The 72,089-nt window shown below is 42.8% G+C and overlaps 1 protein-coding gene across 1 annotated transcript; it reads left to right on the forward strand.

Moving 5' to 3' along the window:
• The first annotated feature begins 1,482 nt into the window (after positions 1–1,482).
• Positions 1,483–42,041, forward strand: LOC140200755 (serine protease 23-like). The gene is made up of 2 exons (XM_072264353.1): positions 1,483–1,849; positions 39,541–42,041. The coding sequence occupies exon 2, from the start codon at positions 39,550–39,552 to the stop codon at positions 40,666–40,668; it is 1,119 nt and encodes a 372-aa protein (XP_072120454.1). The 5' UTR covers positions 1,483–1,849; positions 39,541–39,549; the 3' UTR covers positions 40,669–42,041.
• The last annotated feature ends 30,048 nt before the right edge of the window (positions 42,042–72,089 follow it).

Genomic DNA, 72,089 nt, shown 5'->3' on the forward strand with positions numbered 1-72,089 from the left:
TCATTTACACCATCAGCAGTTCTTTGGGATGTGAGAGGAAGATGGAGCAGCCAGCAGAAACCCATGCAGTCACAGCCAAAATGTGCAAATTTCACACAGGTTGAAGGTCAGGATTGAAGCACAGGCCATTCAATGCCATGCCACAGGGTTCTCCTCAGATCAACGTGTAATAAGACAGATGAAATTAAACAACACAATTGGTGAGCTTTCTTCGAATACTGTAACAAAAAAAGCTGTAACAACAAAGAGGGTAAGTTCTGCAGAAAGGGGAAAGGGTAGTTCGATAATAGAACTAGTGATTTGGAGATGAAGAGAGCAACTTGCAGTGAGTCACCGCACTATCAGAAATTAAATAGAGAAAGATTAAATAGTTAAGATTTCTTTCACCTCAAGGAAGCTAATATTGACTTTATTTCAGAGCTGGAAGCATGAAACAACCCTTTTGTTCCATTGGGTCCTTGCTGATTTAGGCTAATCCTATTCTCCCCATATTCATCTCAGTTCCCCCAGGATCACCACTCACCTAATCAATAATTTACAACTGCAAGCAGGTTTGATACCTGTTTATTTAGAGATACAGCACAGAACGAGCTGCATCGCCCAGGAACTCACCTATTTAACGTTAGTATAACCACATGACGATTTACCTACTAACCAGTACGTCTTTGGACCGTGAGAAGGAACAGGAGCACCCGGAGGAAACCCACACGGTCACAGGGAGAACTCCTTACAGATGGTGCCAGAATTGAACAAAGACAATGTTAAGTTACATAAATAAATAATTAGTGTAAAAGAGGAATAACTAAGTAATGTTCCTGGGTTCATGGACTATTCAAAATTCTGAAGGGGAAGAGAGCCGTTCGTAAAAAGCCGAGTGCAGTCTTCACGTTCCTGCACCTCTTCCCAATGGTAGTAATGAGAACGGAACATGAGCGGGATGGTGGAGATAATGAGGACAACACTTGATGCCACCTTCTTGGGACACCACATCTTGAAAATGCCCTCAATGGTGGGCAGGACTGTTCCTGTACTGGAGCTGGGTGCGTCTACCTCCCTTTGCAGCCTTGCACAGGCATCGTGCGATTTGTGTGAACGCTGGTTATTTTCGTTATATCACAGCCTGCTGCCGTGGTTCATCGCACATCGCTTTGCCTCTCCACTTGTTGCTGTGCACAGCTTGGATACAAAATAATATCTGGTTACTTGGGGGGTCTTGTGCACAGACCATGACTTTCGACAATTCTAAAGCGCCCCGAGTGTAACCATTATTAAAACGCATTACGTTATTCTTCAACTAGATTATGGTGATCAAAGAGCTGGAAAACTACCAATAAATGTGTCTGGAAACCCCCTCTACACTGCATTGCCATTGTAATTACATGGGACGATCTTATCGAGTGGCTCCTTTGAGATCATACTAGCACACTGCTGGCGGTTGGTGACTGAGGGGGAGGGTGCCGAGTTGGCCTGATGTAAGTATTGGGCGTCGCCTGGACCCACGTGATGATGAGCACAGCACTGAGAAAACCAAGAGAAAGTTCAGGGGAAAAACTTTCCCAGGAACTTGCGCTGAAGGTTTAGTGAGGAGAGGCGGCAGCAGTTGTCCGAGGCAGTTCTCACAGCTCTATGGAAAAAAAATAAACCATCTGGTAGGAAGTATTTCAATTCACATAGGTAGGAAAATATCCAACCGGAATCACCTATGCCTACAAAGTGTTGAGCATCCTGTCAGTGCGTTTTTATATCGACAGGACCTGACAGAATGAAAGACTCTGCGCCTGCTAGAGTATAAGATAGATACATCGCTGAGAAAAACAAAATCTCCGTGGGGAAAGCCTTTTAAAAACAGGTAATGAATTAATTTTTTTGTACTCAGTTCTTTTTAGCGATAACTTTCAGCGGGAAGCGGGTGTTGTAGTTCTGCGTGGGGATGCCATGAAATAACGTTACGGGAGCAGCAATGGTTTAAACTCTTAATTAAACTGACATATGTTGGTGAACTTAGTCCCGTCAAGCACCCAAAAGTTAATTGAAATCAGAAGCATGGATTTCAAGGAAATCATAATAAACTTCAAACTGAAAGCAGCACGCCGCCAGACTGATGTGTTCCTTTCATTCGGTTCTTCTACCTGAAACATTAACTCTGTTTTCTCTTCCCACAGGTGCCGCCGGACCTGCTGAGCAGTTCTGGCATTTAAGTTTCTTTTTCAGATTTTAGGTCTCTGCAATTTTGTTTTGTTTTATTTGTGCTTTCATGTCAGTTAATCGGATTTAAATAGTTTTAAAATTTTTAAGTAATAGCTAAGATGTTGGCTTTCCGCGAACGAGATCCAGTAGTAATGCATCCCGTCGTGAAGCAAAGGAAGGGTGAGACGATGCCCAGAGGTGTTGTTCGATAATTGTTCATTCATCGTTTATCATTTCCCCTGAACAACTGACCGTAAGCGCTTCGGCGAACCATGTTTAAAGTAGACACCACGTTGTCGGGTTTATCAGGCCGCTGAACGCTGCATGAATCTCCTTTTGCATTGGGTGTGGCACCATGAGACGGGCGGTCAGATTCATGTTCATTTGAATACAGGTGGGGATGTCGTTGCATCTCCCGGTCCTTATCCCTCCGACAAAGGTTAGTCGTTATACCAAATCCGACTAATAACAGTAATTAATTCATTTTCTCCCCCTCCCCCGCACCCCCTACCGATTTAAGCCTATTCGGCGCCGAGTGATCCACCCCGCTCAAGGCTTTCAGCCGATTCCTCCCTAGGCGAGGGCGTGCCCGGGGCGCCGATTTAGCGCACGACCGCTAGGAATGACCAAGCTATTACCCGCAATTCTTTTCTTTTATTTCCAAGTGATTATCGAACAGTTAATCTGACTGTCTGGATCTCTTTTTTTTTTGGTATTGCTTAGCATTTTGTATTGCATTGCATTAAGGGTTTAAATGGTTAAAATCGCAGGCTATCAAAATGTGTAGGTTGAGTTGTTACTCTGACCTCTGGCTGGTCCATTTTCAAATCCTGAGAGATCAGCAGTGACTTGGAGATTAGATTTGTTGTAGTTACGCTTGCTTCCCAGAGTTGAATCATATCACCAACGGGATATTAGCACAGCCAAAAGTGTATTCAGTTCCATTAGCTGTAAACTGTCATCAACATTTCCAGACTGATTGTTCTCATTAGATTAAAGAATTTCATGGAGATGTTAAGACTTGAGAATACTGTAGTTAAGCAAAATTGCTTTCACCAACTGGAGAATCAGTGACTAGATGGCACATGCTATATGTCAAATAATTGGCAAAAAGATGCAGAAAATTCTTTTTAGTATGATCTGAAATTGATTGGATTAAATGATGGTAGAAGTTGAAAGTTACCAATGAGTCAGAAGGGAATTGGCTAAATGCTTTCAATGAAATACTTTCAAAGTTAGGAGAAAGAAGAAGAGTGGAATTTCCCTTGAACAATTCCTTGGATTTTTAGCAATGCCCCCTTTTCTTCCAATGTTCTGACATCTATACTCCCAACCACCCTCCCGTCCCCCAGTCATCGATTGTGGTAAATTTTCCAGTTACCCCATGGAGAGGAAGTCACAGGTTCACTTTACTTAGTGGTAGTTATTTTGTGCCACATCTTCCATCCCATCAATCAACATCTTACTCTCAAAATGAATTTGAGATCTTGACCCTATCCTTTTTCATTTCTATTGATACCAAGCCCCTTTCCATTGCTAACTTCACATTGTCCATTCCTATCTTGACCTGTGGTTTTCTCCCACAATTCTTCTTTTGTCTGCACTGAGGAGTGCATTGCCACTGCAGCAGGTTAGTCCTTTGACCTTGCACACTGTAGTGCAGTTGCTTAAAAATGTGTACATCCTTGTTTTCAAACCTGTATGCAGACCTCAGTTTGATGTGGGGTGGTGGCGGAAGGGGTCATAGGTAGTGAGTGGTTGGGCAGGTTGTAGTTGTACAAATGATGTTTATTCATTGATCATAATTAATGATGAGACAAAAAAATCTTCGCAATGCTACGTGACAAATGTTTTGGAACTTCTACTATTGAAGAGAGCACTTGTCCACATGATCCTAACATAAATTTAATATCAAAACACCTGAGCATTGGTGATGATAGAGTGCAAGACCACAAAAGTGCTCTTATCCCAGGACTTTGAAGTCAAGGAATTGCCTCATCTACAGCTCTCATAAACACACTGAAAGAGAACAGAATTGCACTAATCTGAATAGTATATGATTGTTAACCTTTTAATTTAATCCTCAAATATGTGGATTGTCTTTTTTTTTGTCAGCCACGTAGATTCATTTGCCCTAAAAGATTTCAAAGGGCAAATTTGAAACAAGATAATTTCTTACTTCTCCAGGTAGATCTAGAGCTTTGAAAATGCTTTAATTGTTGTCTTAATGGTGTCACTTTGGAAACTGTGTTTAATTTTCTGGGCCATCTCAGACATATGTGAAGCAGTATGTGTTTTAATGCCAGAAATGATTCTTCCCCATGTTGATCGTCCATTTATTTCATCTTTGCTAGTTTATCCTGTAGAATCATTCATACATTTTGCACATTATAGAACAACAAAGCAATCTCTCTGTGATTATATTTTGGAAATAAAAACTCGTGCTTTTAGTACGCTTAGGAAATGCTGGAGGAACTCAGCAAGACAGGCAGCATCTATGGAAAAGAGTAAACAGTCGATGTTTTGGCCAAGACCCTTTGTCAGGACTGATGAAGTCCTGATGAAACATCTTAGCCTGAAACGTCAACTGTATAATGCCTGGCCTACTGAGTTCCTCCAGCATTTTCTGTGTGTTACTTTGATTTCCAGCATCTGCAGATTTTCTTGTGTTTTTGTTTGTTGTTCATTCTTGTAAATATGCCTGTATTATGCTGATAATATTTGGACAGGCTTGTGCACCCAAAGATTGTGCATTGGGATGTAATCAAGTGTAACTGTTCAGAACTACATAATTCAACTTTCCTTGTTTTTTGACATAAATTATAGCTGGTGAATTAATTATGTAATATCAGTTTTCTTTTATGCAGCTGGTGAATGCACCTTATTAAGTGCCCATTTTGGCAGAGATTAAAATTGATGATTGAGATGGGTGGCGAGTCACTGGCATAGGTCAAGTCCGCACTTAAAAATTGCACTCTCAGTGATGATTTTGGTTGTGTCCAATGATTGAAGATTGTAATAGTGTACAAAGATTTGGATAATTCTGTGAACATTATTAACCTTTTTGCCATGCATTGCTAAAACATCTGTAACAAAAGCCAAGTTTTTGGTGATATCAGGGTAGGATAGGTTTAACCCTGACCACTGACTTGAGTGGAGGGGGAGATAGGGCAGTGGTTTTTGTAGAATTTGCTGGAAGATCAGGGCCAAGCAATGGGGAACCTTTGTTCGTAGGAGAATTGGAGTCCTATGAGGAGAGGTGTGGTAAATTTAGGGTTTGGCTACCAGAACATTTATTGCCTTTTGGGTAATGCTGGTGGAGATGCAGGGGGTGGGGGGCATTGGGTAGTTGGAGCCACTCCTCAGTTGTGGAGTTTAAGGGTTTGAGTTCTACAACTTGGAAGAGTGGGGAAGTGCAGGGGCAAATGGAGAGCTGAGGCTGGTGCCACCAGGAGAAAGGAAAACAATGACTTCATCGAAGGAGTCCCAGTCTGGTGTGGTCCTGTTACAACCTCATTGTTTGGAAATGACCAACGGCAGCTGTCTAGAGCAGTGTAATCTCTGCAGTGGTTTGAAATCAATACTAAATACTTTGGCTTCAGATAACTTAGTTTCTGTATTTATCAAAACTGGCCAGTTTTAGTGTAAGACATCATGTGTAATATTGGCTCAGATTTCTTATCTTCATTAGCACAGTCTGGCCTGCTAGGAAATTATACATCTATAGATTCCTAGATTATACATTGATACAAATACATCTCATAGACTTTGTTTGTGTCTGTCTCTGCCATAATTAACTTACCAATTGTATGACTATTTACAGCTTATCCTCGTGGCAATTTTGATCTCATCCTATCAGAGATGTTCATTTTCTCTTATTCATCCCTCAACTCTTGTGTCTGCAGCTTAAAGCTAACTTTTCTCTATCAGTGTCAGTGGCCTGAAATGTTAACTCTATTTCTCTCTCCACGGATGCTGCCTGACCTGGTGAGTCTTTCTCGCATTTTATAGTTGCATTTCGGATTTTGTCAAATGGCTTGGTATTTCAAAACTTCGTACTCATGGGATGTTGTGCATGTTCAGCAGCAGCAGAAATACACACTGCCACAAGATGTAACCTCACACCTACCATATAACTTGTCCTGTTGTTACAGTTAAGCCTGGTTCAATGAGAAATGCAGAAGAACATGTTAGAGGTAGAACCAAGTATATCTAAGGTGTCATCCTGATTAGCACAGGACTGTGTGCATGCTAGGCAGCTTGCAATAAACAGAGCTCAACTATCTTGCAATAAATGGATTATATAGATCTAAGTTCTGCAATGTTACCACCAGGGAGAGAGGGCAAATGAATGGCAGATGGAATTCAACTCAGACAGGAGTGAAGTGATGCATTTTGGGAAGTTTAGCCAGGGTAGAGTGAATGGCAGGATGCCAGGAAGTTTTGTAGAACAGAGAGACAGCAGAGTATAAGTCCATTGTTCTCTGCAAATTGCAACACAGGTGGATAAAGTGGTGTAAAAGCCATATGGCAAGCATGGCTTCATTGGGTGGAGCATTGTGTACGAGACATTTCTGAGACTTCTCTTGGAGTTCTGGTTGCCGTATGGTAGGAAGGATGTGATTAAGCTAGAGAGGGTGCAGAGAAGCTTCATAAGGATGTTAAAGGGTCTGGAGTGATTGAGCAACATGGAGAAACTGCATAGGTTGGGACTATTCTCCTTGTAGTCAAAAGGTAGAGGGCAGTGACAGTACCACTTTAAAGGTTTAAAATCATGAGAGGTATATATAAGGTGGATGGTTGCAGTCTTTCTCCCAGTGGAGACACTTCTAAGACTATAGGTCAGTGTCTCCCAACCTTTTTAGCCCAAAGTACCTTCGTACTTGCCAGTGCTCCCTCCTAGACACAATATACTTACCAGCACCCCCACAGCGTAAAACCATGTCTACCATATGCTAACATGAGAAAAATGATTCTGCATTAAGTTTTTATTTATCATTAAATCTAGCTTACACTGTACCTGCACGCTGTACAGCAGCTTCAATATCAATGTGCTCCTTGGGCTTGTTGGTTTTTAGCAAGAGTTGAAATATCTGGTTCAAGTTGTGACAGCAAAAGCCTTAAGTTCCCACACATAACAATGTCTAAGAGGTTTCTGTGTTTTTGTGAGTATGTGGTTCACGGCACTGAAGCCTCTTTCAACAAGGTAGGAGGATGAAATAATGAAGAGCAGTTTGGTTCATCTTCAAAGACTAGGAAACTTCATATGGCAATGTAGCCACATACCACAAAAACTGACATTTTTGAAAAGCATTTTTGCTTCTTCATTATTCTGAACTTTGATAATTTCCTCTTGCAAGCTCTCTTCCTGTTCTTCCACGTTGTAAAGAAATGAGTTAATTCCTCAGTCTGATATTTCCAGATCGTCTGTGAAATGCCATACTTTCCATGCAGGGAAACTGTGCAAACATTATTCTCCTAATGTTCTGCTTATATATTTCCAATTTTGTGATCAAAGTGGCCACTGCACTTTTTGCCTGAATTAAATTGAAATTCTCACCCTACAGCTTCATATTTAGAATGTTCATTTTGTCATACAGATCAGCTAGGTATACCACATCTCCACTTCAAGTTCAATCTTGTTTCCCAAGCTCTTGTCGACATTGAGCAAGAATTCAACCACATTGTCAAAAAGATCAAAGAAATGTTTTAAGAAGCAGCCTTTTGACAGCCAACACACTTCTGTGTGAAGAAGGAAGAGTTCAAACTCTTCATCATTATCTTGGAGTGACTGGCAAAATATTGTTATTTAGTGGATGAGCTTTAATTTTGTTGATAACAGATATTACAAGAGACATGCTTGAAAACCAAGTGGCTGGCTGAGGTTTTTGGCTGCGAGATTTTGACGATGAATTACACAATGGATTGCAAACAGACTTGGAATTTCTTTTTTCATGAATGCCTCTAAACCAGCATGGTGACCTGTCATATTTGATGCTCCATCTGTTGCACAAGAAATCATGTTCCTAATCGGAATACTTTTATTCTCAATATACATTTTGAACTGAAGATTGATTCGTTGTTGATATTTTTAATTTTTTACAAAGAGAATCTCTTCATAAACTTAGCAACACACACAAAATGCTGGAGGAACACAGCAGGCCAGGCAGCATCTATGGAAAAATGCACAGTTGACGTTTCGTTGCTTGGATTTCTAGCATCTGCAGATTTTCTCTTGTTTGTGATTGGACATCTTCATAAACTTTTCCATTTTTGATGAACCATACAAATGCCATTAGCAATGTATCATTGTCTCACACAGTTGACTCATCCAGTTGTATCCCAAATTCTGTTTTTGGGTAGCTCTGTGCATAGTTGATGCTCAGCACCATCACTCATTTCATCAATATGACGAGCTACAGAGATGTTACTCAGAGGAATTGATTTTAAAATACTGGTATCCATTTTTAAAACAGTGATGAACACTTCTGATACAGCAGGCATTATTAATCTTTTGCCAATTGTATGAGATTTTCCACGCTTTACTGTCATTTTGGAAATGTTTAAAGAAGCAATGAGACCACTATCAAGGTAATTTTTAGCTTTTTTGGCAAATGACTTGAGTGTGTAACCATTTTCAAATGCTTCTTTCATCTTCTGGAACTGAGTAATACCATAAGTAGCCTTTTCAGAGTGTCTTACAGAAGTGTTTGTGCAATTTTGATGGTTTCATGACTTTGTTAGACAGTACAGTATTACAAATAAGACACATGGGGCGTCGCTGATCTGACGGGAACGGAATAAAGCCATACTCCAGGTATGTAACTTTACATTGGCGCACTTCCTGTAGTTTCTGTTTCTTTAGAATTCAAGGCTTCACTGCCTTCAGACTCCTAGAGATTGCACTGTATGTATTAGTCCATCATTAACAGGACTAAATTGAAATTTAAAAAAATAATACAAACTGGGAATGTTTATCGGATGTTGGCAATGGCAGTGAGTTGACATGAACAAAACAATGGTAGTGGCATGCAAAGACGAGGCGAAGTTGAAGATGATCACAACAATGAAAATTACATTGACAAGGATTCAGACTGGAATCGGAATGTCAGCTGGTATTCATCAAGCTGCTTTTATACTATTCCAGTTAGCGTGACTGACCTCCAAGATGGTTCTTGACCACAATATGAAGCCGAGGTCACTTTGAATGCCTTAAGAAGAACCGGCAGGGTCAGAAAGCTCACTGACTGGCTCTGTTCCACTATTTGATTCCAGTCAGCACTGTACCATTGCCCAACCTGTTCTCCATAGATCTGTAGAGAAAGTTGAGATGGTGTACTTTACTTACCAACTATTAAATTGCATGAACTTGCTCCGTGCTGTGAGTCAGGGAGGGACTGTTGGGCACCCTGGTTGCCAATTTATACATCCCCAATAATGTCTGTGTGGTTGGTAAGGTGAGGTGAGATTGCTGAGTTTCAGATGTGTTCTGTTGCGGAGTGCTCACTCTCTGCAGAGTTATGGTTCTTCCTGTGTTCCAGTGCCTCATCCTTTATTGTTGGAAGTGCCTGCTCTACTAACAGTTAATCAAGTGCCGTGCCTCAAGTCAGAGTGCCACTTACCTTACTGCCCCCAAGGATCTTGAATGCCCCCCCAACAACTCTTCTATTTCCCCTAATGTCCCCATTGGGAATCACTGCAATAGGCCATAGGTTTAAGGTGTTGTGGGAAAGCTTAAGTGAGACTTGGTGAGCAAGTTTCTCCACAAAGAGTTGGTAGGTAAAGAGCTGTCAGAGGAAGTGGTAGATAAAATATTTCAAAGACATTTGTATGTGTTCATGCATAATGGAATATGGGCCAAAAGCAGGCAAATGGGCTAGCTCAAAAAGGCACCTTAGTCATCTTGGATGAGTTGGACTAAGGACCTGTTTCAGAGCTGTAAAGCTCTTTATGACTATGAGTGATTAAAAACAACTAAATAGCTGCCAAGAGGAGGAAGCCTTAAGAACACTCCCAAGTTCAACAACTGTGGCTGCAGCCATATTTAGCCGGATAATCCACCTTAGTTTCATTCTGAGTTGCCCACCGTCACAGAAGCCAGTTTTCAGCCAGTTTACTACTCTCCACCTGATACCAGGAAATAGCCAGTAGGACTGGGTACAGCAGGAATAAGGTAAAGAGTGAGGCACTGGATCGGTAAAGCAATCGGCAGACCTAAGGGATGCAAGGGAAAGTAGTGCTGAGAGATTGAAAAGCAAATGGAAAGGTGTAAATAGGAGTTCCCAAAGGAGGAGCTGAAAGTATGTCAGAATGATCGTAGCAGGGGGATAGTAAATGTAGGGGAATGCACCAAGGTTGGAAAGAGTGAAAAACCGCTGTGTGTGTGGGGATAGAAGACCTCCGACCACAGCACAAACACGACCTGCGTGACGGGACGGTCTAAGGAGAGGGAGAAAGCGTTTGAATGAAAAGGAGCATGAAACTCAGTTGGATCAATGACAGAGCCAGCTGCCCTTTTCATCTCTAGCACTAGTGTTTAAACAGTTAAGTTACTGGGCTATCACATTTAGACTAGCCCATGTAATCTCTCTAAAGGAAGACAACTTACAATTTGCATCAAATGTCTAATATACAACTGATGAAGTTTGGAATGTCTCAATGCCTGGTTAATGCCTTTCCTGTATTGCCAATGCTGCTACACACATGGACTTGCCTTCAGAGCTGTATTTTGGAAACTGTTTTGCTAGTCTGTGTCTGTGCTGATCGTAGCAACTCTATGTCCAATTCTGCTTCACTTCATTACAATACTGGTGTTGGTAAAAAATATTAATTGTTTGTGATCAGTTGGAAACTCCTGTATGCAAAGCAATCTCTTAACATGGAATGAGGTTGAACCGTCGATGGATAAGGCCTCCTCCACCCAGCACTTTGTTGGCAAAAGTGCATTCACTGGAGAATAAAATTGAGGATCTGAGGGCAAGACTGCTGTATCAGAGGCCAATGAGAAACATCTCAATTTTTTTGCTGCTTTGAAACTTGGTTATCTACGGGCACGCTGGATGCAGCAGTCAGACCAGAAAGATTTATGATTCACAGAATGGACCAAGCTGCAGACTTGGGTAAGGTGAAGGGAGGAGGTGTGTGTTTTATGGTCAATACTCACTGGTGCTCCGACATAGTGGCTCTGTCAAACTGATGTTCCCCCCAACATGGGACACCTAACAATCAAATGCAGACCATTCTATTTGCCTTGGGAGCCTGATAGCAAAGGGAGGAATTTTGGTCCTGACAGCAGCTTGTGTACCACCCATGACCAACTATAATTGAGCACTGTATGATGTTGTCTGCAGACAAGAAACAGCCCAACCTGATGCAGTTCAAACTGTAGTCAGAGACTTCAACCAGTTTTGCTTGAAGAAAACCCTACCCAATTATCTGCAGTATCAGAGGTCCCAACACACTAGACCACTGCTACACTAAGATAGGTAATGCTTACCGTTCCTTGCCCAGACCACATTTTAGTAAATCAGATCACTTGGCTGCCCTCCTCCTACCTCCAAAAACCAAGGCTGCAGAGACTAGGGCAACAAAGAGGTGGTTGTGGGAAGCAGATGAGCTATTACAGTATTGCTTTGAGTCAGTGGACTAGATCTCGTCGAGAGATCTGAATGAATGCTCCATAGTTGTAGTGGATTTTATTAAAACTGCTGTGGGTGAGTGTGTCCCCACTAAATCATTCAGATTCTTCCCCAGTCAGACGCCCTGGATGAACCATGAGATCTGAAATTCGCTGAGGGCCAGATCAGAGGCATTCAAGTCTGGGGAGACCAAGAAAGCTACAGAAGGTGCAGGTATGACCTCTGGAAAGCAACATGGGAGACGACAGGGATTTGCTTCCAGTTGAGCTCAGTACCTTCTATGCTCGCTTTGACCGTCAGAACATGGAGAAACCATCGCGAACCCCACATCCACCGATGATCCTTTGATCTCAGTATCAGAAGCTGATGTGCAGTCTGCCTTCAGGAGGGTGAATCCAAGGAAAGCCTCTGGTCTAGATGGCGTACCTAGCCATGTATAAAGACCTGTGCTGACCAACTGGCTGATGTGTTCACTGAGATCTTTAACCACTTGCTTTGGCAGTGTGTGGTATATGCCTGCTTCAAGCAGGCTTCAATTATACCAGTGCCCAAGAAGAGCATGGTGACTTACCTCAATGACTACATCCACAGTGGTGAAGTGTTTTGAGAGGTTGGTGATGATCCATATCAGTTCCTGCCCAAGAGGTGACTTGGATCCACTCCAATTTGCCTATCAGAGCAACAGGTCCACAGCTGGTGCCATCTCATTGTCTCTTCACTCAATCCTGAAACATCTGGACAGCAGAGATGCATACATGAGGATGCCCTTTATCAATTACACCTCAGCATTCAATCCATCATCCCTTCAAAACTAATCAATAAGCTCCAAGACCTTGGTCTCAATACCTCCTTGTGTAATTGGATCCTGGATTTCCTCATTGCAGACACCAGTCAGTTTGGATTGGCGAAAACAGCTCCTCCATGATTTCAGCAGCATAGATGTACCACAAGGCTGTGTGCATAGCCCCCTGCTCTACTCACTTTACACCCATGACTGTGTGGCTAAGCACAGTTCCAACACCATATTCACTTTGTGGGCCTCATCAAAGGTGGTGATGAATCAGCATACAAAGGGAGATTGAAAATTTGGCTGAGTGGTGTCATAACAAGAACCTCTCTCTCAATGTCAGCAAGACCAAGGAACTGATTGTAGACTTGAGGAGAGGGAAACTAGAGGTCCATGAGCTAGTCCTTACTGGAGGATCAGAGGCAGAGAAGGTTAGCAACTTTAAATTCCTGGGCATTACTACCTCAGAGGACCTGATCTGGACCCAGCACATAAGTACAATTGGGAAGAAACCATGGCAGTGTCTCTACTTCCTTAAGGAGTCTATGGAGATTCGACATGTCATCGAAAACTTTAATAAACTTTTATAGATGTGTGGTGAAGAGTGTATTGACTGGCAGCATCGTGGCCTGGTATGAAAACGCCAATGCCTTTGAATGGAAAATCCTGCAAAATGTAGTGGATTTGACCCAGTACATCACAGATAAATCCCTCTGAACCATTGAATGCATCTACATGAAACACTGTCACAGGAAGGCAGTGTCCGTCATCAGAGATCCTCACCACCCAGGCTGTGCTGCTGCCATCAGGTAGAAGGTACCAGAGCCTCAGGACTTGCACCATCAGGTTCCAAGAACTGTTACTATCCACAACCGTCAGGCTCTTGAAAAAAGGGGATAACTACACTCACTTGCCCTTCCATTGAGATGTTCCCACAACCAATGATCTCACTTCAAGGACTTTTTATCTGGTTATCTAATGTTCTCATTATTTATTGCTACTTATTTGTCTTTACACGTGCACAATTTGTTGTCTTCTGCACTCTAGTTGATCTTCCATTGTTCCTGTTATAGTTACTATTCAATAGATTTGCTGAGTATGCACACAGAAAATGAATCTCAGGGCTGTATATAGTGACGTACATGTACATTGATAACAAACTTTTATTTTGAACTTTGAACTGTTGATAGATATTGCAGAAATGGTGTGAATTTTATAAACTACTTAGGCATTTTTTTTCAAAGGATTTGTGATTAAATGCAGGGGCGTGCCTCCACTGGGAAACAGATAGTTAGATTTTGTCAGATATTGAAATTTTAGCACCCTCAGCAGATGGGTCCAAATAATGATGGACACCCACAACAATTCAGCTCATTAAAGAAGAAAAAAGGTGTTTGAGCAATCTCTGCCAATGTGTCTGGTCTTTGTGCAATCTTACTGGGTGTATCTGAGCAGAATATCGACTTGTCCTGATGAAGGCTGTTGACCGAAAGCATTGACTGTCCATTTCCCTCCACAAATGGTCAGTTTTGAATACAGCAGTGCTCATTGATCTAGCCTAACACTCCACCATGGATAGAATGGACATGCAAAAAGTGTCTCTCAGCCACCACAGGTGAGAACAGGGACAACGTCACAGGAGGAATGCAAACCTCAATAACCAGGACCTTATCCACTCCGATGTCACAAGGAGCCAGAGACTTGTGAGCAATGCCACTCAGGCTAAGCTTCCAAAAGGCAGCTGTCTCTCATATGAGACCCACTTGAGTTTCTCTAGTATTTTGTTTCTTGCGGAAGATCAACTTTGGTAACTCACTTCAATAAATTTCTTGATTATGTCTTCATGATTTTAAAATTGCAGGCAAAACAAGCCAGTGCAACAGTGCCAGTTGTATAAAAAAAATGACCTAGAAAATTGAGGGTGCCTTCTGGTATTTAAGTTTCATGGTTTCTTTGAAACTTCTGTTTTTGATTGTGAAACTTGACTGTAGAGCATTTGCAAATTAGGTTCAGAGCTTCGACTGGTACCAGAACCAAAATCCCACTGTGCCACTTTAAAACTTGGAGACAAAAGAGATTCTGGGAGCACGAAGGAAAACAAAACACCAAAGGAGCTTGGCAACGCATCAGCTTGCAACTTTTGCTTCCTCGGATACTGCTTTTCACTTAACTGGGTGGTTTGCACTTCCTTTGTAACACCGTGTTTAGAAGCTCCATCTGACAATTTCTTGCCACTGTTGGCACCTAAAACACACAGCTGAGAGCTCAGCAAGACCCCAGTGACACACAGTCCAGTGTGGTGGATGTTATCTTCGTATTCTTGTTGTGATAGCCCTGTTGACACTTGTGGCTGGGAAGTGTCATGCCAGTGCTATCCATAAACTGGACTGATACGTCCAGATAAATGAGCGTTGCTACTTTCAGATGTGACCAGCAATGTGTTTGAATGTGCAAGGAAGGACCAATCTTCAGCTTGAGCAGAGTGTAAAGTGAACAGTGTGCAGAATAATCTGTTGTCACGTGGAATCAAATACAAGAGCCTGCCTCTGAATACAAGCTTTGTGTGATCGCCCTTTAACATTATTTAAGAGCTTTTAGCATTTGTAAAAGGCATTTTTTTTCCTGAGCGCACTGAGTTCAGAGTCATTTTGTAGACCATGTCGTTTAAAACAGTAATGAAGAATTTTGAGTCATACTTTTGTTGATGTCTTTTGGGCAGGGGAACATGCCTTATGAGAATAGGTTGAGTGAACTTGGCCTTTTCTCCCTGGAGTGACGGAGGATGAGAGGTGACCTGATAGAGGTGTACAAAATAATGAGAGGCATTGATCATGTGGATAGTCAGAGGCTTTTCCCCAGGGCTGAATGGCTAGCATGAGAGGGCATAGTTTTAAGGTGCTTGGAAGCAGGTACAGAAGAGATGTCAGGGGTAAGTTTTTTACGCAGAGAGTGGTGAGTGCGTGGAATGGGCTGCTGGCGGTGGTGGTGGAGGCAGAAACAATAGGGTCTTTTAAGAGACTCCTGGATAGCTACATGGAGCTTAGAAAAATAAAGGGATGTGGGTAAAGCCTAGGTAGTTCTAAGATAGGGACATGTTCAGCACAGCTTTATGAGCCGAAGGACCTGTATTGTGCTGTAGGTTTTCTATGTTTCTCTAACTTGCATTATAATATCTTAATTTGAGGAGAGCCGGGTAGCAAAGAGCGAAGGGAGGATTGAAGAATAGGAAGTAGGTGGCTTGTTTTCAATGGTGAGTGCCAGCTGTAGGTCAAGAATGCCAGGGGACTGTTTTGCTTCTAGATGCACAGGCAGTGGAAGAGTACAAGCTCCCCTGTGAAAGAACAAGCAATTCTTGATAACATTAATGCTTGCATTTCTGGGATTTTTATTAACCTACATGGGAATGAGCTGATCTGTTAAAGTAAAAAAGTGGACAAAAAAGTGATTTTTGCTTATTTCCAATCACTAGAGAAATAACTGATACTCGATGTTAGTTAGTTGAGTAAAAAAATGCTGAGTACTGGTGCTGAGCTGCAATGATCGTCAACGTCGTGGCTTGGCCTTATTTGTGTTTTTTAGGTTCATAGGGACGGTTTTGGGGACAGCATGAGGAGTTAGGGGTTGGGGGAGGGGGAGTCAGAGGTCAGGAGCAGTAAGTGAAGAGTCTGGGCAGGAACTTGTGTCTCGTTTGGAGCACTCTGTGGTCGAAGTTCAGTGATCACAGAAGTCAGGTTGACAGGCCCTGAGAAGACCAACAATCCCCAGGTTGGCAAGTCTCAGTCTGGGGTCGGAGGTTCATATGGGCAGTGAGTCCTGGGTATGGGTGGGAGGCACGAGAGCTGGTAACCCCCCCCCCCACCCCACTGAGGCCAAGAATGTCTGAGAATCTGGGGCCAAGGATTGGAGGCCCAGCTCTGGGGTTGGAGGCCTGGCCATTTGTGCGAATGGATGAGTGGGAAGATAGGAAAGGGGCTTTGTTTTGCTGCTGTCTTGTTTTGTTGTTGCTGCTTACATTGTTCTGTTGAACATTGTGGGCATGCTTTATGCTTGTTTGGCACTGTGGGCTGCTCCCAGCACATTGTTACAGTAGGTGTGTTGGTTGTGAACACAAATGATGTACTTCACTGTATGTTTTGAAGTATAGATGATAAATCAGAACCTGAGTAAACTCTGCAAGCTCATCTTACAGTTTGGCCAATAAGTGTACAGTACAATTTTTATTAAAGATCTACAGTAGCCGGACATTTTAAAGTGATCACAATCTAGTGCCATATGAATAAACTTAAGATGAAACTCTTTAGTGTTCAGCGGAGATGTTTAGAAAAAGTGTATTTTTCTACTTGATGTAGTGCCGAATTGCAGTTGAGTTAAGCAGCCTGGAGTATTGTTCAGGTTATTTATAGGATTGTGAATTATTCATATTAAACTAGACTCAGCAGTAAACTGAAATTCATTTGTGTTTATAAAATTCTGTAAAATTAAGATAGTGTTAGGGTTATGCATGAAGAGCAATAAAGATTCCTTGTATCTGCCAGTGAAGCCAGCACCTGGTGGGATTTGTCAGAGGAGAACCCGTTACATCCGTGGAGGGGATAGTATCGGTGGTGGCTGTTGCAGCTATACTGAAAAGATAAATGAATGAAAAGATCATTGACAGAAGAGTCTCAACACAGGTCAGAGTGAGTGGTTTTAAGAAGGTGCATTCATGGGCTTTCAGCTTTATTTGGCAGCCCAGTCAAATCGACAGAGGAGGTTCCACACAGGTCAGGGCGAGTGATTTTTAAAAAAGTATTCACGGCCTTTTGTTTTTTAACGGCAGCCCGATCAAATTGAGATTCATTAGCAAGGGCAAATAAAAATAAGGAAGGGAAAAGCAGAGTGGCCATTGAGTGGCCAGTGATAGAGTGGGAAGGCTTGGGCGAGGTAAGTCTCTTCTTCATTCTCCATCTGTCAGTGAGCAGAGTTGCAGCTCCTCGGAGAACGTGTTAAGGAACTGGAGCAGCAGGTCAGTGACCTTTGGCTCATACTGGAAACTGAGGAGGTGATAGATAGGAGGTAGTCACCCCAAGTTCCAGGACGCAGGTACCTGGGTGACTGTCAGGAAAGAGAAAGGAAATGAGCAGAAAGTATTGAGTACTCCCTGTGGCTGAGCCCCTCAATAATAAGTATATCATTTTCAATATTGTTGAGGGGGGCAAACTACCGGGGGGGGGGGGGCGCTGGGAGCCGCAGCGACTGAGTCTGGTGCTGTGGCTCATAAGGGAAGGAGGGAGAAGAGGAGTGCAGTAGTGATAGGGGATTCCATAGTTAGAGAAGTAGGTACGAGATTCTGTGGCAGTGGAAGAGACACCCAGATGGTATGTTGCTTCCCAGGTACTAGGGTCAGGGATGTCTAGGATGGGGTCCATGGCATTCTAAAGAAGGAGGGTGACCAACCAGAAGTCTTGGTACAGATTGGCACCGATGACATAGGTAGGAAGAGGGATGAGGTCCTGAAGAGAAAATTTAGGGAGTTAGGTAGAAAGCTGAAAAGCAAGACCTCCAGGGTAGTAATTGGTCTCTGCTCCGTGCGTTGGTGAGAGTAGGAATAGGATGATTTGGCAGATGAGTGTGTGGCTGAGGAACTGGTGCAGGGGGCAGGGCTTCAGATTTCTCTACCACTAGGATCTCATCTGGGGAAGATAAGACCTGTACAAAAGGGATGGGTTACACCTTAACCTAAGGGGGACTGATATCCTTGCGGGCAGGATTGTTCCTCTCTTCAGGAAGGGAAAGAGGCAGGAGAAAGGAAACTGTAGGCCAGTTAGCCTGACCTCAGTGGTTGGGAAGATGTTGGAATCAATTGTTAAAGATGTGATTTTGGTGTTCTTAGAGGCACATGGTAAAACAGGACAAAGTCAACATGGTTTCTTTAAGGTAAAATCTTGCCTGATGAATCTGTTGGAGATTTTTGAGGAAATAACAAGCAGGATAGTGAAGGAAGGTGGACCTTGTGTACTTGAAATTTCAGAAGGCCTTTGACATGAGGCTGCTTAACAAGGTAAGAGCCCATGGTATTACAAGGAAGATACCAGCATGGTGTGAGGATGGCTGATAGGCGGGAGGCAAAGAGTGGGAATAAAGGGAGCCTTTTCTGATCGACTGCCAGTGACTAGTCATGTTCTGCAGCAACCGGTGTTGGGATGGCTTCTTTTTACATTATATGTCTTAGATGATGGGATTCATGGCTTTGTGGCCATTTTTGCGAACAATACAAAGATACAATAGGTGGATGGGCAAGTAGTGTTTAGGAAGCAGAGAAACTGCAGAATGAGTTAGACAGATTAGAAGAATGGGAAAAGAAGTGGCAGATGGAATACTGTGTCAGGAGGTTTATGGTCATACACTTTAGTAGAAGGAATAAAAGCATAGACTATTTTCTAAATGGGGAGAAAATTCAAAAATACCACTCAACTTGAAAGTTAACCTTTAGGGAATCCTGCACAACGACTCCCAAGTTGAGTCAGTGGTAATGAAGGCAAATGCAATGTTAGCATTCAGTTTGAGAACACTGGAATATAAAAGCGATGATGTAATATTGAGCCTTTATAGGGTATCGGGCAGACCACACTTCGAGTATTGTGAACTGTCGTGGGCTCCTTATCTAAGAAAGGATGTCCTGACATTGGGGAACATTCAGAGGTGGTTTACGAGAATGATTCTGGGAATGAATGGATTTTCATATGAGGACCATTTGATGGCTCTGGGCCTGTACTCACTGGAATTTAGAAGAATGAGGGGGGGATCTCGTTAAACCTATTGAATGTTGATAAGCCCAGATAGGAAAGGGGACGTCTGGGACTGGAGGCATAACCACAGAATAGAGGGATGTCCATTTAGAAAAGAGATGAGGAATTTCTCTAGCCAGACAGTGGCAAAACTGTGGAATGTGTTGCCACAGGTAGCTGTGTCATTATTTAAGGTGGAGGTTGATAGGTTCTTGATTATTCAGGGTATGAAAGGTTACAGAGAGAAGGCAGGAGAATAGGGTTGAGAAGGAAATGGATCATCCATGATGAAATGGCGGAGCACGTGATGGGACAAAGGGCCTAATTCTCTTCCTATCCCTTATTATCTTATGGAATGATAAGTTAGATAATAATGACAAAGAATTAGAGTGTTCTGATGGACAGTGAGTGTGTGATGATCTGTTTTCATGTTGATAAATTAAAAATGCTGTTTATTTGACCTAACCATTTATATACATTGTGTTGTGGAAATTTGACTGTAGTCAGATGAAAAGAACACTTGACTCCTGAGTCGCATTTCGGGACTTTTATTTTACTTGGTACTAAGGAGAGAGAGTGCTGCTCTCCATCAGCTCCCAACTCTGCTCTCCTGTTACAATAACATCATTTTATACATTTTAGCATAGTAATAGCAGAATTATTATAATATATCCAATCATTGTTTAGAAATATTACCACACTAACAATATGTTACCATTCATTAAAAAACTTGGAGTGAAAGGAGCAGTTACAAGATAACCTATCTTGTGGAGCTCAGCACATCAGCTTCTGTTTGTGTTCGCAGCAGATTAGACTCATCCTTGTCTTGTAAGAGTTAGCACGTGCTGTTCTCTATTTGCACACAAGGGTCTTTGCTTTGCAGTGTATAAACTTATACTCGTAGCTTATTAATCCTTTTCCTCCACACATTGACTGTCAGTTTAAAGGTTTGACATTTTATGGGATTTGGCAATGTAATGTGGAAAAAAGAGAGAGTTAATTGTATTGGTAGAGAAAAGCAGAGTAGTTTTAAATCCCTAGTATCCTTACATGTGAATCTTAAAGGTATCAAACTATAGGGAACAATTAGCAAAACATGTGGTGTACTTCCCCTTTACCACGTACTGAAATCTGAGTGGAAAAGGGTTTCTTTCATATCGATCCTTGATTATACATAATGGATCAGTGTACACAGAGTTGGTCTTTTTGCTTAAGAGCAAATACACTTGCCTTAGTAGATGCTCGCTAAACAAATAAATGCTGAATAAGTCAGTCATCGCCTCTTTAAAATTCTCCTTAAAGCCTATCTTGTGAATGCTAGTTATATGATGCTCTGTGTCTATGTTTCTGCTGCAAGTAAGTATTCAGTTACACCAGTGTGCGCGTGTACTTGTGCATATGACAATAAGCTTGACCTTTTTTGGCTTTGACCAAGCTTACAGATGGAGCACAGTCTCAAAGTAAGGACTCAGCATTTAGAAATGAGACTTTTTTTCACACTGTAAAAGTTATGAATCTCTCCAGTCATCAGGTTCCAGATGCAGAGCCACTGAGTGCATATGAGATGGGAACGCTTTATAAATTGAGCAATTGTGTGGACTTTGCAGGAAAGTGAATTGAATGAGGATCAGTCATTCTCTTAGTGAAAGGTGGAATCAGTTTGATCAGCCAAATAGCCTACTCTTGTCTCTGTTCCTGTGTTCATTTGAAACAGTTTGCCCTTTCGTCAAATGCGATGGTATGGAGTATAATAGAGTGAGATGGGATGTGGCACAGGATTTTGCAGGAAACAAGTATAAATTTAAGTCTTGTGCCTACACATTTACTGGATCTTAGCCCATTTACAACAATTTGGAAACAGAGAATCCATAGAAGCACGTTGCATTCACAGACATTAAACCAGCCGTTGAGTTGGGAAATGTCAAGACACCCGAAGGAGGAGGAGTGGAATCTGAAGATAGTAAACAATAATACACGATAAACAAGAGGTTCTGCAAATGCTGGAAATCCCGAGCAACGCACACAAAATGCTGGAGGGCCACAGCTGGTAGGGCAGCAGCAATAGAAATTATTATATTTTGTAACTCCAGAAATGAATCGAAAGAAGATACTGGAGCCAGGAAATGGGTGTACCGTGTTTACTTTAATGAATTACTTACATATGACGAAGCATGATGACACATGCTATTCACATACATGTTATCCATATAAATTATGTAAATAATGTTTAATTGAACAATATATTTACAATATTACTCAAATATTAAATACTCCACACTCCTCCCTGCTTAGCTATAAACTCCAAATCAATATAGAATGTATCTCAAATCATATATATAATATATTGAAGTTGCTGGTGAACGCAGCAGGCCAGGCAGCATCTATAGGAAGAGGTACAGTCGACATTTTGGGCCGAGACCCTTCGTCAGCACTAACTGAAGGAAGAGCTAGTAAGAGATTTGAAAGTGGGAGGGGGAGGGGGAGATCCAAAATGATAGGAGAAGACAGGAGGGGGAGGGATGGAGCCAAGAGCTGGACAGTTGATTAGCAAAAGGGATGTGAGAGGATCATGGGACAGGAGGCCCAGGGAGAAAGAAAAGGGGGGGGGGACCCAGAGGATGGGCAGGGGGTATAGTGAGAGGGACAGAGGGAGAAAAAGGAACCTGATGGCATGAACATTGACTTCTCAAACTTCTGCTAATGCCCCATCTCCCCCTCGTACCCGATCCGTTATTTATTTATATACACACATTCTTTCTCTCTCTCTCTTTCTCCCTCTAAAACAGACATCCCACTCTGCAAAAACTCATTTCAGGAAGGTAGCACCTCTGCCCCCCCCCCAGTCGACCTCCAAGGGTGTATGTAATACTTTGTTTAGTGATTTTTTTCTAATCTGTAAACCAAGTTGGGTATATGCAGAAAATGTGACATTAACATATGTACTTATATTATCATTTTTATTCTATTACAACTTTAAGCAAGTCTACAGGGAGTTTGGTCTCATCACACAGAACATCAATAGAGTAGCTCCTTAGCAGCCAGCCAGCTAGTTTAAATAACGTTAGCTATGCTAATGAACAAATGACACCTGTTAAACTCACCTCAACATGTCTTTTATATTTTAACCCACCATGGGCAATAGAAAAGTCACTGTTGCAAACAGTGCAGCGAGCAACACTGTCATTATTTTTGAGGTCGACTGTAAAGCCCGCCCACAGAGAAAACTGATAGGTCTACTTAGCACGAAGAGAGACCAATCAGGATGCTCGCTCTCCTTCTCTCTCTCAAAAAAATCGATTTCCAGGATACTGTATATAATTTCTGGGCGTCAGGGAGCCTCTATCAATATGCGGGACACTCCCGGAACTTCCGGGAGAGGTGAGATGTCTGCTAAAAGGTAAGTTAATCCTGGTGCCGTTAAAAATGAAGGAACTGGAATTTCTGCTGCACATTGCTGTCATTTTTGGTTGCCATGTAGATCTGAGACTCTGTGGGGTCTTTTCTGATTTTCCTGTGGATCATCTCTGCCATTATAGGGAGACTTCGGAATTGCATTTGGGAGAATACTTCAAGAGGAGAAAAATCGTCTTTTGTGGATTTTTCAGATATTTTTCCAGGGGTAAAGGGGACAATCCAGCAGTATTTTCTTGACTAGTTGTCCTCTTGAATTTGATCTTGTAATTGTGCCTTTCAAGAAACAGAGCCCATCTCTGCACTGGTGCTGCTGCTGTTAGCCAGGCACCCTCCGGTGCAATGAAAATGGACACTAGTGGTTGATGATCAGTAATGCAGGTAAACTCTCTCACATACAATTACTGGTTGCCGTGTTTTACACCCCAAACCAGATTCCAGGCCTCTTTGTTGACCTGTGTGTAATTTTGCTGTGCGGCAGTATGAGAACATGGCGCAAAGGCTATGGCACGTTCACTTCCATCACTAATAACATGTGACATGACCACATCCATAATGTAACACGCGGCTTCCCAGGCAAGCTTCTCTGGACAGTGTGGATCAGAATGTGTGAGTACAGTGTCTGATGTCACCATTTCCTTTGCCTTTTAGAAAGCTGCCTCACACTGCTTTGTCCATTGCCATGTCTTCCCGATCTGTAGTAATGGGTTCAAGGAGTGAAGCAGAGTAGCCAGGTTACTCTGTGGTACCTGTTATAGTAATTGACAAATCCTAAAGAAGACTGCAAAGGTACTGTGGACCACCACTGCTTCAGTTTTCTCTGCACCCTTGTGTAATCCTCATGCGTTAATAATGTGACCACAGTAAATGACGCTTGGCTTAAAAAATCCAGACTTGTCACATTGTGCTCTGAGCCCATAATCTTCCAGTGTTTTTAACACTGTCTTGAGATTTTGGAGATGTTCCTTGTCATCCTCACTGATACAATTTATGTCATCCAGGTGGAACTGAGTGCCTGGGCAGCCTTGCAGCAGCTGGCTCATAGCTTTCTGCCAGAGTGCAGGCGCAGGTGCTGCTCCGAAATAAGCCTATTATAGTGCTAAAGCCCTTTGCACGTGTTTATGGTGAGAAACATGTTGGACACTTTCTTTCATCTCCATCTTTAGTTAGGCTTCAGCTAAGTTGACTTTGCTGAAGTATTTTTCTCCAGGAAGGTTTGCAAAGATATCCTCTATCCTGGGCGGAGGGTATTGATCCACTTTCAGTGCTAGGTTAATGGTGACCTTAAAAATCATCACAGATCCTAGCTTTGTTCCATCTTGGCTACTGGGACCACTGGCATTGTCTGTGGGCTTCACTCAGTCATGGAAAGAATTCCTTCAGCCTCCATGCCATCAAGCTCACTGGCGACTTTATCACGAATATTTATAAGGAATTGGAGGGGCTTCACAAAACATGAGCGTAGCATTTTCATTTAACACTATTTTACCCTTGATATGTTTGAGTTTTCCAGTGCCATCCTTGGACACTGCTGTGGCACCAACCAGTACCCTTCTTAATTCCATTTCAGTTGACTTTATTGTAGGAGATGTGGCATGGATCCCCAATTAAGTTGTAGTTGCCTCAACCAATCACAACCCCACAATGCTGGCTCTCCTGTTTTTACCACATACAAGCCAATGTGGCTTGTTGGTTGCTGAATTTCACGATTACGAATATCATTCCCACCGGAGTTATCTTTTCTCCAGTGTAAATTCTCAGATGACTTCAGTTCAGTATCTTTGAAATGCCTGAAATGGAATTATAAGTCACTTGTGGAATGACTGAAACAGCCAAGCCAATGTCCAATTCCATTTTAGTTAATTTGCCGTTCAGTTGTGACATAAGCCATATTGCTTGCTCTATTGTTAGTTTTCACACTGTAAATCTCATGCCTACTCAATCTGAAATATGCATCCCCAGCAGGTCTCTGAACTGAGCTTCCACATCAGAGTGCAGTTGTTTCCAGGTATACAATCAGATCATCATCTTGCAATTCTATTTCAAGAGAGGCCAGTGAAGGAAATGGCATAAACTCGCAACGTCCAATACTGCTGCTGTAAAGGTAGCAAAGAAATTGGTAATAGATCTTCTACATGGTATGAGATTGTAGTTTTTTCCCTTCTTAGCCGACAGCGAGCTGAGCGTCCCTGAGGGTGGCCAGGGGGGCTACACTTGTAACTGTTTGCTTTCAAGTTATCTGGCAGGTAAAATTTGTCATACTGGGTGGTTCCAGTAGACAATTTGTTCATCAAACTGTTTATCACTTAGAAATGCTGCAGTACAAAGTGCAACAAAGCGATGAAGACAGTTACCTTTTGATAATCAGTATCTGCATGCATTATAGCCATTCAAAATCTTCTTCCTTTTCCTCACTAAGTTGTCAAAAAGATGACCCTGAGTGCATTTGACTTGATGAAGTTGACAGCCATTATTACAACAGCAAGGGTACCGTGCAAATGTCCTCCCAGTTTTTTTGTAACCAAATACTGACAGTGGATGGTAGTGTATACAGAAAATGTCAGGCACAGCATATTTTTAAATGAGCAATAAATGCTCTACCTTCCTACCATCAAAGCAGCACTATTGCTCCAGCATTATATTATCCAGTGGAATATTGCTTTCCAAGAAATCGTTCTTGACCTCTTCAAAGATAGTTTCACCTTTGGTATTGATGCACTATCAATTACTGCAAAAGACTGGAAGTAGAGTAAATACTGAAAGGCTTTTATTAACAGTAAAATGGACCCACATCCATGCTGAATATCTGTCCTGGACTGAGGCAGGAGCAGTGACACAATCACATTTATTCAGGGGTTTGTGGGAGGAGCCACAGGAGCAGTCAGCAGAGGGGCTTGTCCAGGCGGGTAACCCAGTTACAACCTATATACATGGTTTACCACAGGTATCTGTCTCAAGCCTTTGGGCAAAAAAGCACTTTTTCACTGGCCTGATCATCACTCAAAAATCATTCAGTTGGAACTAAATGCAGATAGTTCCCTATTAACATGTAATTACCTATAACATAGTAAGCATAATCACCAGCTGGAGCATGTTACAGGTTATCCTGCTGGCTCACGTCCTCCTGCTCACGGTATAATCAGTGATTTGGGGGTGATTGTGCAATGGGGTCCAGTAGGCTGCCTGGCAGAACCTGAACAGTCGAAGCATAGTCAAGCAGGAGCAGAGATAGTTATTGACCACCCCCCCGCCCCGCCAGGTTAAGCTGTTTTGCTGCCTTATTTGCATCATCTAGCATATTTTCCCATTCATTTAATTCAGGGTTCCAATTAAATTGCATGTATTCATTTCTTTTTTATTTATATGTTTTAGTAATATTTCGTTAAAATAGTAAACTTATCATGGCCCATTCAGAAACCGCTGTGGCTCACAGTTTCTTCTTTTTACTTTGTTGCCCCTACTAAATCTAGCATGGCTCTCAGCGGGGGTGTGGGGGGGGGGCACATTGAGAATCACTGGCCATTCCCACTATTTACAAGGAACTGTAAAAATAGAACAGTTGTTTATTATAGAGCTTTTAATAAATTAGATGTAAAAAGAAGTACGATTTTACCTTTTGTCAGATCTTTTTATTAGTCAGTTTTTCCTCGTCAACGTTGAACAAGGTGCAATACACTGACCTATTTCAGTGGTATACTTGTGATAGTCCTAACCAGTTACCAATGTTAAAAATGTTAAAATTTAGGCTAAAATATAAACCTAAATGTTTACATTTAGGTTAGAGCTTAATGGGATACATTTCTTCTAGGCTGTGACATCTCTTAAGATCCGTCTGGCACTGTGGTCAGATACTAAGGAAATATTAATCTTTATACTTTATACTTTATTGTTGCCAAACAATTGATACTAGAACGTACAATCATCACAGCGATATTTGATTCTGCGCTTCCCACTCCCTGGATTACAAATATTAAATATTAAAAATAGTAAAAATTAGTAAATATAAAAATTTAAATTATAAATCATGAATAGAAAATAGAAAAATGGAAAGTAAGGTAGTGCAAAAAAACCGAGAGGCGGGTCCAGATATTTGGAGGGTATGGCCCAGATCCGGGTCAGGATCCGTTCAGCAGCCTTATCACAGTTGGAAAGAAGCTGTTCTCAAATCTGGCCGTACAAGTCTTCAAGCTCCTGAGCCTTCTCCCAGAGGGAAGAGGGATGAAAAGTGTGTTGGCTGGATGAGTCGTGTCCTTGATTATCCTGGCAGCACTGCTCCGACAGCGTGCAGTGTAAAGTGAGTCCACGGATGGAAGATTGGATTGTGTGATGTGCTGCGCCATGTTCACGACCTTCTGCAGCTTCTTCCAGTCTTGGACAGGACAACTTCCATACCAGGTTGTGATGCACCCTAGAAGAATGCTTTCTACGGTGCATCTATAAAAAATAGTAAGGGTTTTAGGGGACAGGCCAAATTTCTTTAGTTTTCTCTGGAAGTAAAGGCACTGGTGGGCCTTCTTGGCAGTGAACTCTGCTTGGTTGGACCAAGTCAGGTCATTTGTGATATTGACCTTGAGGAACTTAAAGCTTTTGACCTGTTCCACTTGCGCACCACCGATGTAAATCGGGTTGTGTGGTCCGCTACTCCTTCTGAAGTCAACAACCAATTCCTTCGTCTTGCTGATGTTGAGGTATAGATTATTGTCTTCGCACCATGCCACCAGGTTCTTAATTTCCTCTCTGTATTCAAACTCAGTATTACCCAAGATACGGCCTACAATTGTTGTGTCATCAGCAAACTTACATATTGAGTTTGATGGAAACTTGGCTACACAATCATGGGTGTACAGTAAGTACAGCGGGGGGCTGAGTACACAGCCTTATGGGGCACTGGTGCTCAGAGTGATTGTAGAGGAGAGCTTGTCCCCTATTTTTACAGCCTGGGTCCTGTCTGTGAGGATGTTGAAGATCCAGCTGCAGATCTGAGTGCTAAGGCCCAGGTTCCGGAGCTTAGGAATCAGTTTATTTGGAATGATGGTATTAAAGGCAGAGCTGTAGTCAATGAACAAGAGCCTTACGTATGCGTCTTTGTTCTCCAGGTGTTCTAAGGAGGAATGTAGGGCCAGAGAGATAGCATCTGCCGTTGACCTGTTGCTCTGGTAGGCGAATTGCAAAGCGTCGAGGTTGACCGGTAGGCTGTGGTTGATGTGTGCCATAACCAATCTCTTGAAGCACTTCATAGCAATTGATGTCAGAGCCACAGGTCGATAGTCATTCAGGCATGCCACCTTGCTCTTCTTCGGCACCAGGATTATCGTTGCCTTCTTAAAGCACAAGGGGATCTTAGACTGAAGCAAGGAGCAGTTGAAGACATCAGCAAACACTCCAGCTAGCTCACTTGCACAGGTCTGCAGAACCCGTCCCGGGACGCCATCTGGGCCCATCGCCTTCCTTGGATTTATCTTCAGGAAGGCCCTTCTAACGTCCTCCTCAGTGACGATGAATCTTGATGCCACCAGGTCCGGTTCATCCGGAGGGAGCAGGACGCTCCTCCTCCGTTCGAATCTTGAGTAGAATACATTAAGTTCATCAGGAAGAGAAGCGCCACAGTTATTGATACTCTCAGCCTTTTCTTTGTGCTCAGTGATCTCATTTAGACCCTGCCACAGTCTACTGGCATCCCTCTGGTTAGCCTGCGCTTCCAACTTGGCTCGATATTGCCTCTTGGCGCCCTTAATGGCTTTCCGGAGTTCACCCCTGGATTCCGTGTAGTGACTGGTATCCCCGGACCTAAAAGCCGCAGCTCTAGCCTTTAAAAGGGGCTTGACCTCATAATTCATCCAAAGTTTCCGGTTAGGGAATACCCGGATCGTCTTGCGAGACACACAGTCCTCCACGCATTTCCAAATAAAGTCCGTGACAGCTGAGGCATACTCATCGAGGTTAGCTGCCGAGTCCTTGAATACTAACCAGTCCACCGATTCAAAGCAGTCACGGAGGACCTCATCCATTTCCTCCGTCCAACGCGACACTACTTTTGACACCGTGACCTCCCACTTCAGTTTCTGTTTGTAACCCGGGAGGAGTATGGCCTGATGGTCCGATTTTCCGAAGTGAGGTCGTGGGATGGAACGATAGGCATCCTTGACTGCTGTGTAGCAGTGGTCAAGTATATTCGGGCCTCTAGTGGGGCAGGAGACGTATTGGTATAACTTTGGAAGCGCCTTTCTGAGGTTGGCCTGGTTAAAGTCCCTGGCTGTAATGAGCAAAGCCTCTGGATACCTGGTCTCACGTTCACTGATATTGGCATACAGTATGTTCAGAGCACACTCCACGTCCGCCTGGGGGGGAATGTAGACCGTTGTCAGTATGACCGAGTTGAATTCCCGTGGCAGATAGTAGGGACGACACTTCACTGACAGGTGTTCCAGGTCCGGGCTGCAGGAGCTTGTCAGTGCCACTGTGTCCGAGCACCACGCAGTGTTGATCAGTAGGCAGACACCACCTCCCCTCGTCTTGCCGGAAGACACCGTATGGTCCATTTGAAGGATCGAAAATCCCTCCGGTCGGATGGCACAGTGGCGGGGAGAGCCAGGTCTCGGTGAAACAGTACTGAATATGACAGCATCTACCATGATCAACACTAAAGTTCCTGTAGACTCTTGGATTCTACAGTTCTGTGGACGTTGACATGGATGAAGAGGTTTATGCATACTCTCCCACAGGTGAGGTAACTGCTGCTTAACTGAGTGGGTGGGTTGTTAGGTTGCTAGTCTTGAAGTACCATTTTGATGAATCATGGCCCAAAATCCTAAAGTTGGGAAGGAGGCTTTGTAAATATTCTAGTATCATTTTCAATGTTCTCTTGGATATTTCCTGCCATGATGGAGCTCCGGGTGGGGTGCTTGTTTCAGGAGTTTAGTGTCAGCCATTTGGACTATATAATCTGCCATTGGGAACTGCTTGAGTATAATCAAAACCTTGCTGCTGGAGTGACTGTTCGTTTTCTCTGGGGAAGGTTGATCCTCATGATCCTTTGAAAAATCCGCTTTGTATGCAGCAGTTCTTCCAAACTTCAAAACTGAAGGAGGATTATGGATGTCCTTCAATGATAACCCAAAATAATTAGTAAAGTTGATACTTTGGTTTAAGTTAGCTCAGACATAAGTGACGTTCATAACTGCTGTATATGGGAAGTTAGTAAATTAATTTATTATTGTCACATATACTGAGGTACAGTGAAAAACGTAGTGTTGTTTGCTACCCGTACAGATCATGTCACCACGTTAGCACATTGAAGTAAGACATGGGAAAATAAGACCATAAGATATAGGAGCAGAAGTAGGCCATTCAGCCCATTGAGTCTGTTCTGCCACTCAATCATGGGCTGAACCAATTCTTCCAGTCATCCCCACTCCCCTGCCCTCTCCCCATACTCTTTGATGCCTTGGCTAAACAAGAACCTATCTATCTCTGTCTTAAATGCACCCAGTGACTTGGCCTCCACAGCTGCTTGTGGCAACAACTTCCACAGATTTACCACCCTCTGGCGAAAGTAATTTCTCCGCATCTCTGTTCTAAATGGACGTCCTTCAATCCTGAAGTCATGCCCTCTTGTCCTAGATCCCCCTACAGTGGGAAATAACTTTGCCACATCTAATCTGCTCAGGCCTTTAAGCAATAACAGAATGCAGAGTAATAAAGTATTACAGAAAAGTGCACTGCACGTAGACAATAGGGTGCAGGGCCATGATGAGGTAGATTGTGAGATCAAGAATCCATCTTATCATGCAAGTACACCATTCAGCAGTCTTAGACAGAAGGGTAGGAGCTATCCTTGGGCCTGATGGTACATGCCTTTAAGCTTTATCCAAATTTATAAAGAAAATTGATTTGATGTGGGTAGAATTCTTCATTTGTATATTTTGTTAACTTTGTGAGATTTTGATGGGCTCTTGGTTTGATAATTTTTCTACTAGTTTGGCTTATTTTATTAACTGAATTACAATACAGTAGACTTTTGAATATTTCATTCAATTTCAGTTAGTCATTCCAACTAAATTGCCTCAGTGCATTCCCTCCCAATCTCTCAGACGTCACCTGGTGAGTAATTATGAAGTCATTGAACCCTGCAGTGTGGGAAACGGTTCCTGAGACTCACCGAGCCGATGCTTGCTGATATCAAGCACTCATGTAGATCAACCTCATTTTATTCTCCCACACTCCTATCAACTCACCTCAAACTCTACCCCTTGCTGACACAGAGGGGGCAATTTACAGTAGCCAATGAGCATTCATGTATTTGGGATGTAGGATGCCAGGGAACCTAGAGGAGATCTACATGGTCAAAGGAAGACTGCACTAAGTATGCAGCAACTACCCCTTGAGACTGAGCTAGGTCGCTGGAGCTATGAGGCATACAGCCCTACTGCATAGCCCAATAACCGTGCTTTTAAAAAAAAATCTAGTGAAGCAAAGACTGTTGGAACAGTAAACATTTGCTTTTAAAATTTGTTCCTTGGGCATTCACGGCTGCCAAATCAAGAGTTCCGAGGTGGATGATAATGCAGAACTCACTGTCACTTACTGTGGCCCAAAGCTCCTGATTTTCCGACTGCCCTCTAATCCTGCCTGTAGTCACCTGCCTTGGCATTACCATCATGGAGACTGGTGTCAGCTTTTGTTTGACATTGCCTCTTTGAAATGCCTTTTGATGTCTTGCTATCTTGAGGTCATAACACAGATTACAGTAGCAATATCTTGCATTCCTGCTGCTTCGTATCTTATCAAACTTTGCACTGTACTAATTTGTTGCCTTATTTTAAATGTGTCTTCTTTCTGAAATAATAATTAACTGCAACCAAAAAGAGTTTAAGTTACTTCAGTGAGCTAGAATCAAGTAAATAATCTCAAATTTCTGTGTATTACTGCGGTGGACAAGAGGGTTCTCCAGTGGCTGGTTAAAAGAGGCCAAAACTTCACCAGCACCAGCCTACCCAGCATCAAGGACATACGTATATACAGAAAGGAATATCACAAAGGATCGCACCCACCCTACTTATAGACCATTTGACCCACTTCCATCAGGGAAGAGGCTACACAGCTTCCACGCCAGGATCACTAGACTCAAAACTAGTTATTTCCCTCAGCTGTCAGATTGGTCAATACTTCCACCCATTAACTCAGCCCACCACCCCCACACCACCAATATACAGGCCAGCCACTCATCTCCACAGGCCCTCAACACACTTCACCCCCATCCCTTACACTTCCGCTTTACGCTTGCACTCCACCCCTCATATACACTGACACAGGCACTGTCCTACTGTGTTTTCATATGTCCTGCTGCTATCCAGAAGGATTCCTCTTGCCGAGAGTCACTCTATTGCTATCATTTCCGATCAGCCACCTTATGTACAGTTACTTCTGCATCTAGAGTTATTCTACATATGTATAATTAGTCTGTGTAAGCTAATACTATGAATATACATCCACACTCGAACAGTTACTTGTACATTGTGTTTTATAGGATTGCTTTTGTATTTATGTTCACTGTGTTCATGCTTGCGTTTTCTTCTAATGCTGCATTGGATCTGGAGGAACAATAATTCTGTTCCCCCCAACACTCGTGTACTGAAGGATGACATTAAATAATCCTGAATCTTCGGCAAGAGCTCATTGTCAAGGGGTGCCTTTGCTAACATGTTAGCTATGATGTGTGTTGGCATGGAGGGGTCTGTGTCTTGATAAGTCTCCATTTGTGGTGCCATCCAAAACTGGGCAAAACCTGGACATCTGGTGATGAGAAATTGTTCGAGTATCATGGAAAACATTTAAATTTTACAAAATGAAGAGACCTTTCAACCATTGCCATGTTTAGAAGGTAGTTTGAGGACTTCTAGCTTTTGTGGAATTAGCCACAGGAAACAGGTTTATTCATGGAGACAGCTGAACAATGATGCAGGAGGTACATCCATTAGCTCTTACACTGAGTGCCATTTTATTGGTCTGGAATATCTTGTTATCAAAACAAATGTCTGACTTTTGAGTAAGTATATCTAAGTATTTATAGAGAAGTATGGGCTTTTGGATATTGGTAAGATGGGGGCAGAGGCTATCATTTAATGTTCAATTATGACCTTTTTAAGTATAAATAGACATCTTACTATTAAATAGATGGCTCCCAAAGCTTTGTACTACCTGGGAATCCTGGTCTCTGCCCTGTCACAGACAGTCCAGTTGTAGATGTATAATAGGGAGAAGAGCGAACTGTCATGGCTGCTGCACATACACCTTCTTGCCCACCTCCTGAAAGGAATCCATTCAGTTCTTGGCCTTAAACATTTGTTTTGATAATAAGAATTTCTACATCAATCCCTTGGAATGATTTCCTCTTTCCTTCAACTGCAGTGGAGTGTGGGCCATGGTTGACAGGCCATGTAAGGGAGCTGGAGGTAAAGGAACCCCTTGGAAGTAGTGATCATAATATGACTGAGTTCAGTTTCAAATTTGAAAAGGAGAAGCTGGTATCAGGTGTATCGATATTTCAGTGGAACAGGGGAAATTACAGTGGTATGAGAGAGGAACTGGCCCAAGTCGATTGGAAAAGTAAGCTAGATGGAGGGATGGCAGAGCAGAATTGGATGAAATTCCTACAAGAAATAAGGAAAATGCAGGAAAAATATATTCCAAGAAAAAAGAAAATCATGAATGAAAAAATGGCACAAATGTGGCTAACGAGAGAAGTTAAGGCAAAAATAAAAGCAAAAGAAACGGCGTACAAGGAAGCAAAAATTAGTGGGAAAAATGAGGACTGGAAGACTTTTAAAAACTTACAGAAGGAAACTAAGAAAGTCATTAGGAAAGAAAAGATGAATTATGAAAGGAAGTTGGCAATTAACATAAAAAAGGATACTAAGAGTTTTTTTAAATATATGAAGAGTAAAAGAGTGACAAGGGTAGATACGGGACCGATTGAAAATGATGCTGGAATTATAATGGATAACAGAGATGGCAGAGGAACTGAATGAGTATTTTGCATCAGTCTTCACAGTGGAAGACATGAGCAATATACCTGATAACCAGAGGTATCAGGGAATAGAATTAGGTACAGTCAAGATTACTAGAGAGAAAGTGCTTGGGAAGCTAAATGGACTAAGAATAGATAAGTTTCCTGGTCCGGATGAGGTGCACCCAAGGGTTCTGAAGGAGGTGGCGTTGGAGATTGTGGAAGCATTGGAAATGATCTTCCAGGAATCAATAGACTCTGGCATGGTTCCAGAGGACTGGAAGGTCGCAAATGTAGTTCGTTATTTAAGAAAGGAAGGAGGCAGCAAAAAGAAAATTACAGACCTATTAGTCTGACATCAGTAGTTGGAAAGATATTGGAGTCAATCCTCAAGGACGAGGTTATGAAATACCTCGAGGTGCATGACAAGATAGGTGGAAGCCAGCATGGTTTCATAAAGGGAAGATCCTGTCTCACCAACCTATTGGAATTTTTTGAGGTAATCTCGAATAAGATTGACAAGGGAGAGGCTGTGGATGTTGTGTATTTGGATTTTCAAAAGGCCTTCGATAAGGTGCCGCATATGAGGCTGCTTAATAAGATGAGAACCCATGGAATTATAGGAAAGATATTGAAATGGGTGGAACATTGGCTGATAGGCAGAAAGCAAAGGGTGGTAATAAAGGGATCCTACTCTGATTGTTTGCCGGTTACTAGTGGTGTTCCGCAGGAGTGGGTGTTGGGGCCGCTTCTATTTACGATGTATATCGATGATTTGGATTATGGATTAAATGGTTTTGTGGCTAAATTTGCGGATGACACCAAGGTAGGTGGAGGAGCAGGAAATGTTGAAGAAACGGAAAGGTTGCAGAGAGACTTAGTCAGTTTAGGAGAGTGGGCAAAGAAATGGCAGATGAGGTACAACGTTGACAAATGTACGGTTGTACATTTCGGAAGAAGAAATAATTGGGCAGATTATTATTTAGAAGGGGAGAAAATTCAAAAATCGGAAGTGCAAAGGGACTTGGGGGTCCTCGTGCGGGATACCCTAAAGGTTAACCACCAAGTTGGATCGGCGGTAAGGAAAGCGAATGCTGTGTGGGCATTCATTTCAAGAGGAATAGTGTATAAGAGTAAGGAGGTGTTGATGAGGCTCTATGGGGCATTAGTGAGACCTCATTTGGAATACTGTGTGCAGTTTTGGGCCCCCTATCTTAGAAAGGATGTACTGATGTTGGAGAGAGTTCAGAGAAGATTTACAAGGATGATTCCTGGAATACAGGGGCTAACATATGAGGAGCATTTGTCGGCTCTTGGATTGTATTCATTAGAGTTTAGAAGAATGAGAGGGGATCTCATAGAAACATTTCGAATGTTGAAAGGGTTGGACAGAGTAGATGTGGAAAGGTTGTTTCCCTTGGTGGGTGAGTCCAGGACAAGAGGCCATAGACTTAGAATTAGAGGGTACCCAGTTAAAACAGAGATGAGGAGAAATTTTTTTAGCCAGAGGGTCGTGGATCTATGGAATTTGTTGCCACATACAGCTGTGGAGGCCCGATCATTGAGGGTGTTTAAGGAGGGGATTGACAGGTATCTAATTAATCAGGGTATCAAGGGATATGGGGAAAAAGCCGGAAATTGGAACTAGATGGGTGAATAGTTTAGCTCATGGGGGAGCTGCGGAGCAGACTCGATGGGCCGAATGGCCTACTTCTGCTCCTTTGTCTTTGTCTTGTGATTGTGACTTTCAGTTCCTTTCTTGATCTCGTCAACTCCTCCCCTCCAAGCCAGAGCAAGGATTGAGTTGCTTCTGGAACAGCATGTCATCCACTGGAGCATGTTATAAACGCTGGGACTCGACTGAATTCAGCTGTTTCCGATAACAGTCCTTATCTGTGTGTCAGAGTTGTTCCAGTTCTGTTGTGTGAAAGGTGGATTACATTACAAGCAGTTTATACCTCCTCCCTTTGCCCTGACACACCACTCTCCCGTCACCCTGACAACCCCTCTCCATGTCCCTACACATCTCATTCCTTTCCCCATGCCCACCTCTGTTCCTGGTGACCTCCACAGCTCTTCCCGACAACCCCCCCTTGCTTCCTGACAGCCATCCCGTTTTCTTCACCCTGCTTCATGGCAACCCGCCCCCTCCTCTCTGACTCCACCTCCCTTCCCCCTCTCTTCATCTCTCCACACTTCTCTTTCTCAGAAAATATGGTCTTTACTTTCAGAATTCCGTCAGCTGCTTGGTTCTCCACCATACCGTTTCAGAATGTTCTTTGTTTTTCCCGTCTAAATGCCTCAATGCATCTATTAATTTGGAAGGATATCACCAGAAGCACTGTGCCTCAATCTTCCTTTGTTCGTGATATGCAACACAACTCCAGCCATGAAAGCTAAACCCCTCCCAGGTGAGCAGTCCCTGTCTGTAACAGCAGCTCACATGAGAAGGACTCTCAGAGAGTCAACCCCCGTAAGGCAGCTGGGCCAGCCAACATCCCAGGCCGAATACTCGGGGAGTGTGCACACGTGCTTACTTAAACCTTCAACACTTCACTCATCCAGACTGCTAACTCCACGTGCATCAAATCAGCCACCATCATCCCTGTAGCACGGAACTCCACTTTTTCAGAAATAAATGACTACCAGCAGATGGCACTGTCGTGTTTTGAATGGCTGATAATGGCACACGTCAAAAACTCCATTCCTGCCACATTGGACCCACACTAATATCATTACCAACAGAACCGCTCAACAACAGATGCCATAGAATCTGTCATTCACCTGGCCCTAAAACACCTAGAAAACAAGGACACTTCTGTCAGAATTCTGTTTCTGGATTTCAGTTCAGCATTCAACACTATTGTCCCAGAGACCTTAGTAAACAAACTCTTACTCCTCAGTCTGAGTACACCACTGTGCAACTAGGTGTTGGATTTCCTCACAGACAAGTGTCAGTTAGTCTTCCTCTTCTTCTGCTTCTCCGCCTTGTTTTACAGCGGTTGGCACCCAGCTTAATGGTGCATTACTGCCACCTTCTGCTCCGGAGTGTGCAATAGGCTTACATTCTAAATCTCTTCACCCAATCACACACACACACACATACCCTAACCTACATTTTATCCTCCCATCTTTGGCTATCCTAGTATCCTATTCCTGCTTAACCGTCATATCCCATTAAAAAAAACCCTGTACCCCTTTAAGAAAGTTAAAAATACCCTGATCTGTGCTCTCTCACCCATGCCCAGCAATCCTTTTAATGTGAATTCCTGCACCCCCAATTCCCTTAGATTAATTCTCATCATCTCTCTCTGTATCCCATACTTCCTGCAACTCAGAACTACATGTCCTACTGACTCCTCTTCCTGACAATCCTCGCACAATCCTCTCTGGTGTTTCCCTATCATATTCAATGTTTTGTTTAATGCACAGTGCCCCAGCCTTAACCTAGTCCACACAGTTTCCTCTCTTCTGTATCCACTACCTTCCCTAGTACCTGCAACACTCTTCTGTTGTATAGTGGGTAGTACCCCCGACTTTCAGATAGTCAGGATGCACAACTGTTCCTCCCTCTCCACCAGGTGACCCCAGGGCTGTGTGCTGAGCCCATTGCTGTACACTCTGCTCACACATGACTGCATGGCTGAACACCCGAGCAACCACATCCTCAAGTTCACCGAGGACACGACAGTGGTGGGGCTCATCAATAGTACCCTCACACCCCTTTACGTCAGTGATACAGCAGTGAAGACTGCAAACAGTTCCCAACTCCTGGAAGTTCACGTCACACACAACCTCCCGGTCCCAGAACACATCCTACACAGTCAGGAAAGCTCACCAATGCCTCTACTTTCTGAGAAGGCTGAAAAGAGCTGAACTTTGCACATCTATACTCAGGTCATTCTACAGATGCACAGTAGAGAGTGCTCTAACAAGCTGCATCACTGCTTGGTACGAAAACTGCACTGTGGCAGACACGGGTGGTCAAAACTGCCCAACGTTTCACTGGCACGAGCTTATCTGTCGTCAAGGAAAAGAGCCAGTGACAGCATGAAAGATCCCACACACCCTTCTCATGAACTGTTTGTCCCACTCCAACTCTACTGGGAGGCTATGTAGCATCCACGCCAGGACTACCAAATTCAAAAACAGTTACGCTCCCCAGACAGTAAGGCTGATCAACACCACCTCCCACTAATTCCACCACTACTTTATTATTTCCTGTCAGTCACCTTGTGAACAGACTAGTGTCACTTACCGTATAAACTATCGTGTGTATGTATATTTATTGTGTATGTGTTGATTATTATAATTATGTTCATTCTGTGGGTTTTTTCATGCTGCATTGGACCCGGAGTAACAACTATTTTGTTCTCCTTAAACTTGTGTACAGGAAATGACATTAAACAATCTTGAATCTTTTCCACCCTTCCCCCATTCTGTTAGTTAAAACACTTCTAAGTCATTTTTCTAGTTGAATGAAATCTTTGTCCTGGATTATTAATTTTCTTTCTCCATGCACTAGTGCTGCCTAATCTGTTGAGTTTTTCCAGTACTGTCTTTATTTTAGGTTTCCTGCAATTGAAAGGTCAGTTTTTTAACAACTTATGAAGTATTTCATCTAGTGTTGTAGCCATTAAGGTCACACAAATTGATACTTAAACCCATTTTAGATATTTAGAATATTTACAGTCACTTTCATATAAAAGGATTTAAACAATAGAAAAAATGAGAGACCATGTGACATAGGGGCAGATTTGGGCCATTCAGCCCATTGAATCTTGGCCCAGCCGTCATGACTGATTTACTATCCCTCTCATTCCAATTCTCCTGGCTTCTTTCCGTAACCTTTGACACCATTACAAATCAAGAACCTAACCAGTCAGCGTTAGTTTTTGTTTTAAATGGTGTGAATTTACTATTTTCAATACTGTGTGTCTGTTTTCTCATCTGTTGAATTGTAGTGACAGTATACATTTTGTTTACATATTAATCAAATTTTGGGTGTCTGTAACCCCCACCTGCAAACTAGCTAATATCAAACATTCAAACCTATGCTTATTAAAACAAATGAAAAATAAGAGGTACACATTCAGTTTGTGCAAGATGTAATGAAAGATTTTTTTAATGGATTGTTTTTCTTTCATTTCCTAACCCCACATAAGGGAAACATTTCTTGTTGAAAAGCCTGTTACCTTAGAAAAATATATTGCAAGGAACTTGCACGTGGAATTTTCATTCGTTTTTGTAATTTGTGAGAATTAAATGGGGTTAAGTTAAGTTAACCATTTGCTATTGGTTCTATGCCAATGTAGTCAGGATTTGTGAGTTAGACAGTTGGCATCAGTTAGATTAAAGGCAGATTATGTACTTGCCCCAAGTTTTCAGCTGCATTCCTTAATTCTTTCTATGAAATACCTTTGTAAAACCTTTGCAATTTATAGTTGAATCTGATGGCATTTTTATGACCCAATTTCCTAACAACTTGATATAAAAAACTTTAAATATGAATCATTAACCATGTTCGCTAGATTTGTTGGCCTATTCCAATTTTTCATTGTTGAGTAGTAAGGTTGTGGACTGGGTGTTTCTCTGAGAAAGAAGTTGATGCTACAATTGGAATCAGTCCAGAGAAAGCTGGGGCTAACCCAGTTACTGCCTTAATAATTTTTATGTGTTGTTCTGTTGATGTGTGCGAGTATGAAATTAATTATGTCACTAACAAAAGTCTGTTCTTTCACTCAGCCAATCATCATGGTGGCCAGGCCGGCTCTTCTCATTTTGCTTTGTTCCATTAAACATGTGGTACTGCGCAAGGCTGAATGGCAGAAATCTTATGTACCTGCAATTTACCCCAAGGCAACTGTTACACTGGAGAGTGCACATTTTGAAGGCAAAGCCAACCTGAAAGTAACTTCACTCTGTGGGTTAGACTGTCACAAAAGAGCACCCCTGCCAACCTATGAAAATCTGAGAGAATATTTGTCTTATGAAACTTTGTACCTAAATGGAAGTAGAACTCTCACAGATGTGGATATCCGTGGTTTCATTGCTACTGATTTTGGGCATGAACAGAATCACAGAAACAGCGTAAGAACAAAAAGACAGATCTTTGGCTTGGATTCTCGATTCAGCATCTTGTCGAAAAATTTGCTGTTCAATTATCCATTTTCAACTTCGGTGAAAATCTCTACGGGTTGCACTGGGACCTTGGTATCTGCAAAACATGTTTTAACTGCTGCTCATTGTGTTCATGATGGCAAGAACTACGTGAAAAATGCACAAAAGATGAAAGTTGGATTCTTTAAAACCAAACAGAGAGAGAAGGGGAGAGCCATAAATCAAATCAACCCACTTCTTCCAGAGAAACCTCGATTCCATTGGATTAGGGTGAAGCGGACATACATTCCAAAGGGGTGGATCAAAGGTTCAGAAAATGATGTTGGCATGGATTATGACTATGCAATTCTGGAACTGAAAAGGCCTCACAAGAAACCCTTCATGAAAATAGGAGTGGCTCCTCCTCGGGAGAGGCTGCCTGGTCGCCGGATTCACTTTTCTGGGTTTGATAATGATCGTCCTGGGGATCTTGTGTATCGTTTCTGCTTGGTCAAAGATGAAACCTATGACCTCCTGTATCAGCACTGTGATGCTCAACCTGGGGCCAGTGGCTCAGGTGTTTACATCCGAATGTGGAACAGGAAAATTCGGAAGTGGGAGCGAAAAGTGGTTGGGATATTTTCAGGTCACCAGTGGGTGGATAAGAACGGCATGCAACAAGATTACAATGTAGCTGTTCGCATCACTCCTCTGAAGTATGCACAGATTTGTTTCTGGATTAAAGGAAATTATATTGACTGTAGGGATGGATGAGATCTTAATTTTTTGCTCTGCTTTTTAAACCATGTGCTTTGCAAGCTAGTATACACTTGTACCACAAATATTCAATTCCAGAGCCTCATTTACTGTGGGCACAGTTCTTCTGATTAAACCTAAAAGAACCAATTATTAAAGTGGTGATCATTAAGAATAAGAGGAAAGCAGGTGTATGAGCAGCAGGGAGTAGAGGGATGTAGAGCATGTACAGGCAGATAGGATGCATTCTGATTGGCACCATGGTTGATGAATGTACTCGGTCTTCTGAGTAGGAGAATCAGAGTTCTTCTGGGTACTGAAAAGCAGCTTTTTCCTAACTAGAACCAGTGCTGCAGCCATGTGTCAGGGACAAGCAACTGCGTCATAAAAGCACGCTTTTTGATTGCAGATTAACCATAATCTAAGGTTGTGAAAGCAAGTCTGTAATCGCTCAGATTATCTGTCGGATATGACAAGCAGATCAATTTAAGGTTATTTGAAGATTGGAAGAAAATCTGGAATACAATGGAAAATGCTGGAAACACGCAGCGAGTCTAGAATTATCTGCAAAAGGGAACAGAATTTCTGTGCAATATTTCGGGTCTATGACCCTTCATTAGAACTGAATGTTTCCAGCAATTTCATTTTTTTCTTATTATTGCAAACAGACGTGGACTTGAATAGAACTGCTGGTAATTGGCCAACATATCTCTGACAGAATGATAGAAAGAATCCCACTGATTATCAGCTATTCAATTTGAAGAGCATCTATACCTTAAGCATCACAACCTCTCTCGGAAACCTTTTATGTAAAATGTTGTACTGTTAGTGACAATAAGCAGAAAAGAGATCATTCACTGATTTTAATTTGAACTGTGAGGCATACTTAGAGTTACATAAAGTGAATGACTATTCAAAATAAATATGCAGTTAGTGATGACAAAGTGATTTGGCCACAAAATGGGAGCATGAGAAATTAATGGCATTTGAATACTGTATTAAAAATTTAATCAGTCAATATCAAATGCAAACGCTTATTTCAATCCTTGTTATACCTTTTGCACAGCACTTGCAAACCGTTGGAAAGAATGTCTGAAGCTTTAGTTTATTCAACAAAAAGTTAAGAAATACATAAACCTTTTGCATTTTTCAGTCCCAGCAGGATGAACTTGGATAGTGGGGCAATACTTGCTTTCTATAAAGCTGGTGTATATGTAAATTTACCAGAATTTATTATCAAAAAGGTGTCTACAGAAGTATATCTTATACATCTACCAAATGTAATACTGCTCTGAGAATTGTTTTTAATATGTTGCTAATGAGTCATGGCCTTTGAATGTGGACAATCTAATGCAATCTATGTCAATATTTTAATCAATAAAAAAGCAAGTGGTCCAATTTTATTTGTATTTGTAGTAATTCCTTTATAGCTGCCTTTTTTTAAGTTTTATCATTTCTGGCCTGGCAACCTTGACCACATTTAGAGAATGATAAAAGAAACTGGGCCTGATTGTAGTCATTCCAGTGAAGTTACCCTACACATACAAAAATATGAGCGTATGAACAGGGTAAATGCAAGACGGCTTTTCCACTGAGCTAGGATGAGACTGGAATTAGAGGTCATGGGTTAAAGGTGAAAGCTGAAATGTTTAAGGGGAACATGAGGGGGACCTTCACTTTAAGGGTGGTGAAAGTGTGGAATGAGCTGCCATGGAAGTGGTGGATGTGGGTTCAATTTCAATACTTAAGAGAAACTTGGACAGTTGCATGGACAGAAGGGATGTGGAAGGCTGTGGTCCGGGTGGAGGTCGATGGGACTAGGTGGACTAATAGTTTGGCACAGATTAAGTGGGCAAAAGAGCCTCTTTCTGTCATTCTGTGACTTCTCCTGTCCCACCCTGCCTCACTCAATCAATTTCCATGCATTTTCATTAGCCACACTAAATTCTACAGTTTTACTCATATAATCTTCCTCGTGATCTGGCCAGTCCCACGAGGTGAAGCAATCCAGAAGAGGTAACTGTGCATTAGCTGGTAGTTCTCCTAATCCCAAGACTACGTCCCTAATACCTTGGTGTTTTTTTTTGACAGCTTGTGGTGCAAAAAAAAAGACCTTTGAACATGCATATTAAGAAAGGTATATAGATAAGTAAATGAAAAAGAAATTATTAAATATTTAAAATGTTCTTAAATACCTTTATGCTATAAATTAATTGAAACAAAGATAATGGTAAAACAATACTGAGCTTATGTTTCTAAATAAATGTCAGTGACTCCATTGCAATGAATACAGTACTGCTACTTCTACCAGCAGTTCCTGCCATAAGGATACGTTTCTGCTCTGCCCACAGACTTTGTGCTGGGCTCTGCAGCAAGAAGAGGTCTGGAAGCATTAAACCCTGTAGGGTAATCGGAAGTGATCTGAACTGATTACAGCAGTTAACCAGATTGTTCTATGGTAGCACTGGCTGAACATCAGAATCAGGTTTATTATCATCGGCATGTGTCGTGAAATTTGTTAGCAGCAGCAGCAGTTCAATGCAATAGAAGAAGAAAACTAAAATAGTAATAAATAAATCAATCAATCAATCAATTACAGCATACGTTAATTGAATAGATTAAAAATCTTGCCAAAAACAGAAATAACATATATATAAAAAGTGAGGTAGTGTTCAAAGGCTCAATGTCCATTTAGCAATCGGATGGCAGAGGGGAAGAAGCTGTTCCTGAATCACTGAGTGTATGTCTTCAGGCTTCTGTACCTCTTACCTGATGGTAACAGTGAGAAAAGGGCATGCCCTGGGTGCTGGAGGTCCTTAATAATGAAAGCTGCCTTTCTGAGACACCACTCCTTGAAGATGTCCTGGGTACCTTGTAGGCTAGTACCCATGATGGAGCTGACTAAACTTACAACCCTTTGTAGCTTCTTTTGGTCCTGTGCAGTAGCCCCTCCATACCAGACAGTGATGCAGCCTGTCTTGAATGTTCTCCATGGTACACCTGTAGAAGTTTTTCAGTGTATTTGTTGACATACCAAATCTCTTCAAACTCGAAATGAAGTATAGCTGCTGTCTTGCCTTCTTTATAACTGCATCGATTTGTGGGGACTAGGTTAGGTCTTCAGAGATCTTGGCACCCAGGAACTTGAAACTGTTCACTCTCTCCATTTCGGATCCCTCTATGAGGATTGGTATGTGCTCCTTCGTCTTACTGTTCCTGAAGTCCACAATCAGCTCTTTTGTCTTACTGACGTTGAGTTCCAGGTTGTTGCTGCAACAACACTCCACTTATTGGCATATCTCGCTCCCGTACGCCCTCTTGTCACCATCTGAGATTCTACCAATAATGGTTGTATCATCAGCAAATTTATAGATGGTGTTTGAGCTATGCCTAGCCTCACAGTCATGGGTATAGAGAGAGTAGAGCAGTGGGCTAGGCACACACCCCTGAGGTGTGCCAGTGTTGATTGTCAGCAAGGAGAAAATGTTATCATAATCTACACAGATTGTGGCCTTCCGGTTAGGAAGTCGAGGATTCAGTTGCAGAGGGAGGTACAGAGGCCCAGGTTCTGCAACTTCTCAATCAGGATTGTGGGAATGATAGTATTAAATGCTGAGCTATAGTCGATGAACAGCATCCTGACGGTGTTTGTGTTTTCCAGGTGGTCTAAAGCCGTGTGGAGAGCCATTGAGGTTGCGTCTGCCGTTGACCTATTGTGGTGATAGGCAAATTGCAATGGGTCCAGGTCCTTGCTGAGGCAGGAGCTCAGTCCAGTCATGACCAGGCTTTCAAAGCATTTCATCACTGTAGATGTGTGTGCTACTGGGCGATAATCATTAAGGCAACTCACATTAGTGTGATCCACCCTTAAATATGTAGGTTCCAAGTGTGATTAGATACACCTGGCTATTCATCGCATTGTCATATTTCATCCTTCCACATGGAACTAACTATTTTAATTTGATTTACAAATTATTTCAATGTAGCTTTAACATATTTTAAAAAATTTAAAATATTGTTCAGTGCTTTAAAATGGTATGAAATGACTAGGTTTCAGAATTGATGTCCAAGTTATGCAAAGTCATCATTAACAACATCAAGGACGTGTTTCATGACATTTGATTTTAAGATCAAATCTAAATTCTGAATAATATAATGACCATTGTAAATAACTACTGTGTGGTAGAATTTTGCATGAAGGGTATTTGTACATTAATAGCCACAGATGATGATAAAACAGATTTTTAAACGGTGAAATTTGTAGTGACAGGCAGGAGTAGGGATTGAATTTTTGAAGTGTGGGACTCAGAAAGCTGAAGTTATCATCTTCCTGTAATCAAAGAATCTTTGTCCCTTATTTACTTTTAAAGTCTGATTCCCACCAAGTCTTTGTTGAGTAGCACTATGTGACTATATTCTAAAAAAAGTTATCAGTAGATCTTCAATTTGCAGAGCCAGATTCACAGAATCAACACTGTTTACTTTAGAACATTTCCAGGATTAAGTTGTTTAAATTTGCCCAGCTTCTAATCTCTTTTTATCCTTTTGTATTTGAAGTCTTTAACATTCTTCAGGTTCAATTAATAACTTCCACATCTTGCACATTGCCTGACATGTGCAGGCTGGAGTCTGAAACACATCAGTACCCTGAACGTGATTATAGAAAAATTTCCTAACCAAAAGTATTCTATTAGTAATACCTAGAGCTTTTTTTTTAAACATTGTTTACTCAGCTGTAAAATCAGATGTTGCACATGTGTAATAGTTTGTGATACACGGGGTATAGTTATCCATGCGAAGTGTAAACTTGTCATTAACTCTGCTTCATAAACCTGATCTAAATATGAGTTGAAATTGACTGCTGACACTTCAACTTATTCTCTTTCAATTTTTAAAATCAACTAGATTTCAAGTTGCATAATGAAAACAGTAACTGAAATCGGGACTAACAGAAAACAAAGGAAATATAAATTTAACCTACAATGAAGTTTGCAGTGACATGCTGTCTGGTTAAAATGTTCAAATTTATCAAATAAAATATACATTCCAAAATACTGAGAATTACATTTATTTAAAACATGATTTCCTCACTCTGGGATTTGATGTAAATGCAAATTTTCAGCTCCCCAAACAAATTAAGTAGGTCAAATCAAAAGCGTGTGAAATCAACTTAAGTTTTGCAACTTTGTAAGTAAATTTCCACATGTTTGTGAGTGTACTGAAAAGTTGTAACTATTTGACACACTGCAGATTTAGCCAGAAGATGGGTCACTTGAGATCAGAATCAAATCCAGTCTACGTAGGTGACATGAGAGACCACGATGCTGCAATCTGGAGCAGAAAGGCAAACTGCTGGAGGAACTCTATGATTCAAGCAGCATCTGTGGAGGGAACGGAATGGATGACGTGTTGGGTTGTGACCCACTATTAGGAGTCAGAATGCAACCTTGGAAGATTGATTCTCCTCTCACCTCCCTGTGTTCGGCTTTTACACTCGAGGAGCAGCACAGCATCTTCCATTTAGGCATGTTAATGCTATCCGATATAACTATTCCTAGAGTCGGCTTCTATTTCAGATTTCCAGCAACTGAAATCAAAATTCAAAGTAAATTTATTATCAAAATATGTATACATTACACAACCTTGCGATCTGTCTCCTTACAGACCGCCAGAAAACAAGAAACCCATAGAAAACAGACCGACTAACACCCAATGTGCAGAAAGGAACAGAAAACAAATTGTGCGAACAATAGAAGTAAGCAAGTAGCACTTGGAGCGAGAGTGAGCCCAGAGCAGCTGGAGCAGGACACCACACCAGCCTCAGTGTAGCACAGAGTGGAACAAATGCCATGGAGCAGCGTGCAGAACCGGCCTGACCCTTGCCTCTAGTCCCAACACCCTGCCCTTTCAATCTATCTGGCCCAGCATTTAAATCGTTCGAACACCGGGTAGTTGCTTGCTCTGAGACCCCCAACACTACCCAACTTTTCCAAATCAGCCCGGCACTTAGGTGGATCAAACCTCGCTGTCAGTTCAGGTGGACGGGCGCTCAATCTGCCTCTCTTCCACTCTGACCTTACTGTGCTCGCCCTGGCTTCACCTCGAATAGGCCTCAACCTCGCCCTGGCTTTGCCTCGCACTCAGCTCACTTTCGCTTGCCTCATCTTTGTTTGCAGTGATCATTTACCATAACTTTTTACAGAAAAATTTTTTTTTACAGAGTGCATGGCGTTTAACTGCAATGAAGGTACTCTCAAGACCGTAGAGAATGATACCATTAAGAAGTCTTTGACTACAAGTATATCAGGTCAAGAATGATGAGTTCGGAGAAGGACATAAAGATACGGAAGGTGCTGGCGTGGAGGGCTATGAGTGACATGAAGGAAATCTGGAAGTCAAACCTGACCAGAGGGCTTAAAAAGAGGATTTTCATAGCAGTCATAGAGTCCATTCTCAAGTACGGATGCGAGACGTGGACACTCACCAAGATGATGCGGAAGTCTCTAGATGGTTGCTATACACGAATGCTCCGCATGGCTCTTGATGTGAGTTGGCAACAGCACATGACGAACATCGAGCTCTATAACAACCTACTGATGCTCTCCACTAAAATCGAGGGGAGAAGACTGCAACTAGCGGGGCACTGTCTATGCCACCCCGAGCTACCTGCCAGCCTAGTCATCATATGGGAGTCCAAGCACGGGAGGATGAACCCTGGGCGCCCTCCCAAGACTATGGTCAACACGCTCCTCGAAGACAGCGGCGCGGCTCATGTAGATGAACTGAACACACTGATGAGGGAGAGGGAGAAGTGGAGAATCCGTCATGGTGCCCGACGCCGGCCTCCTCGACCAGAGTCGACATAGTAGTAGTAGTAGTTTTACAGAAAAAGTGTTATTGAAGCCTCTGATGGAACAGGAAATTTGCCGATAATATTGTGGTTACTCCACTGTAATGTGAACAAAGTCACTGGAGAGACACATTACAGCATCTGTTAGTCTTGTGAGACCATGGATCTGCACCTGGAAAGTCTTCACTCTCCAGGGCGCAGGCCTGGGCAAGGCTGTATGGAAGACCGGCAGTTGCCCATGCTGCAAGTCTCCCCTCTCCACGACACCGATGTTGTCCAAGGGAAGGGCAAAGACCGATACAGCTTGGCACCAGTGTCGTCGCACAGCACTGTGTGGTTAAGTGCCTTGCTCAAGGACACAACATGCTGTCTCAGCTGGGGCTCAAACTCATGACATTCAGGTCACTAGTCAAATGCCTTAACCACTTGGCCATGTGCCCACGGAGAGACACAGCTGGTAGATATAAAGCAGTCTTTTATTTGAGAGACACACTTTTATTAGAGAGAGAGAGAGTTCTCACACCAAGATTACTAGCATGTAGTTCCTCCACTACTTTAGCTCCCATAAGGTAGACCTTTTCACTACTGGGTTGATCGTGGCCTTAAAATCACCACAGATCCATCCTTTCTGGCTTCATTGTTGTATTTTCTTCAAGTTCCACCTTTAAACCTCAATTGGTCCAGTGTATGTAAGCCCTGCCACAACGGTAGTATAATTGAATTGGTCAGGCAGTTTTCTGATCATGCTCACGTTCATTCCTGACTGCAACTCAATTGCGTCTCTGACTGCTGTTTCCATTGATACAGCAATTTCAACTGCTGTTTTAAATGTGAGTTGTGCTTCAGTTAGGAGTCATTTTTTTATATGTTCTTGTAAGATTACACATACTAAATGATCTCTCAATGCATCATTAAGCCCATCACTAAATGGACAATGCTCATATAATTTCTTCAATTCAGCCCCATAAACTGAAATAGACTTGATTCTGCTTATGAAACCTAAAGCACTCTGCTATCAACAGTGGTTTTGATTCTAAATGTTCCTGCTTTATGCCCATGATATCAGCAAAGCTAATCTCGACTAGCTTGGTTGGAGCAATTAAACTTCTAAGCAAACTGTATGTGTTTCCACCAATTGCACTCAACAACATTGGCACTCATTTTTCATCGGCTATTTCATTTGCTTCAAAATACTGCTGAATTCGTTCAGTAGACATCATCCAATTTTCTGTTGTGCACATATGACACGGTGTTGTGATGATATCTGCCATTCATGTTCTTCTTACATATAATCCACAATGAATTGTGTAAACCAACAAAGAATGCTTAATAAGACAATCAGACCATAACACATGGGAGCAGAATTAGGCCATTTGACCAATCGCGTCTTCTCCGCCATTTCACCATGGCTGATCCATTTCCCTCTCAACCCCATTCTCCTGCCTTCTCCCTGTAACCCTTCACACTTGAACTAATCAAGAGCCTAACAAGCTCAGCCTTAAATTCACCCAATGACCTGGCCTCCACAACCACCTCTGGCAGCAAATTCCACAGATTCACCGTGCTCTGGCTAAATAAATGCCTCATTATCACTCTGCTGCAATCAAGCAATATACTTACAATATTCTCTGGCTGCTCCACTTTCCTCACTGATGAAGGCCCACTGGTATATAATTGGGCAGCACTGTAGCCTAGTGGTCACTTTACAGTACAAGTGACCTGGGTTCAATTCCCGCCACTGTCTGTAGGGAGTTTGTATGTTCTCCCTGTGACCGCGTGGATTTGCTCAGGGTGCTCCGGTTTCCTCTCACAGTCCAAAAACATGCTGATTGGTAGGTTAATTGGTCATTGTAAATTGTCCTGTAATTAGGCTAGGGTTAAATTGAGAGATTGTTGGACGGCATGACTCGAAGGGCCAGAAGGGCAACTCCGCACTGTATCTCAGTAAATAAAAAAATCAGTCAAATATTACTGTAACATTAAATACACTAAAAGTGCCATTTGTCCCTCAACAGGCAGCCTGCCAGGAAGCATGGAATAGTGTTCTTGTTTGATAGACAGCATTGGATAAATCCTTGAAAGGATTACAGTGAAGGAATTAGAAGTGGGAAGTGTGGGCTGGGATTATGATCGCGATACTTTTGGGTGTGAGGCACTCCTACTGCTTTTGACTTTGTGTCAAGACCGTGGATTAAATCAAACACACTTTCAACATGTCTCATACTGGCAAGCTGCTGCGGAATCCCAAGGGAGCGGACCTAGCTATTTTCAACATTGAGCGTTAGGTTACCTAAAATACAGCCCACAATTTTAGTAGTGAGAACCATGTCGGTGTAGATTGGGAGTAAGCCAACCGACTGCTGTTGTTTTCCTTTGTAGCTGACAGACCAATGTTAAGATATCCCATGCACGCTTCTTCCTATTGGAAGTGGCTGCTCTCTTAATGTGCTCCCTCTGCTTGATCTTGACAAAGAAACTAAAATTAGAAAAATGCTTTGTTTAGATGTCTGTCCACAAAATTTGACTTCCTAAGTAGTAGGAGTAATCAGTATTTACCTGTTGCATCGTGTGTTTCTTATTACCTGTGTGTTTAAAGGGCACCTGTTGGTATTGTGCAGACACCACATAAATGTGTCAAATGCCAGTTAAAATGAGAATAAATGGCCAAATAGATTAGGCCCATGCTAACACTGCTACTCAATATCTTTGGTCACCAGGGATGACTGGCTGCAGATATCAGTTAGTGGTGTAAAGGGAGTGGGAAAGCCTTGCTTCTGAAACATGGGAGTAGTTGTAAGCAAGCTTATAGATTCCTAAGGCTGAACAGTGTATAGTCCAAATCTCTTTCTTTCTTTCTTTATTAATTTTTTTATTGATTTAAAAGGAGCATAAATACAATCAAGAGGAGAATTATCTTAAATATATATATCAGTAACATTATAAACTGAGATTAAGATAAACATTGTCAAAATCATAGATATTGTTAAACTAGTATAAAATATATAACAAAAAAATGAAAATAGCTATTCTCCTCATCAGTTTATGAAGAGAAAAGAAAAAACATTGCGTTTTAAATGAAGAGAAAAAAAAACCCACTACACTATATTAAAAAAGCAGGAAAAAACAAAATAAAGGGACTGGGCAGTCCATTTTGAGGATACGACCAAAAGAAAGAAAGACTTTCTGATCCCAAATCTCATGCTAATGGCACCACCTGGTGGCAGAGTTCAGCATCTGCTGAATTCCATAGTCAAGCCTCCAAGATGTGATAATATTCTATTTTGTATTTTTTAACATAGTATTGCATAGTTCCATGATAACTGTTGCATTTATTATTAAATTTGTCCTGTTCTTCTATGATTACTCATGTGCTTCTCTTTCTTTCAGTAAATTGAAATGATGGCATTGAACTTGAAAGAGTGCACAAAAGATTCACAAGCATATTGCCAGGGACTGACTCATGGGAAGAGATTATATTCTTCAGAGCTGAGAGGTAATCTTATAGAAATGTATAAAGTCATGAGGGGCATAGAAAGGGTGACTGCACTCTGGTTGGGGAACCAGGAACTAGAAGGCATTTCAGAAGTTGCTTTTCATTTCGGCATTCAACACTATTGACCCCCAGACCTTTGTGAACAGACTCCGACGACTCATTCTAAATACATCACTAACAGACCCCAGGTACATCCTCCCTTTGGAATGTGTAGGTTTTCCCCAAGTGCTGCGGTTGTCTTGCACAGTCCAAAGCTGTGCCAGATAGGTTCGTTGGTCATGATTAGGTCAGGGTTCAATCAGGGTGGTTGGGGTTGCTGGGCAACGTGGCTCAAAGGGCCGGGGGGCCTATTCCATGCTGTATCTCTAAATCAGGGGCTCCCACCCTCCTTTATGCCATTAACCAAGGGGTGGTTGGGAACCCCTGCTCCAAATTAAAAACAAAATAACCTCTGCCTCAATGTCAACAAGACAAAAGAGATGGTTATTGACTTCAGGAGAACTTGTATCACTCACACCCCATTGGTGGCACCACAGTGGAAAGTGCGAGCGGTTTTAAACTCCAGGGAAGCACATCTCGTACAACCTCTCATGGTCCCAGACCAATCCCACACAATCAGGAGAGCTCACCAATGCCCCTACTTTCTGAGGGTCTGAAGAGAGGTGGACTATAAACACCAATACTCACAACCTCCTGCCGACCTACTGGATCGACTAGGCTTATACTCGTTGGAATTTAGAAGACTGAGGGGGGATCTTATTGAAACGTATAAAATCCTAAAGGGATTAGACAGGCTAGATGCAGGAAGATTGTTCCCGATGTTGGGGAAGTGCAGAACGAGGGGTCACAGTTTGAGGATAAAGGGGAAGCCTTTTAGGACCGAGATTAGGAAAAACTTCTTCACACAGAGAGTGGTGAATCTGTGGAATTCTCTGCCACAGGAAGCAGTTGAGGCCAGTTCATTGGCTATATTTAAGAGGGAGTTAGATATGGCCCTTGTGGCTAAAGGGATCAGGGGGTATGGAGGGAAGGCTGGTACAAAGTTCTGAGTTGGATGATCAGCCATGATCATACTGAATGGCAGTGCAGGCTCGAAGGGCCGAATGGCCTACTCCTGCACCCATTTTCTATGCAGTAGGGAGCATCCTAACGTGCTGCATCACTGTATGGTACGGAAACTGCACTGTGGCGGACAGAAAGGCTCGACAGCAGGAAGTCAAGACCGCCCAGTACTTCACCAGCACCAGCCCACCTGCCATCAAGGACATTTGTATATACAGAAAGTGCTGGGAAAAGGCCAGCAGTCTCATGAAGGATCCCACACACACTGCTCACGAACTGTTTGTCCCACTCCCGTCAGGAAGGAAGCTATGTGGTATCCATGCCAGGACCACCAGACTCAAAACCAGTTACTCTTCATAAGCAGTAAGGCTGATCAACACTTTCACCCGCTGACCCTCACCACTACACACCGACCAGCACTGCTTTACCATTTCCTGTCAGAGTCACCTTATGTACAGACACTCCTGTAGCTAGCATCACTTTATGTACATACAATCAATGTACAAAAGTTATCTTATGTATTTAGGTTTATATATTTTTGTTATTGAATTCTTAACCTTATTGTGTATTTTTGGAAGGGTTTCAGCCCGAAATGTCGACTGTACTTTTCCACAGATGCTGCCTGTCCTGCTGAGTTCCTCCAGCATTTTGTGTGTGTTGCTCGGATTTCCAACATCTGTAGGTATTCTCTTGTTTGTGTTTTTTTGTGCTGTACTAGATCCGGAGTAACAATTACTTGGTTTCCCTTTACATTTGTATTCTGGAAATAACATTAAGCAATCTTGAATCTTGAATCATGAATTCATGTTTAAGGTGAAAGGGAAAAGATTTAATAGGAACTTGAGAGGCAACCCTTCTTTTTACACAGAATGTGGTGTGATATGGAATGTGTTGCCAGAGGACGTGGTAAAATAAGAGCTTTCAAATGACAATTGGACAGGGATATGGGTTGGAAAGGTTTGAAGGTTATGGGCCAGACAGGATCAGCGCATCTTAGTCAGTATGGACCATGTTGGACCAAGAGCTGCTTCCAAGCTGAATAATTCAATGAAATGTACTTATGACACTTAATAGGTATAATTTTAACCTCTACTTCAGATTAGATTGGCTGTCCAATGAACACAAAACCCATTTTCCTTTCTAAATAGATTATACAACTACACATGCTCTATCTCTGAGTTACTGAAGTGGGATTAAATTGACCTGTGACTCAGAGTTGCAAATGTTAACTATAGCAACATAAATCGCTGTATACAGTGAAAAAAATGGCCAAAATATTCTCAAATCTATTACAAAGAACGGAGTGATGAGGGAATGACCTCCTTCTTCTCTATTCCCCATCTCCTTTTTCCTCTCGCATCTTATCTCCTTTAACTTTTCATCGCCTCCCTCTGGTGCCCCTCCCCCTTTTATTTCTTCCACTGCCTTCTGTCCTCTTATATCACATTTCCCCTTCTCCAGCCCAGTATCTCTTTCACCAATCAACTTCCCAGCTCTTTACTTCACCCCCTCCCTCCCCCAGTTGCACCGATCACCCTGTGCTTCTTCCCCCCCTCCCTTCTAACACTGACTCCTCACCTTTTCTACTCCAGTCCTGCTGAAGGGTCCCGCCCCGAAACATTGACAGTACTCGTTTCCATAGGTGCTGTCTGACCTGCTGAGTTCCTCCAGTATTTTGTGTGTGTTGCTTGGATTTCCAACATTTGCAGATTTTCTCTTGTTTGTGACTGAGAATGAGGACACCATAAAACTCATTGGTCAAGGTTATGTTTTTAAGATGAGAAAATGTTTTATTCTTGACATAAGTCTTATTGAGCAGTAATATAGAGAACTAAAGGAGGCTGGGATCAGCAAATCTGTAAATAAGTGTGAAGTATAAGGGAATGGGTCTCCCTAGGGTTGGTATTAATTGTAGTCAGAAAATACATCCATCTCTAATTATCCTTACTCAATTATTTCTTTAGTGACACTTAGAGTCTAGCTACTGTCCATTAATGCCACCAGCTTATAGTTAGAAATACAAATTTATTTTATCTTTTATTCAAAACAATATTTTTTTAGATTTTAATTTATTATCTTTTTGGTAGGTGATGGTTTTGAGAGATAAGGGGTAGAATTCGGAGCGTAATGGCCACTTAATTTGTCTATATTTTTTTCTGAAAACCTACTGGGCATTAGTTACATATTCATCTAAATTTCCAAAGCAGTTTACACTTATTCTTTAATAATCACTGTGCATGGAATTGAATCAGTAACACAGATAATCTGGATGTTTATGATGCTATTCGGGCCTTAAAAATACGATAAGAACATGCAAACTTTTAGTGCAAGTTGCTGGTGATCTATTAGGTTGGGGCTAACACTTGCCACATCTACAAAAGTGCACAGATGGTATACATCAGTCTGTGTTCAACATAGAACAGGCATCAGCCACTGCAGTCAGGGAAATCATTCTCCAGCCTCTGACCTCCATAACCTTTCTCAGGATGAAAGAATGACTCTGCCGCCACTCAGGTCTAATTAAAGGTACATCTTAGTTCCTACAAGTAAGTTAGTAGTTGATTTCTTCTGGTTGTTGGTATAACTATACCAACGCTGAAAGGTATCCGTTGCTGCTTTAAGTTAGTAAAATGCACACTGAGTAGAGTTAAATGACATTTGTGGTGACACTCTGAACAGGTTGGTTTCTCCCAGAAGTGATGGCATTAGTGGGCGTGCCTTCCAGAATGGAACACTCTTGGAGAAACAGCTTAATTCCAATGTGCTTAATCACTTCTCATTCAACAATTCATTCAGCCCAGGCCCATCTCCTGATTTGCCTGTGATGTGCTATCGAGAATTACATGTAGTATATAACTGAATTGTTGCTTCTGGATTAATTTGTAAAGAGAAAAGAATGATTCAGAAAGCATCATTTTTAAAGTAAAATGTAACCAACCAACAACTTTACAAAGTTAAAAATTACTTTATTAAGGAAATATGTGTATCTATTGAATCTATTGAATTCATAGACCACAATATCTAGGAAAGCAACACTGCAGAATGTAGCTTTTCGAGGATGCTTATTGCCAACATTTGTATTTTAAATGTATAGTTTGTTTTATCTGATTAATAAGTTTGAATTTTATGTGATTCTTCCAGTTCTGTGATGCTTTCACTATCTTCTCCAATGTTTACAATTTTTCCAGATTTCACAGCTATGCAGATTTTGAACATGTTCTTGACTCCACTGCGAGTTCTCTAAGAACAACACCGTATTCTAATGCTCCATTCAAAAATGCAGCCACTCACCACAACCTTTGACCTTCTAACAGTTGAAAGGAATAAAGTACAAAGTAAATGCATTTCATATTTATTATATTATTATTAAACATATGTCGCCATATACTTTCTTGCGAGCACACTCAATAAATCCAATACAGTAACCATAATAGAATCGATGAATGAGAGACTGCACCAATTGCATGGATGACCAGTGTGCAAAAGACAACAAACTGTGCAAATATAAAAAGAAAGAAAAATAATAAAAATAGTCAAATTTGGGTAAATTATCCATAGAAACCATAGAAACTACAGCACAGAAACAGGCCTTTTGGCCCTTCTTGGCTGTGCTGAACCATTTTCTGCCCAGTCCCACTGACATGCACACGGACCATATCCCTCCATACACCTCCCATCCATGTATCTGTCCAATTTATTCTTAAATGTTAAAAAAGAACCTGCATTTACCACCTCGTCTGGCAGCTCATTCCATACTCCCACCACTCTCTGTGTGAAGAAGCCCCCCCTAATGTTTCCTTTAAACTTTTCCCCCCTCACCCTTAACCCATGTCCTCTGGTTTTTTTTCTCCCCTTGCCTCAGTGGAAAAAGCCTGCTTGCATTCACTCTATCTATACCCACCATAATTTTATATACCTCTACCAAATCTCTCCTCATTCTTCTACGCTCCAGGGAATGGAGTCCTAACCTATTCAACCTTTCTCTGTAACTGAATTTCTCAAGTCCCGACAACATCCTTGTAAACCTTCTCTGCACTCTTTCAACCTTATTAATATCCTTCCTGTAATTTGGTGACCAAAACTGAACACAATACTCCAGATTCGGCCTCACCAATGACTTATACAACCTCATCATAACATTCCAGCTCTTATACTCAATACTTTGATTAATAAAGGCCAATGTACCAAAAGCTCTCTTTACAACCCTATCTACCTGTGATGCTACTTTTAGAGAATTTTGTATCTGTATTCCCAGATCCCTCTGTTCCACTGCACTCCTCAGTGCCTTACCATTAACCCTGTATGTTCTACCTTGATTTGTCCTTCCAACGTGCAATACCTCACACTTGTCTGTAATAAACTCCATCTGCCATTTTTCAGCCCATTTTTCCAGCTGGTCCAAGTCCCTCTGCAGGCTCTGAAAACCTTCCTCACTGTCTACTACACCTCCAATCTTTGTATCATCAGCAAATTTACTGATCCAATTTACCACATTATCATCCAGATCATTGATATAGGTGACAAATAACAATGGACCCAGCACTGATCCCTGTGGCACACCACTAGTCACAGGCCTCCACTCGGAGAAGTAATTCTCTACTACCGCTCTTTGGCTTCTTCCATTGAGCCAATGTCTAATCCAATTTACCACCTCTCCATGTATACCTAGCGACTGAAATTTCCTAACTAACCTCCCATGCGGGAGCTTGTCAAAGGCCTTACTGAAGTCCATGTAGACAATATCCACTGCCTTCCCTTCATCCACTTTCCTGGTAACCTCCTCGAAAAACTCCAATAGATTGGTCAAACTTGACCTACCACGCACAAAGCCATGTTGACTCTCCCTAATAAGTCCCTGTCTATCCAAATGCTTGTAGATTCTGTCTCTTAGTACTCCCTCCAATAACTTACCTACTACCGACGTTAAACTTACTGGCCTATAATTTCCCGGATTACTTTTCGATCCTTTTTTAAACAACCTGAGCCACTCTCCAATCCTCCGACACCTCACCTGTAGACAGCGACATTTGAAATATTTTTGCCAGGGCCCCTGCAATTTCAACACTAGTCTTCTTCAAGGTTCGAGGGAACACCCTGTCAGGTCCTGGGGATTTATCCACTTTAATTTTCCTCAAGACAGCAAGGACCTCCTCCTTTTCGATCTGTACAGTTTCCATGATCTCACTACTTGTTTCCCTTAATTCCATAGACTTCATGCCAGTTTCCTTAGTAAATACAGACGCAAAAAACCTATTTAAGATCTCCCCCATTTCCTTTGGTTCCGCACATAGCCGACCACTCTGATCTTCAAGAGGACCAATTTTATCCCTTACAATCCTTTTGCTTTTAATATACCTGTAAAAGCTCTTTGGATTATCCTTCACTTTGACTGCCAAGGCAACCTCATGTCTTCTTTTAGCCCTCCCGATTTCTTTCTTAAGTGTTTTCTTGCACTTCTTATACTCCTCAAGCACCTGATTTACCCCCTGTTTCCTATACATGTCATACAACTCCCTCTTCTTCTTTATCAGAGTTGCAATATCCCTTGAGAACCAAGGTTCCTTATTCCTATTCACTTTGCCTTTAATCCTGACAGGAACATACAAATTCTGCACTTTCAGAAGTTCTCCTTTGAAGGCTTCCCACCTACCAAAAGGCTTTTTAGATCCTTTCTCATTTCTTCAAATTTGGCCTTCTTCCAGTTCAGAGCCTCAACCCTAGGACCAGATCTATCCTTGTCCATGATCAAGTTGAAACTAATGGTGTTATGATCACTGGAACCAAAGTGCTCCCCTACACAGACTTCCATCACTTGTCCTAACTCGTCACTTATCCTAACTTATCTCCTTTGGTTCAAGAGCCTGATGGTTGAAGGGTAATAATTGTTCCTGAATCTGGTGGTGTGAGTTCTGAGGCTCCTGTACCTTCTTCCTGATGGCAGCAGCAAGAAGAGAGCATGGCCCAGGTGGGGTGGGGTATGGGGTCCTGGTGATGGATGCTGCTTTCCTGTGACATCACTCTGAGTAGATGTGTTCAATGGATGGGAGGGCTTTACCCATGATGGGCTGGTCCATATCCACTACATTTTTGTAGGATTTTTCAAAATTGTTTCAATCACTCTTCTCTTAGAATCCAGGTTTGCAGCTTTTCTACATCCTTTGTAGTTTCAGAAGATCATGACTGTCAGGGACTGTAAGGATTGTAAGGGACAAAATCGGTCCTCTGGAAGGTCAGAATTGTAATCCATTCGTGGAGTCAATACAGATGGGGAAGATCTTAAATACATTTTTTGCATCTGTATTTACTCTGGAGGCGGATACAGAATCTATAGAAATGAGACAAAGCAGCATCCACTTAATGGACCCTGTACAGATTACAGAGGAGGAGATGTTTGCTGTCCTGAGGCAAATCAAGGTGCATAAATCCCCAGGGCCTGACAAAGTGTTCTCTCTGACCCTAAGGGAGGCAAGTGCAGAAATTGTAGGGGCCTTGGCCAAGATATTTAAATCATTTTTAGTGGCATGAGAGGTACCAAAGGATTGGAGGATAGCCAATGTTGTTCCATTGTTCAGGAAAGGCTCTAAACATAAATCAGGAAATTACAGGCCAATGAGTCTGACATCAGTAGTGGGAAAGTTATTGGAAGGTATTCTGAGGGACTGGATATATAAGTATTTGGATAGACATGGACTGATTAGGTATAGTCCGCAGGGCCTCATATATGGTAGGTAATATCTAACCATCTTATTGAGTTTTTCAAGGAAGTTACCAGGAAAGTTGATGAAGGCAAGGCAGTAGATATTGTCTACATGGACTTTAGCAAGGCCTGTGACAAGTTCCTGCAGGGAGATTGGTCAAGGAGATTCAGTCATTCAGCATTCAAGATGAGATGGTAAATTGGATTAGATATTGGTTTTGTGGGAGAAACCAAAGTGTGATAGTAGATTGTTGACTTCTCACCTTTCACTCTTATCCCATGATCTCTGGTTGTAGTCCCACCCAACCCCAGTGGAAAAATCCTGCTTGCATTTACCCTAATTATACCCCTCAGGTTCCAAGGTTGTCAAGCCGAGGAGTGGTAGTGGGAACAAGCTCCCACTACCTAAAAGTTCTCCTCATGGTATGTGCCTCAAATAGCCTCTAACAACTAAGTCCAACTCCTGGCCTTCTCGTGTGGCTTAGCCTCTAAGCCCGGCAGAACTGTTTCTACTGACAGGAGAAGGGGCGAGGGCGTGTCCTGGCACCTTAAAACCAGTGCTTCGGGTAGATGAGGCTCGTCAGCCTGGGAAGGCAGTCCATCTAAGAGAGGGAAACTCTGATTTCAAACCTCCGCTGCCTTGCGGCCATACCCACTGATGGGAAGGGCTTCGGGAATAAACCCTGAGGACAAATCTGGAGCTGGAGTTCCTAAGGCAGTCCGACGTTGCTTTCAACCTCACTCTGGCAACTCCTGCAACATCACCGATGCCAAGCTGTATCAGCCCTTGCCCTTCCCTTGGCCAACATCGGTGTCGTGGAGAGGGGAGACTTGCTGCATGGGCAACCGTCGGTCTTCCATACAACATTGCCCAGGCTTGCGCCCTGGAGAGGACACTCCAGCGTCGCCTCACCGCGACGGCACAACATGGAAAGCAGCAGTCTACTGGTTATAAACCTGCGCTCGACTGGCGTAGAGCAATGCGCCAGGGGTTGCTTTCGATGGAGGGAGAGACCATCGCGTCTCACTGGACAGCTACTGCCCACCTCAAGCTGGGCAGCCCCCAGCTAGTTAGGTGCTGTCCCGCCACAGTCCGCCCGTTCCACTGGGTGCATGGGGCTGAGGGATACAAGTAGCCCGAACTGTGGACTGTAAATGCTGCACCAAGCACAACTAAAAGACAAAGAAAGAAGCCAGCACTCAGACTAGGATGCTGGAATATACGGACCATGACAACTGGTATATCAGATGACCTTCAGGAGATCAGCGACACAATGAACTGTTTAGACTCCAAGTGGACATCGCAACGCTCCAAGAGACACATCTCTCAGAATCAGGAACCCTACGTGAAAGAGACTATACCTTCTTCTGGCAGGGGAAGGGCTCAGATGAGACCAGAGAGCATGGTGTCGGCTTTGCCGTGAAGAACTCGCTGTTGAAGATGGTAGAGCTGAGCGAGAAAGGAACAGAGCAGATTTTCTCACTTTGACTCCACGCATCTGATGGGCCTGTCAACCTTGTCAGCATCTATGCCCCAACCCTCTACTCTACACAAGACGCAAAGGACAAGTTCTACGACCAGCTCTCAATGATGATACAGGAGATCCCAAGTCAGGAACAGTTGCTGCCACTTGGTGACTTCAACGCCAGAGTGGGCGCCGACCACGACTCCTGGCCAAGCTGTCTGGGGCGGTATGGGGTTGGCAGCATGAATGACAACAGGCAATGACTGCTCGAACTTTGCATGCTCCATGAATTGTGTGTCAGCAACACCTACTTCCAGACCAAAGCTCAGCACAAAGTGTCTTGGCGGCACCCCCGCTCCAAACACTGGCACCAGTTAGACCTGATAATCACAAGACGCCGTCACCTGAGAAACGTGCTCATGACTCGCTCCTTTCAGAGTTCCGACTGCGACACGGATCACTCTCTGGTTTGCTGCAAGATCAGACTTCGGCCGAAGAAGATGCACTGCGCCAAGCTTCCAGGCAAGCAGCGCATCGATACCAGTAAGACACAGCACCCAGACAAAGCTGCAGAGTTCATCAAGTCACTGGAGGATGCTCTCCTTGCAGACCCACCAGAAGGAGATGCTCAGCAGAGGTGGGACTCTCTCAGGGACACTATCCACAGCACTGCACTCAAGGCCTTCCGGAAGAAACAGGGCAAGACACAGGACTGGTTTGAAGCGAGCTCAAGTAAGCTCACCGCTGTCACTGAGCTGAAGCGTGTTGCACTACTAGAGCACAAACGCCAACCCACCCAGGCAACACTGCAAGCGCTAAGGACAGCAAGAAGCAAGGCCCAGGAAACAGCCAGACGCTGTGCAAATGACTACTAGCTACAACTATGTGGAGGCTTTCAGTCATCATTTGACACAGGCAACATCCGTGGAGTGTACGAGGGGATCAAGAAAGCCATCGGGCCAACCCAGAGCAAGACAGCACCATTGAAAACCATAACAGGCAAGACCATCAATGACAAAGGCAAGCAGATGGAGAGATGGGTGGAGCATTACTCTGAACTCTTCTCCAGAGAAAACAGCATCTCGGACAGCATGCTAGACACCATGGAATGCCCGCCTATCATGGAGGAACTTGATGCATTGCCGACTGCCGAAGAGCTGAGTAGAACCATCGACAGCCTGCCTATTGGGAAGGCACCAGGACTGGATGGCATTCCACCAGGGGCCATCAAATGCACAAAGGGCGTCCTGCTAAACCACCTGCACGAACTACTGTGCCAGTGCTGGATAGAGGGAGCAGTGCCACAAGACATGAGAGACTGCAATATTGTCACCATATATAAGAACAAAGGGGACAGAAGCGACTGTAACAGCTACATGTGTCCCCCGCTTTTCAAACACTCACTTTACGAAACCTCACTGTTACGAAAGACCTACATTAGTACCCTGTTTTCGCTTTCAGAACGTGGTTTCACTGTTACGAGAAAAAAGCAGCGCGCGATAAAAGGCAGCGCGCGCCCCGAGCAACCGCTCTTCCCCGGATTCGGAACGGCATTGCTTAAGCACATGCCTGTGAGCAGCCGTTTGCAAGATGAGTTCTATGGTGTCGGAAAAGCCTAAAAGAGCTCATAAGGGTGTTACACTTAGCGTAAAACTAGACATAATTAAGCGTTTCGATCATGGTGCACGAAGTAAGGACTAAGTGAGTTTGGCTTGAAGAAGCTGACGAAGATGATGTTGAAGAGGTTTTGGCATCCCATGACCAAGAACTGATAGACGAAGAGCTGATGCAATTGGAAGAGGAAAGGATAACAATCGAAACCGAATGCAGTAGCGAATGTGAAGCAACTACGTGAAATTTTCGCTACAATGATAAAGTACGACTTTAATTTTGAAAGGGTACGTAGGTTTAGGGGATATTTGCAAGATGGTTTGAATCCTTACAAAGAACTGTATGATAGAAAAATGCACGAGGCTCAGCAGTCAAGCCAGCCTTCCACACCAGCCACAGCAGACGACGAACCTCGACCTTCGACATCGAGGCGGGCAGTCATAGGAGAAGATGAGCCGCCTGCTCTAGTGGAAATAGACGATGATGAGATGACACCCCGGTGTCCCACCACCCCAACACCCAGGCCGCGGACAGATACTGTACCGATTCGCGGAGAATGCAGCAGTAGCCGGGAGGCACACAGCACATCTTTAAGAAAAAAGCTGAAATAAACATGCTAATTATTAGGTGCCGCCCCACACATAAATGTCAGCCCAGATCAAAGGCAATGCAATTGGCAATCGGCACTGATCTGGGCCAACAATTACGGCCGGGCAGCACCCAATTAATTAGCATGTTTATTTCGGCTTCTTTCTTAAAGAAGTGCTGGATGCCTCCCGGCTACCGCTGGACCCCTGCATGCCTTGTGGCAATGTATCGCTCGGTGGCCCAGAGGGTGGGGGCCGCTGCACCAGCCAACCTGCAACAACTCAGTCTAACACACCATCATCAGTGTGCTCTGCGCTGTCTTCCCAATTCCAGTAAGTGACACTACACTGTACATACATTATTTCTACTTTATATCAGCTATGTATTTTTACGTGTTATTTGGTATGATTTAGCAGCTTCATAGCTTAAAGGTTACTAGAGAGTGCTTGCGCCATGTTTTTGCCAACAGCACTTGCGTGAGATTTTCGCTTCAGCGAACAGTGCAGTAATGATTGTGGAAAAGTATTTCTACTTTATATAGGCTGTGTGTTTATCATATCATTCCTGCTTTTACTATATGTTACAGTTATTTTAGGTTTTATGTGTTATTTGGCATGATTTGGTAGGTTATTTTTGGGTCTGCGAACGCTCACAAAATTTTCCCATATAAATAAATGGTAATTGCTTCTTTGCTTTACGACATTTCGGCTTACGAACCGTTTCATAGGAACGCTCTACCTTCGGATGGCGGGGGAAACCTGTACAAGGGGATCTCCTTGCTGAGCATCGCTGGGAAGGTTTTCACCCGCGTGGTCCTGAACAGACTGCAGAAAATAGCCGAAAGGGTATATCCCGAGTCTCAGTGCGGTTTCAGGTCAGAATGCTCCACAATCGACATGATCTTCTCCCTTCGACAGTTACAAGAGAAATGCAGAGAGCAAAGACAACCACTCTACGTCGTTTTCATTGACCTTATGAAGGCCTTCAACCTTGTGAGCAGAGACGGCCTGTTCAAAATCCTCGCCAGGATTGGTTGTCCCCCAAGGCTCCTCAGGATAGTTCAGTCATTCCACACGGACATGAAGGCATAAAGTCTCTGTCTCTGGAGACAGCTTATCCACTGATGTCTACTATAAGCCTACTGACTCTCACAGCTATCTGGACTATTCCTCTTCTCACCCTGTCTCTTGCAAAAACGCCATCCCCTTCTCGCAATTCCTCCGTCTCCGCCGCATCTGCTCTCAGGATGAGGCTTTTCATTCTAGGACGATGGAGATGTCTTCCTTTTTTAAAGAAAGGGGCTTCCCTTCCTCCACTATCAACTCTGCTCTTAAACGCATCTCCCCCATTTCACGTACATCTGCTCTCACTCCATCCTCTCGCCACCCCACTAGGAATAGGGTTCCCCTGGTCCTCACCTACCACCCCACCAGCCTCCGGGTCCAACATATTATTCTCCGTAACTTCCGCCACCTCCAACGGGATCCCACCACTAAGCACATCTTTCCCTCCCCCCCACTCTGCATTCCGCAGGGATCGCTCCCTACACAACTCCCTTGTCCATTCGTCCCCCCCATCCTTCCCCACTGATCTCCCTCCTGGCACTTATCCGTGTAAGCGGAACAAGTGCTACACATGCCCTTACACTTCCTCCCTTACCACCATTCAGGGCCCCAAACAGTCATTCCAGGTGAGGCAACACTTCACCTGTGAGTCGACTGGGGTGATATACTGCGTCCGGTGCTCCCGATGTGGCCTTTTATATATTGGCGAGACCCGACGCAGACTGGGAGACCGCTTTGCTGAACATCTACGCTCTGTCCGCCAGAGAAAGCAAGATCTCCCAGTGGCCACACATTTTAATTCCACATCCCATTCCCATTCTGACATGTCCATCCACGGCCTCCTCTACTGTAAAGATGAAGCCACACTCAGGTTGGAGGAACAACACCTTATATTCCGTCTGGGTAGCCTCCAACCTGACGGCATGAACATCGACTTCTCTAACTTCCGCTAAGGACCCACCTCCCCCTCATACCCCATCTGTTACTCATTTTTATGCACACATTCTTTCTCTCACTCTCCGTTTTCTCCCTCTGTCCCTCTGAATATACCTCTTGCCCATCCTCTGGGTCCCCCCCCCCGTCTTTCTTCCCGGACCTCCTGTCCCATGATCCTTTCGTATCCCCTTTTGCCTATCACCTGTCCAGCTCTTAGCTCTATCCCTCCCCCTCCTGTCTTCTCCTATCATTTTGGATCTCCCCCTCCCCCTCCAACTTTCAAATCCCTTACTCACTCTTCCTTCAGTTAGTCCTGACGAAGGGTCTCGGCCTGAAACGTCGACTGCACCTCTTCCTACAGATGCTGCCTGGCCTGCTGCGTTCACCAGCAACTTTGATGTGTGTTGCATGAAGGGCGTCGTTCAGTTCGACGGCTCTTCTTCAGAGGCCTTCAACATCCGCAGCAGTGGGAAGCAGGGCTGTGTGCTTGCCCCCACCCTGTTCGGCATCTTCTTCACAGTCATGCTGAAGCACACCTTTGAAACATCAACTGATGGTGTCTACCTCCACACCAGATCGGACGGGAGGCTGTTCAGTCTGTCCCGGCTGAGGGCAAAAACCAAGGTTCGTGAAGTACTCATCAGGGACATGTTGTTTGCAGACGATGTGGCACTGGCAACACACTCTGAAGAGCAACTGCAACGCCTCATGGACAGCTTCTCAAGAGCCTGCCAGGACTTCAGCTTGACCATCAGCCTGAAGACCAATATGCTGGGCCAAGGCTTTGAGCACCCCCCTGCCATTACCATCAACAACTACGAGCTGGAGATAGTTCACGAGTTTACATACCTTGGCTCCTCCATCACGGACAGCCTCTCCCTGGACCCCGAGATCAACAGACGGATCGGACGAGCAGCCTCAACATTCACCAGGCTGACAAAGAGAGTCTGGGAGAACAGAAAGCTGACGACACACACCAAAAGGCAGTCTACAGGACCTGTGTCCTTATCACACTGCTTTACGGCAGCGAGACCTGGAGCCTCCACTACAGACAAGAGCGGCGTCTCAACGCCTTCCACCTTCGCAGCCTGAGACACATCCTGGACATCACGTGAACTGACCGAGTCACCAACAATGAGGTCCTGGCCTGCGCCCAGATACCCAGCCTCTTCACCCTGCTCCAACAAAGCAGTCTCCGCTGGCTGGGCCACGTGCACCGCATGTCAGACGAGAGGATCCCAAAAGACCTGCTGTACGGGGAACTGGCCTCTGGCAAGAAAGCACAAGGGCAACCCCATCTTCATTTCAAAGATGTTTGCAAGAGAGACATGAAGTCACTGAAAATGAACGTGGAGAGGTGGGAGGACATCGCAAGCAATCACTCTCACTGGAGGCTGGAACTACGCAGAGGTCTAAAAAGAGGAGAAGAGAAGCTGAGGCTTGCTGTTGAAGAAAAGCGCACTCATCAGAAAAACAGCACCAAGACAACACTGGAGGACAGTGCCTTCAAGTGCAGTCGATGCAGCCGAGACTGTCACTCCCGTGTGGGACTCTACAGCCACAACAGACACTGCTCTAACACAGACTGAAGCAAGACTTTCCAGGCGCAGATCCATGGTCTCGCGAGACTAACGGATGCCACCATCACCACCCCTCATAAATTTGTATACTTGGAGACCTGTGAATAGTGGAGTACTGCAGGGATCGGTGCTGGATCCATTATTGTTTGTCATCTATATCAACAATCTGGATGATAATATGTTAAACTGGATCAGAAAATTTGTGAATGACAGTGAGGAAGGCTATCATGGCTTGCAGAGGGATCTGGATCAGCTGGAAAAATAGGCTGGAAAATGGCAGATGGAATTTAATGCAGACAAGTGTGAGGCATTGCACTTCAATAGGACCAACCAGGATAGGCCTTACACAGTGAACGATGGGGCACTGAGGATTGTGGTAGGATAAAGGGATCTGGGAATACAGGTCCATAATTTGTTGAAAGTGGTGTCACAGGTAGATAGGGTTGTAAAAAAGCTTTTGGCACATTGGCCTTCATAAATCAAAGTATCGAGTACAGGAAATGGGATGTAATGTTGAAGTTCTGTAAGATATTGGTGAGGCCTAATCAGGGATATTCAATGCAGTTTTGGTCATCTACCTACATAAAAGATATAAACAAGGTTGAAAGAGTACAGAGAAAATTTACAATGATGTTTCTGGGTCTGGAGGACCTGAGTTATAAGGAAATATTGAATGGGTTAGAATTTTATTCCTTAGAACATAGAAGGTTGAGAGGAAATTTGATAGAAATATACTAAATTATGAGGGATATAGATAAGGTAAATGCAAGCAGGATTCTTCCACTGAGGTTGGATGGGACTACGATCAGAGGTTTTGGGTTAAGGGTGAAAGGTGAGAAGTTTTAAGGGGAACTTGAAGGAAAACTTTTTCACTCAGAGCTTCATAAGAGTGTGGAATGAGCTGCCAGCACAAGTGGTGCATCTGAGCTTGATTTCAAAGTTTAAGAGAAGTTTGGATAGGTACATGGATGGTCGGGGTATGGAGGGCTATGGTCCTGGTGCATGTCGATGGGAGTAGGCAGTTTAAATGGTTCAGCACAGACTAGAAGGGCCAAAGCACCTGTTTCTGTGTTGTACTTTTCTGTGCCTCTGTGACTGGAAATGCTTGAAACTTTAATGTTGACAAACCAATAGATAGGTTTGAAGATAGGCAATTTCTGATATTAATTTTGCACGCAGGGAAGAAAATATTAGGTGTATATTGAAGTAGATTATATTAGTGTTTATGGTCCTGACAGACAGAGTTCTGTGGTTGCATTCAAAGTTAAGTTAACAATAAATACATTCCAGTGTGACTTCAGGAAATTTTCTAATGCACTGATACAGACAGAAAAACAAAAATAAGCTCTGAAATGGTTATATTTGATAAAAGGACACAGAAAATATTTGAATTTCATTGAATAGATGTGAATAAATCAACTAAATCAACTGGGACTGCTTTTGTCATCTACACTGCTGACAAATACCCCTTGTTGTGCAAAGTTTAATTCTCCCTGTTCTTTAGTGCCAATGCTTGCCTGATGGATAGTTGCCGGTGAAATATTCTTACCAGGCTGAAGGTTGCAGCATACTCCATCAGAAATTTAAGCTGCATTAATAACACAAAACAAAATCAGATTGCCCAGGTACTTGTCTAAATCTCATCCTGTTGCCTCATTTTAACAAGTTCGCTAAGCTAATAGCATTGACACTGAAACCTTTAAAAAAAACTCCAGGAGTAACTTAGCATTGGTTTATTTAAGTCATGTGAAATTGATCTTATTCTGTTTTCAATTTCTCTTTGAAGAATATGCATAACAGTAACTAATTTCCATGACTAATTTCTCTCAGTTTTTAAAATGATGCACAAACATTTTTAAATCTTGTGTTATGTATTTTAAAATTACATTTAACATGCTCTTAATGCAACAGGAGAATGCATAACAACAAATACAAAGAAAAGACCACTACAGGAAAATACTAAATAACAACACGACAAGGCGGCAGTGAAGTCGAAGTAGTTAAAAAGTAAACATAACATTTTTCTACAAAAATTTAAGAGTATATTTTCTGTTAATTGAAAAGGGTGCAGAAAGAACCCCCTTTAAGCATTGACTATCCCTCAATGATGCAAAATGTCCAGACTAAAATGGAACCACTTCTTTACTGGATTAGCATGTTTTCCCAAAAATCTTTGCAATCTTTCCCAAAGTGCAAAAATGCAAATGATTACTAGTGCAACGCACACAAAGTTCTGGAGGAACTCAGCAAATCAGCAGCATCTATGGAAGGAAATAAACAGTCGATGTTTCGGACCAAAAATCTCCGATTGTCCTTTAGAATAGAAGAAATTGCCTCTGATGTATATGCATTCTTAAATGCATAAACTATTCAAAACTTCTAAAGATCAATTAAAAAATGAACCAAGGAATGTGAATGTGAAACAATTGGGTAAAGAGCTATTGTAGAAAATCAAAGAGATTATTTAAGGAGGAACTAGATCAATGAAGAAGCAGATTCAACTGTAAATTTCAATAAGCAATTAGAGAGTACTTATTTGCAGGGATATGTGGGTAAAGTTAGTTGGTCACAATTTTGTGCAGACAAAAGAGGCAGCATATAATTCATTTCACAGATTACCTATATTTGAGGGAACTATAATGGTCATATCCATTTTTGTTTAATTGTTGTTCCATCTTGACATAAAGGGAGCAGTTGTTTCCCTCTGAGCCTTACCTGAACACACAATGCACGCTGATTTAGTTTGTACGTGAGTTACCAGCTCTTTCCAAGTCAAACATTTCCATTTGGTTTCCTGAATCCAAAAACTAAAAGATATGAGATTTCTATACCTCCTTCCTCACGCCTGTGTATAAGAACTTTGTTTCTCAAGTCCAAAATAATACTGACAACCTTATGTTCCAGACAGCATGGCATGAAATAAAGTTTTAATGTGGCTTAATTTACTTCGTACTCTAACCTTTGCAACAGCTTATTAAATAGCTATTTTTCCCTCTTGCGTGAAACAGTTACACTTGCTCCTCCGATTTGCTTAGGTCTTGTCTTGCTACGGGGTTAACCTGTGTGTACCTGCAGCATTCCTGAGCAGACGTACTTCAAGAACCACAGATAAACAGTTCCTGACAACAGAACAGTTATAATAATGATAACTGATGCCCCAAACACAGGAGATGTTGTATCTTCAAAAACATCATTAAATCCTTCAGTTGGCAAATGGGTTGTTGATTCAATGCTCTGTCCTATGAATAAAAACAGATAAATGATAATTATTCAAAATATAATAAGTAATTTAAAGTCATACAGAAACTGAGCTCTGGCCATTCCATTCATGTGAACTTCTTTGCTTAACAGTACATGAAAGAACAGTCATATTCTGCCCTTTTAGTTCCAGCCGATGATGATATGACTTGTTTCTGGTGACAACGTTTTTTTTTCCACATGGCCAGACTATCAATCTGATGCAAAAGGGTCAGCTGGTAGACAGGCAGGAGGTGGGTATTTCACAAGAGGTCAATGCAGTTTACTAAAATTAGGACTTGTTTCTGAGCTCATTGTAACCGTCTGGAGTAGGGCTAAAAGCTAAGTCTGACAACTCAGAAGCAAGTATCAGGAAATACTCGATATTAATTTTGGAAATGTTAGACAAGTTGTATCTGCATATCCTGTTACTTATGAATAGTTATTTTGTGAATAATATCCTTTTGACATACCAGTTGACTGTTGAACACCACCAATGAAAGTGAAGGTATTACAGAAGTCTTGGCGCTCATTGTAAGCCCAGGGACTGACTTTTCCCCACAAGCAAGTTAATAATCAGATTATTGTTGTTACATGTACTAAGGTCCAGTGGAAAGTTTGGTTTTGCATGTCAGCCATCTATTCAGATCATTCCAAACAGACATAAGTATGTGAAGATACCACAAAGATAACAACAATAACAAAATGCAGAACATAATGTTGCAGTTGCAGGGAAAACACAGGTAAATAAATAAGATGCAAGGGCCACTGTGCAGTGGATTGTGAGATCAAAAGTTCATCTTTTTCTTAGAAGCGATCCTTTCCAGAGTCTTATACCAACAGGATAGATGCTGCCTTTGAGCCTGATGGTACATGTTTTCAAGATTTGTAATGTTCTGCCGAATGGATGAAAAAGGAAGAGCGAATCATGGGCTGAGAGGGGCCTTTGATTATGCTGACTGCTCTCCGAAGGAAGCTGAATGTATAGGTAGAGTTGACAGAGAAGAAGGTGGTTTTGAGATAGAGTAGACTATATCCACATCCTTTTGCAATTTTTTGTGGTCTTGGGCACAGCAGTTGCCATACCAAGCTGGGATGTATCTAGATAGGATACTTTCAATGGTACATCAGTAAAAGCTGGTGATGATCAACTGGAACATGTCAAGTTTCCTTAGCCTAGGAGCACTCAAGCTGTTACTGATATTTTTGTAACACACTGTAAGGTTTCACTGCTAAGGCTAATGTAATCGCTTCTATGTAATGTTCCACTGTTAAGGTAATAGCTTCTCTGTAGCAGCAACGTTTGGGTTATGGCTAGAGATAACGGGACTTTGGAATACAGGGGCTATCCAATGGGAGGAGTGTTCTTTCATGTGTGTCTGGGGGCCGGGTTTTTCGTGGTCTTTCATTGGGAAGCGGTGGAGAGAGTCTGGAGACCACTGGACAGAGGGGACTGAGGAGCGAGGGTCCGAGGGCCGGCTACACTTGGAGGTTGACGTGAACAAATTAACAAACAGTGAGCTCCAATGATGTGCAATGGACTTTTTCCTTAAAATGGGCCCTTATACTTTTTATTTTCTTTACTAACCCTCTATCCAGATTCAATCATTTAATTGCATATGGTGCTCTGTCTGATATTTTGCGGTGCAGAATTGTAATTGGGCAACACATCACGCAGCGTCCACACAAACAAGATTTCTCAGTTTGGCGGGGCCAGAAGTTGTTCCCCCTAGACCAACACATGCTGGCCGAGCCTGAGGGTTACATTTACAACTACTAAGCTAAAGCTCTCAACCATCTCCGCTTCAGCACCATTGACACAAATGGGGACATGCACTTCACTCCCCTTCCCAAAGTCAATGACCAGCTCTTTTGTTTTACTAATGTCGAGGAGGAGATTACCCTCACACCTTGCCACTAGGCTCCCCATCTCTTCTTGTACTCCATCATGTCATTATTTAAGATTCTGTCCACTATGGTGGTGTTACCTGCAAACTTGTAGACAAAGTTGAAGCAAATGATTTGGCAGATGAATGCATGGCTGAGAGATTGGTGCAGGGTGCAGGGTTTCAGAATTCTGGATCATTGGGATCTCTTCTGGGGAAGGTATGACCTGTACAAAAAGGACAGGTTACACCTGAATCTGAAGGGGTCCAATATCCTTGCTGTGGGGGTGGGGTTTAAACTAATTTGGCAGGGGGATGGGAACCGGAGTGATGGGGGCTCAGGATGGAGCAGTTAGTATAAAAGTGTGTGGCGAGATGATGAGGAAGAAAAGACAAAAGATAGGGCAGAATTCCAGCAGTGAGATGAGTTAAATTGTAATAGGGAACAAAATCAAAAAGAATAATGAATACTGGACAGAAGGTGTTATATTTGAATACATGCAGTATACAGAATAAGATAGATGGTCTTTTGGCGCAATTAGAGATTGACAGGTACTGTATGTTGTTGTGGGCATCTCTGAGTCACGGCTGAAAGAAGATTATAGAAACATAGAAACAGAAAATAGGTGCAGGAGTAGGCCATTCGGCCCTTCGAGCCTGCACCGCCATTTATTATGATCATGGCTGATCATCCAACTCAGAACCCTGCCCTAGCCTTCCCTCCATACCCCCTGATCCCCGTAGCCACAAGGGCCATATCTAACTCCCTCTTAACTTTAGCCAATGAACTGGCCTCAACTGTTTCCTGTGGCAGAGAATTCCACAGATTCACCACTCTCTGTGTGAAGAAGTTTTTCCTAATCTCAGTCCTAAAAGGCTTCCCCTTTATCCTCAAACTGTGACCCCTCGTTCTGGACTTCCCCAACATCGGGAACAATCTTCCTGCATCTAGCCTGTCCAATCCCTTTA

The sequence above is a fragment of the Mobula birostris genome, chromosome 7, assembly GCF_030028105.1.
Source record: "Mobula birostris isolate sMobBir1 chromosome 7, sMobBir1.hap1, whole genome shotgun sequence".
Classification (NCBI taxonomy): Eukaryota; Metazoa; Chordata; class Chondrichthyes; order Myliobatiformes; family Myliobatidae; genus Mobula; species Mobula birostris.

What these genes read in the sequence shown, in the direction of transcription:
- LOC140200755 (XM_072264353.1), top strand. Translation starts at nt 39,550, where the DNA reads ATGGTGGCCAGGCCGGCTCTTCTCATTTTGCTTTGTTCCATTAAACAT.